At 37.4% G+C, this 72089-nt stretch overlaps 1 long non-coding RNA gene across 1 annotated transcript; it reads right to left on the reverse strand.

Annotated features, from left to right (window-relative positions):
• Nucleotides 1-4305: 4305 nt before the first annotated feature.
• LOC132343808 (uncharacterized) lies at nt 4306-37842 on the reverse strand. Its single transcript, XR_009492781.1, has 6 exons — nt 37642-37842; nt 37340-37523; nt 29260-29367; nt 28108-28420; nt 12276-12309; nt 4306-4411 (listed from the first exon to the last, which is right to left on the reverse strand). It is a non-coding gene; the product is annotated as an uncharacterized lncRNA (long non-coding RNA).
• Nucleotides 37843-72089: the final 34247 nt, after the last annotated feature.

A 72089-nucleotide genomic window follows, 5' to 3' on the forward strand; every position in this document is an offset into this window, starting at 1 on the left:
TTCTTCGCATCAGGTGGCCAAGGTTTTGGAGTTTCAGCTTCAGCATCAGTCCTTCCAATGAACATTCAGGACTGATTTCCTTTACAATGGACTGGTTGGATCTCCTTGCAGTCCAAGGGACTCTCAGGAGTCTTCCCCAACACCACAGTTCAAAAGCATCAATTCTTCATCGCTCAGCTTTCTTTATAGTCCAACTCTCACATCCATACATGACCACTGGAAAAAAAAAAACATAGCCTTGACTAGATGGACCTTTGCTGGCAAAGTAATGTCTCTGCTTTTTAATATGCTATCTAGGTTTGTCTCAACTTTTCTTCCAAGGAGTAAGTGTCTTTTAATTTCATGGCTGCAGTCACCATCTGCACTGATTTTGGAGCCCAGAAAAATAAAATCTCTCACTGTTTCCACTGTTTTCTCATCTATTTCCCAGGAAGTGATGGGACCGGATGCTATGATCTTAGTTTTCTGAATGTTGAGCTTTAAGCCATCTTTTTCACTCTCCTCTTTCACTTTCATCAAGAGGTTCTTTAGTTCTTCACTTTCTGCCATAAGGGTGGTGTCATCTGAGTATCTGAGGCTACTGATATTTCTCCCAGCAATCTTGATTCCAGATTGTGCTTTATCCAGTCCAGCGTTTCTCATGAATGCGTTTCTGCATATAAGTTAAATAAGCAGGGTGACAATATACAGCCTTGATATACTCCTTTTCCTATTTGAAACCAGTCTGTTGTTCCATGTGCAGTTCTAACTGTTGTTTCCTGACCTGCATACAGATTTCTCAAGAGGCAGGTCAGGTGTTCTGGTATTCCCATTTTTTTCACAATTGTCCAAAGTTTATTGTGATCCACACAGTCAAAGGCTGATGATCCAGTGGATGTTGACAATTTGATCTCTGGTTCCTCTGCCTTTTCTAAAACCAGCTTGAACATCTGGAAGTTCACAGTTCACATATTGCTGAAGCCTGGCTTGGAGAATGTTGAGCATTACTTTGCTAGTGTGTGAGATGAGTGCAATTGTGCAGTAGTTTGAACTTTCTTTGGCATTGCCTTTCTTTGGGATTGGAATGAAAACTGACCTTTTCCAGTCCTGTGGCCACTGCTGAGTTTTCCAAATTTGCTGGCATATTGAGTGCAACATTTTCAACAGCATCATCTTTTAGAATTGGGAATTGCTCACCTGGAATTCTGTCATCTCCACCTGCTTTGTTCGTAGTAATGCTTCCTAAGGCCCACCTCACATTCCACGATGTCTGGCTCTAGGTGAGTGATCACACCATCGTGATTATCTGGGTCATGAAGATCCTTTTTTGTACAGTTCTTCTGTGTATTTTTGCTACCTCTTTTTAATATCTTCTGCTTCTGTTAGGTCCATACCATTTCTGTCCTTCATTGAGCTCATATTTGCATGAAATGTTCCCTTGATATCTCTAATTTTCTTGAAGAGATCTCTAGTCTTTCCTATTCTATTGTTTTCTTCTATTTCTTTGCACTGATGACTGAGGAAGGCTTTCTTATCTTTCCTTGCTATTCTTTGGAACTCTGCATTAAAATGGGTATGATAATCCTATACAACAAACACTCTACAGCTGATCTTGGAGAAGGAAATGGTAACTCACTCCAGTAATCCTACCTGGTAAATCCCATGAACAAAAGGGTCTGGCGGGCTCGAGTTCCTGTGAGTTGCAAAGAAATAGAAACCCAGCAGTACAGTTGATCTGGCTACAAGAACCTTACATTAGATATTTCCTTTTGTTCAAATGCCTAAAAGGACAAAAAGGACTTCATGAAGCTTACAGGTATCCCATTCTTTTTTTTTTTTTTAATTTAAATGTATTTATTTTAATTGGAGGCTAATTACTTTACAATATTGTATTGGTTTTGCCATACATCAACATGAATGCGCCACAGGTGTACACGTGTTCCCCATCCTGAACCCCCCTCCCACCTCCCTCCCCATACCATCCCTCTGGGTCATTCCAGTGCACCAGCCCCAAGCATCCTGTATCCTTCATCGAACCTGGACTGGCAATTTGTTTCTTATATGATATTATACATGTTTCAATGCCATTCTCCCAAATCATCCCACCCTTGCCCTCTCCTACAGAGTCCAAAAGACTGTTCTGTACATCTGTGTCTCTTTTGCTGTCTCGCATACAGGGTTATTGTTAACCATCTTTCTAAATTCCATATATATGTGTTAGTATACTGTATTGGTGTTTTTCTTTCTGGCTTACTTCACTCTGTATAATAGGCTCCAGTTTCATCCACCTCATTAGAACTGATTAAAATGTATTCTTTTATTAGAACTTCTGGACTGAGAGAGAGCACAGAGGGGAAAAGTCATATAGGGTGTGTAACTCACATCCTCCTCTGATTTACAAGAGGTATGGATATTTTCAAAATAACTTTCCATGGTAAGTGGGACAGATTTTGAGCAGAGACAATGTTTTCATACATTCAAAATATCTCCCCATTACTATTTAGTCATAAGAAAGGGAAAACTAGTAGCCTTAAAATAGAAAATCCTAGTAGACACCATCATAACCAAGTAATCACTCTAAGATTTATAGTAAAATACACTGACATCGTGAACCCACTGATATGATGAAGAATGGTGTATCATGTCTGTGGCATTTTTCTCTTTGATGGATGACCATATATGGCAGACTGTATTTTACCTCTAGTCTCTTTGGGTTTTCCAGGTGAGTCTGGGACTTAAACTGACATAAGACAGACTTATTGGAAAACACCGTGATGCTGGGAGGGATTGGGGGCAGGGGAGGAAGGGGACGACAGAGGATGAGATGGCTGGATGGCATCACCCACTCGATGCACATGAGTTTGGGTGAATTCCCGGAGTTGGTGATGGACAGGGAGGCCTGGCGTGCTGCAATTCATGGGGTCGCAAAGAGTCAGACATGACTGAGTGACTGAACTGAACTGAAGACAAATCTACAGGAGAAAAACATACACATTTATATTAATGGTTGTATACCATGAGCCGTCATAAAGAATGACAAACCAAAGAAATGGTGAATCAACAGATTTTCATATTAGGTTGGACAGAGAGACAATTGTGGAAAAACAACTAAAAACTTCATGGAGATGAGTTATGTTAATAAGACCTGCTTATAGAATTCTCTTGGTTTCAATTTCTCCTCCTTGATGATAAGAATGTTTCTTTCTGGTTTAAGCAAAGTTTAAGTGAGAGTTTTTAACTCTTGTTTTCACAAAGAAATGGGGAGATTAGAATGCCCTTCTTGAATCTGCTTTTTTTTTTTTTTTAAGTTCCTTTAACTTAAAATAATCTTTCTGCTAAAGTGGAAAATTTGGGGGTGATATATTCTGCCACCCTTCACCCTAACATCAGTCAGTTCAGTTCAGTTCAGTCGCTCAGTCGTGTCTGACTCTTTGCGACCCCATGAATCGTAGCACGCCAGGCCTCCCTGTCCATCACCAACTTCCGGAGTCCACCTAAACTCATGTCCATCGAGTGGGTGATGCCATCCAGCCATCTCATCCTCTGTCATCCCCTTCTCCTCCTGCCCCCAATCCCTCCCAGTATCAGGGTCTTTTCCAATGAGTCAACTCTTTGCATGAGGTGGCCAAAGTATTGGAGTTTCAGCTTTAGCATCATTCCTTCCAGTGAACACCCAGGACTGATCTCCTTTAGGATGGACTGGTTGGAACTCCTTGCAGTCCAAGGGACTCTCAAGAGTCTTCTCCAACATCACAGTTCAAGAGCAACAATTCTTCAGTGCTCAGCTTTCTTTAGAGTCCAATTCTCACATCCATACATCTTCATTGGAAAAACCATAGCCTTGACTAGACGGACTTTGTTGGCAAAGTAATTTCTCTTCTTTTTAATATGATATCTCAGTTGGTCATAACTTTCCTTCCAAGAAGTAAGGGCCTTATAATTTCATGGCTGCAATCACCATCTGCAGTGATTTTGGAGCCCCCCAAAATAAAGTCAGCCACTGTTTCTACTGTTTCCCCATCGATTTTCCCATGAAGTTATGGGACCAGATGCCATGATCTTAGTTTTCTGAATATTGAGCTTTAAGATAACTTTTTCACTCTCCTCTTTCATTTTCACCAAAAGGCTTTTTAGTTTCTCTTCACTTTCTGCCAGTCATGATAGAACATCAGACAAACAAATATATGAATAATCTACAAAATAAGTGTCAATTCTTTTAAATGGATTAAGGTAGTAAAACTGGTGAACTCCAAATAAATTTTGTAGCTTGGTTAAAATAATATTATACCAAATTTAATTTCTTAATTTTGATAATTTTTACATGGTTTTGCTAGATGTTAACATAAGAGCAAGCTGGCTGAAGGACATGTGGAAGCTCCTTGGATTACTTTTCCAATTTTTCTATGGGTCCAAAATTATCTCAAAATAAAATCTAAGAGAGAGAAAAAGAGAAAAGGAAAAGTATATCTTAGAAATTTAATCTTAAAGATCATTCAAATCAAATTCCTGATGTAATAATCTATTTTATATGGTTCACTGATATAAGGCAAAATAAAACAAAATCACAACTATGATATTCTTCATGTTTTGAAGGATAAAAATTTGTTATTTTGGAGACGTTCTCTACATTATACTACGTTTTCACTACATTATACTGAAACTAAAATACAGATAGAGTGCTAACCGGAGGATTAATCATGATTAAAAAGTAAACGAAATCACAATATGTAGAATATAATCAAAGACTGTGCAGGACTTAAATACGCTAATTAAAATGCAATTTAAAATTGAAATAAGAGAAAATGATATTTAAATTTAAGTAAGAGAAAACCATAATTTCCACATTGCTTCAAGAGCTCCTAATGCTTGAAAGTAAAAAAGAGAATATGATGAAAATATATATTATGCTTTCTGTATGCTTGATGAAGCCATTTCTATGTCAGGAATAACAATGGTGATATTATTCCATTGGAATAAAGTGGAAAAGCCATTGTTGGACTGTCAGAGGATGAAAGACTATGGTACTAAGAATACTAAGTATAACTATTAATAATCAAAAGATGTGAATTCTAATGTTACCCCACAGACATTTGAGTAGATATTAGAAGTTCTTCACAATGATGAAGTGAAGATGCAATTAATTAGTCTACAATGTACTGAACAATGTCATAGTATAAATAATTTTAATCGGTTGTCAAAGTAAAGCATTTTCATTCAGATTGTTATTCAAGTCATTCTGCTCACATTGAAACTCAGGCTCAGGAAAGGCTAGGAAGAAAGAGATAAAAATCCATGCAGTTACTTTTCTTTTAAAAAGGCCATTTAGAAATGCCTGAATATTAGTAAACCTGGATTGCAGGGTTTCATTGTGATTTTAAAGTCTACAAACTCAAACTGTCTTGCAAAACATCTATTTTCTAAAAATTAATCTATTTCCAAAATAGCTATCAAGTATCTATTGTATATCAGAAACTGGTATATTTATATTTATACAACAGATTGTTGTATAAATATATAAAAACAGCATCCCTCATGGAACATGTATTCTATTCAGTTAGTTAGGACTTTTTCATCACAATTAACTAAAAACTCAAGCTAAATTAGCTTAGGCTAAAAAGAATATTTGTTAGGTGAAATAACCTGAAAATTCAAGCAATGGAACAGGCATCACCGAAGACTAGACTCCCTAACTGAGCCTCGAGTTTGCTTGTTGGACTCTGTCTCAAGGACATATAGTATTAAATACGGCACACAAGCCTTCAATATCTAAACCACCTCAGATCTCCTGTGTAGTCTTAAAAAGAGCAAGCCTTTTTGTGAGAACACAAAGTCAAAAATGCATTGCATATTATTTGCTTTGATTAGATTCTTTGTCAGTCCTTAAACAAATTTCTTGGCCAAATGAATATGAAGAATGAATTAACTTATGCCTGGATTTTGTGTTATACTTAGGAGTGGGAGATGAAGTCACATTACAAGAACCATGGGTGGTTGTGGCAGCAAAAGGAATATTATCAGAGCAGGAAAGTGCTTCCCAGATGACTCAGTGGTAAAGAATCTACCTGCCAATGCAAGAGACACAGGAGACTCGGGTTTGATCCCTGGATGAGGGAGATTCCCTGGAGGAGAAAATGGCAACCCACTCCAGTATTCTTGACGGCGAAATCCCAAGAACAGAGAAACCTGGTCCATGGGATTGCAGAATCAGACAGGACTTAGTTACTGAGCATACAACCACGCATCTTTGAGACCAACTTCATATAATAGTCAAACCTGATTCTACTCTGTTATAGAATCAGGTTTATCTACCATATAAGCACAAAATAGGAACATTATTACTTGTTTGCTAAATAAACTATTAAGTGTAGCAGAAGGTCATACAAGAACAAATTATTGCAGGGCTGTCGTATGACCATAAATTACATTGCTGGAATTAACAGTGGGCATATTCATTTAAAATATAGGCACACACATTTATTTCTCATGCAGACATATAGTTATTAAACTTTTAAAAGGTTATGATAAGAACAATCGATAAATAAAATTAAATGTCAAAATAAATATTTTCCATATGGTTGACATTCAGTCTAATAGTGATTTAGCAGATACTTAAAACCAGACCAGCATTGTACAGTGGAAATATAATGCAAGCCACATATGCAAAGTGAAATGTTTTAGTATATATATGAAAGAATAAAATGAAATAAGTGACAGTGATCAAAATAATACATATTTTGTTTAATACCATATACCTAAAATATTCGATTTAGCCTGTAATCAATGTAATAAATAAATAAATTAAATAGATTAGAACTTTTGTTTCATTTTGAGAGCACCTCTCAATTCAAACTGGGTGCAATTCAAGTATTTATTAGTAATATGTTTCTTATGGCTATCATATGAACATCTAAAGACTAAAAAAAATGAAGGATGCAATGATGAAAAGTAAAATGCTTTAATTTCAGGTACTTGCAATCTCATGTAGTAAACTACATATGTGATTAGACCCATAAAATGTAGTATTTTAAAATAAAAATAAAAACATTTGTAAAAGTAGAATGAAGTCAATTTCAATTAAAGGGATTAAAAAGGTTAAATTCTGAGCTCCCCAAATTAAAGTACAAAATTAAATTCTTTTCTACAGTAGAAATCTCATATGTTCTTTGAAGATGAGATGAGAATGGATCATATTTAATCAACAAATAGAGACAGTTTGGTGAAATGAGAAACCGGTGAAGTACATCATAACTAAGTCTTTTAATCTTAGTTTTTGAATGTATTAGCTGTGTGATTTGAGGTCAATTCTCAATTGCTTTCTCTGTATACCTAGAGGGATTAGAATTGTGTTGCTGTTCAATCACTAAGTCATGTCTGACTCTTTGCGACTCCAGAGACTGCAGCACAGCAGGCTTCCCGGACCTTCATTATCTGCGGGAGTTTGCTCAGATTCATGTTCACTTCATTGGTGATGCCTTCCAACCATCTCACCCTCTGTCACCCCCATCTCCTCCTGCCTTCAGTCTTTCACAGTATCAGAGTCTTTTCCAATGAGTCAGCTCTTCCCATTAAGCTGCCAGAGTATTGGAGCTTCAGCTTCAGCATCAGTCCTTCCAACGAATCATTCAGTTCAGTCACTCAGTCATGTCTGACTCTTTGCGACCCCATGGACTGCAGCATGCCAAGCCTCCCTGTCCATCACCAACTCCCGGAGTTTACTCAAACTCACATTCACTGAGTCGGTGATGCCATCCAACCATTTCATCCTCTGTTGTCCCCTTCTCCTCCTGCTTTCAATCTTTCCCAGCATCAGGGTCTTTTCAAGAGTCAGTTCTTCGCATCAGGTGGCCAAAGTATTGGAGTTTCAGCTTCAGCATCAGTTCTTCCAATGAATATTTAGGATTGATTTCCTTTAGGATTGATTAGTTTGATCTCCTTGAGGTCCAAGGGACTCTCAAGAGTCTTCCCCAACAACACAATTCAAAAGTATCAATTCTTTGGTGCTCAGCCTTTTTTATGGTCCAACTCTCCCATTAGTACATGACTGCTAGAAAAACCATAGCTTTGACTATATGGACCTTTGTTGGCAAAGTGATGTCTCTATTTTTTAATACACTGCCTAGGTTTGTTATAGCTTTTGTGCCAAAAAACAAGCATCTTTTAATTTCACGGCTGCAGTCACTGTCTGCAGTGATTTTGGAGCCCAAGAAAATAAAATCTGTCAGTGTTTCTACTTTTTCCTCTTTTATTTGCCATGAAGTGATGGGACTGAATGCCAGGATCTTAGAGCTAACACATACAACATTAGTGAATGACACTTAGAAAAATGTTCTATATAGTACTTGTCATATATTTTAGAGTATTAATTGTTAGTTTAATTATTATTATTTCAAACTATAAGTGCATTTTAAATGTCACTTATAAAATGTTTGTTTCAGGCCTATATTCTAATTTATTGGTTCTCAACTGGGGCAGTTTTACCTCCCAGAGAACTATTAGAAATGTAAAGAGACATTGGTTGCTACAACTGGAGCGGGTGGGGCGCTCCTAGCATCTAATGCGTAGAGGACAGAGACAAGGTAAACGACTCATGATGTACACTCTCTTCCCCAACCTGAACACATAAAGAATTCAGTTCAGTTCAGTTCAGTTGCTCCGTCGTGTCTGACTCTTTGTGACCCCATGAATTGCAGCAACGCCAGGCCTCCCTGTCCATCACCAACTCCCGGAGTTCACCCAAACTCATGTCCATCGAGTCAGTGATGTGATCCAGCCATCTCATCCTCTGTTGTACCCTTCTCCTCCTGCCCTCAATTCCTCCCAGCATCAGGGTCTTTTCCAATGAGTCAATTCTTCACATGAGGTCACCGAAGTATTGGAGTTTCAGCTTTATGATCAGTCCTTCCAATGAACACCCAGGACTGATCTCCTTTAGGATGGACTGGTTGGATAGCAAACACCCTCTTCCAACTACACAAGAGAATACTCTACACATGGACATCACCAGATGGTCAACACCGAAATCAAACTTATTATATTCTTTGTAGCCAAAGATGGGGAAAATATGCTGCTGCTGCTGCTGCTAAGGTGCTTCAGTCATGTCTGACTCTGTGTGACCGCATAGATGGCAGCCCACCAGGCCTTCCACCCATGGGATTTTCCAGGCAAGAGTACTGGAGTAGGGTGTCATTGCCTTCTCTGGGAGAAGCTCTATACAGTCAGCAAAAACAAGACCAGGAACTGACTCTGGCTCAGATCATGAACTCCTTATTGCCAAATTCAGACTTAAATTGAAGAAAGTGGGGAAAACAACTAGACCATTCAGGTATGACCTAAATCAAATCGTTATGACTTTACAGTGGAAGTGAGAAATAGATTTAAGGGACTATATCTGATAGACAGAGTGCCTGATGAACTATGGACGGAGGTTCGTGACATTGTACAGGAGACAGGGATCAAGACTATCCCCATGGAAAAGAAATGCAAAAAAGCAAAATGGCTGTCTGAGGAGGACTTACAATTAGCTGTGAAAAGAAGAGAAATGAAAAGCAAAGGAGAAAAGGAAAGATATAAGCATCTGAATGTAGAGTTCCAAAGAATAGCAAGAAGAGATGAGAAAGCCTTCCTCAGCAATCAATGCAAAGAAATAGAGGAAAACAACAGAATGGGAAAGACTAAAGATCTCCTCAAGAAAATCAGAGATACCAAGGGAAAATTTCATGCAAAGATGGGCTCAATAAAGGACAGAAATGGTATGGACCTAACAGAAGCAGAAGATATTAAGAAGAGGTGGCAAGAACACACAGAAGAACTGTACAAAAAAGAGCTTCACGACCAAGAAAATCATGATGGTGTGATCATTCACCTAGAGCCAGACATCGTGGAATGTGAAGTCAAGTGGGCCTTAGAAAACATCACTACGAACAAAGCTAGTGGAGGTGATGGAATCCCAATTGAGCTATTCCAAATCCTGAAAGATGATGCTGTGAAAGTGCTGCACTCAATATGCCAGCAAATTTGGAAAACTCAGCAGTGGCCACAGGACTGGAAAAGTTTTCATTTCAATCCCAAAGAAATTCAATGCCAAAGAAAGTTCAAACTACCACACAATTGCACTCATCTCACACACTAGTAAAGTAATGCTCAAAATTCTCCAAGCCAGGCTTCAGCAATACATGAATCGTGAACTTCCAGATGTTCAAGCTGGTTTTAGAAAAGGCAGCGGAACCAGAAATCAAGTTGCCAACATCCACTGGATCATGGAAAAAGCAAGAGAGTTCCAGAAAAACATCTATTTCTGCTTTATTGACTATGCCAAAGCCTTTGATTGTGTGGATCATATAAAGAATTATTTATGCCCAAATGCCAAAAGGACTGAGATTGAGAAATTCTGCTATAACTGAAAAGCAAATATGAACTTTCAGAAGATAGCATATATCATACATAAACTTTAGCAAATTTTCAATTTTTTAAAATTAGGTTCTCTTATCAAGAACTGGACTTTTTCCCCCCTGATCTTTCTAATGTTGGCTAGTCTTGGCTTGTTTTGGCCACATATGTGGTGGCAGTAACTGTCTGTTTCCCACACTCGATCCCAAGAAATTTTCATATTCCACTCACTCACTATTATCCACCAAGGGAACCAGTCCAAGTAAACCTTCATGACCAATAGACATGATGTGCACCAGTCAAGGCCGACCCACAAGCTGGCTGAGCACCACACTGGCAGATCTGCCCTACTGACGCATCAACTTGTGAACAAAATAAAAGCTTTTTGTTGTTCACCAAATGAAGTTTGTGAATGTTATTCAACAATGTCTAGCAGACACTTTGCCTACTCTTCCTTATATTTCTCAGCCAAGAGCTTTAAAGAAGTGTGTGTGCTGACCACTATCGAGAAGCAAAAAGTGGGAAGTTTCTAGAATACTTGGTACTTGAAAATTTTAATGAAGAGCAATTATTTTGAATATATTAGTACAGTGTTTTTTCACTTGTCATCTATATAGCAAATACATCTAGAAAATTTTTTGTCCCCTACCAAAACATAGACTTACATTTATTAATAGAAGAAACATATTGTAGAATTCTGAAAGAGATGGGAATACCAGACCACCTGACCTGCCTCTTGAGAAATCTGTATGCAGGTCAGGAAGCAACAGTTAGAACTGGACATGGAACAACAGACTGGTTCCAAATAGGAAAAGGAGTATGTCAAGGCTGTATACGGTCACCCTGCTTATTTAACTTATATGCAGAGTACATCATGAGAAATGCTGGGCTGGATGAAGTACAAACTGGAATCAAGACTGCTGGGAGAAATATCAATAACCTCAGATTCGCAGATGACACCACCTTTATGGCAGAATGTGAAGAAGAACTAAAGAGACTCGATAAAAGTGAAAGAGGAGAGTGAAAATCTTGGCTCACAGGTTAATTTTCAGAAAACTAAGATCAGTGGCATCTGGTCCCATCACTCCATGGCAAATAGATGGGGAAACAGTGGAAACAGTGAGAGACTTTGTTTTTCGGGGCTCCAAAACCATTGCAGATGGTGACTGCGGCCATGAAATTAAAAGACACTTACTCCTTGGAAGGAAAGTTATGACCAAGCTAGACAGCATATTAAAAAGCAGAGACATTACTTTGCCAACAAAGTCCCGTCTAGTCAAGGCTACGGTTTTTCCAGTAGTCATTTATGAATATGAGAGTTGGACTATAAAGAAAGCTGAGCACTGAAGAATTGATGCTTTTGAATTGTGGTGCTGAAGAAGACTCCTGAGAGTCCCTTGGACTGCAAGGAGATCCAACCAGTCCTTCCTAAAGGAAATCAGTCTGAATTTTCATTTGAAGGACTGATGCTGAAGCTGAAACTCCAATACTTTGGCCACCTGATGAGAACTGACTCACTTGAAAAGATCCTGATGCTGGGAAAGATTGACGGTGGGAGAAGGGATGACAGAGGATGAGATGGTTGGATGGCATCACAGACTCAATGGACATGAGTTTGAGTAAACTCCGGGAGTTGGTGATGGACAGTGAGGCCTGGCGTGCTGCCGTCCGTGGGGTCACAAAGAGTCAGACATGACTGAGCAATTGAACTGACCTGAATATTTATTAATAGAAGAAACATGTTTTAGAATTACTGAGAATGCCAAAAACACAAATAGTATTTAATCAGAAAATGTTTTAGAAAACATAGTTCCAAAGTGATTATGTAGATAGAGCATATATATTTATTTTATTAAATTAGTTTATATAACTTTTATCTGAATATAAAACTGCACTTTCTATATGCTTACCTTTCCAAAGTCTCCTTTTTTCCCAAAGTAAAATCTAAAGAAAAATAAAATATTAAGATATAGTGAATAATACAGGGTGCTTTAATTCTGTTTCTCTTTTTCTATGATAATAAATAAGAAAGAAAATTTAATAGAAAATCTAAAATCTATCATTTATAAATTAAGAACAAGAATTGCTGAAAATTGTCTTATTTCATAAGCATTAGGGAAAGACTAGTCATAATAATATATATTCTTTAGGACCAAAAAAAAAAAAAAAAAAGAAAGATCAGTTAATTTTAAAGATTCACTCAACAATTAGGAGAAAAATCTGGATTGCGGTCCAAGCTTTTCCCGTATGTATGTGACCTTGGGCTGTTTCCACTTTTAGATCACCTCTTAAATCATTTTTAATTGCAAATGTTACTATTCTCCAAGGGCTCAATATAAAAATTCTAACAATTCTATGTTCACATCCATTCATTCTGAGTAGCTTATTCACTATTCTCTAATCATGTAATTGACTTTCATATGCTCTTAAATAGACATGAAATAATGGTTTACTACAGCGATTGGTCACACACATTTGCTCTGTCTGGAGTCGTAATCTGCAGAAACTCCTTTTTCCCCTTGTCTATTTGTTAAAGTGCCAGCTTGCTTTTAAAGGTGAAGAAATAGTAAAATATTCTATTGGAAAAATAAACACATGACATCAGACATCAAAATTTCTCTTTAAGCATGAAATTATTTTAAATAAAGTGACATTAAAGTGGATTAGCTGAACTTAAATTTTTGACCATTCATGTTTATGCCATGTGAATCATCATTTCTTTGCTAGTAAGAGAAGCTAAAGGATACACAATTTTTTTTATTGGAGTCCTAAAATCCTTATTTTTCCTCCATCTTTTCTTCCTTCTTTTACTACTTAATTAGGTTAAGAAAAACTCTCAAGTGAGACTAAAAATTTGATCCTGCACTATCATAAGGGGAATGTTTCCTGTATTAAATTTTCTTATCATGCACTGCATATTAAAAAGAGCAATTATTTGCTATAATGTTAAGCTGATACCCATCTAAATATAAATTTTTATGACAGTCAAGAATCGTGAAACTTTTATATAGGTAAGAGAAATCATAGGAATTACTGCTGTGGGAAATAACAATGGTTGAAGACTGTAATTATTGTTAATTCTTTCAGATGTATTTACACATGATAAATCCTCTTGGAGATTTCCTGCTGATATTTGCCTTCTATGTCCCAAACTATAAATAAAGAAAACAAAAGGAAGCAGAAAAAATGATTTTTGAGACATATAAATAATGTTACAGAAAAGCTACGTTTTAGCTTAAGTGATACATTATATTACGCATCTCTGGTAGGTTAAAAGGCATCCTTTCCTCCCCATATAATGTAAGATCATTGGATACTGCGTGTATTAAAGATACTTTCCTTTTCTTTACTACTTGTGTAATAGACAAGGTTTGCTGTTGTTGTTCGGAGAAGGCAATGGCACCCCACTCCAGTACTCTTGCCTGGAAAATCCCATGGACAGAGGAGCCTGGTAGGCTGCAGTCCATGGGGTCGCTAAGAGTCAGACACGACTGAGCGACTTCACTTTCAATTTTCACTTTCACTCATTGGAGAAGGAAATGGCAACCCACTCCAGTGTTCTTGCCTGGAGAATCCCAGGGACGGGGGAGCCTGGTGGGCTTCCGTCTATGGGGTCACACATAATTGGACACGACTGAAGCGACTTAGCAGCAGCAGCAGCAGTTCATTGCAAGGAAATGTTTACTCGAGAAAATGTTTACCAGAATAATATCACTTGTTAGTAAGAAGACTGAATGCTATTTTTGCTTTTATTTTCAAAAAGAAATATGGTTGATCCTTGAACACCGGAAGTTTGAACTGCATGGAACTATTTGCACATGGATTTCTTTTTTCTTTTAAAAAAATAAATAACTCCTTTACAGCTTCTTAAGTTGCTTGAATTTACAGATGCAGGAGCTTTGGATACAAAGGAATCATGAATACAGAGGAACAGCTTACACAGAGGGCCCATAAGTTATAGCTGAGTTTTTGACAGCCAAGAGGGCTGGTGGTCTTCCCTGGAAGCTCAGATGGTAAAGAATTGGCCTGCAATGTGGGAAACCTGGGTTTGATCCCTGGGTTGGGAAAATCCCCAGGAGGAGGGCATGGCAACCCATTCCAGTATTCTTGCCTGGAGAACCCCATGGACAGAGGATCCTGGTGGGCTACTGTCCATGTGTCACAAAGAGTCAGACACAACTGAGCAACTAAGCATAGCACAGAGGCTTGGTACCCATAACCTTGATGATGTTCAAGCATCAGTTTTATTGGAGTTGAATGACCTTTGGCATAGTAACTTCTTGACAAATTTATCTCCAAACTTCAATGTATTTACACAATATATTATTTTAAATTTTTATATAAATTTTTAGCATAGTAAATCAGAATATCTAAATACTAAAACACATAGAATTGAAATAGAAATGGAAATTTGTTTTAGTTTGGTCACCCTTTACCACCAAGAAGGCAATATCTAATTCTGCCATATGGAAAACAGCATTATTTTCAAGAATTCTGGAGGAAATTCAGCCCAAGATTTAGGAAACCTTGGTACCCCACTCCATTACTCTTTCGTGGAAAATCCCATGGGCGGAGGAGCCTGGTAGGCTGCAGTCCATGGGGTCGCTAAGAGTCGGACATGACTGAGTGACTTCACTTTCAATTTTACTTTCATGCATTGGAGAAGGAAATGGCAACCCACTCCAGTGTTCTTGCATGGAGAAGCCCAGGGATGGGGGAGCCTGGTGGGCTGCCGTCTATGGGGTCGCACAGAGTCGGACACGATGGAAATGACTTAGCAGCAGCAGCAGCTGTCAAGACATGTGTCATTATATCTCACCCTGACATAATGATAAATACCTATTGTTATTTTTAATTCTCACTGATGAACTAGAGAGGCTGCGACTTTTTTATATTAGTACCACATATATTTGAAGCCATATGAAAGTAGTCTGGGCTTCCCAGGTGGCACAGTGGTAAAGAATCTGCCTGCTAATGCAGGAGATGCAAGAGATGCAGGTTTGATCCCTGAGTCTGAAAGACCCACTGGAGGAGGAAATGGCATCCCATTCCAGTATTCTTGCCTGAAAAATTCCATGGACAGAGAAACTTGGCAGGCTACAGTCAAGGGTTGCAAAATTCAGACACAACTGAGTATACACACACATGAAATCTGTCTATAGATTTATTTTCTCAAGACAATTGTTGTTTCTATATACCCAGTCATTAGGGTCTACTGAAGCTCTTATTATAAATGCAGATGACCAGGTCACATACCATAAGAAATGAATCTCAATTTTCAGAAGAGGGGTTTAGATGTCTGAATTTTCAAAAAGCACCCCATGCCTATCTGATTACTAACATGTTTGTAAACGTTTGCTAATAAATATTTTTGGTCAATGAATTTATCTCTAATAATAGGGTAGGAAAATATCTTTGCTTGAAAATATTGAGCAGAATCAAATTGTAAAAAAAAAAAATCTAGGTGAATTAAAGTCAAATGCCTAAAAGAAAATAATTGCCAAGAATTGTTTTTATCATGAAATAGTCTCAAGAACCTTAGAAAGCTATATTTAAGGACTGAGACATTTTTATTTTTATTTTGGTTAATATTTTCATTATAGTACAATGCATGTTTATTAAATTTTTTTCAGAATTTTTATTTAAAAAGGACAAAGAGGAGTAAGAAGAGTCACCTATACTTAAACTTTCAGTTAAGATAATTGTTTACATTTTGATGTCTAGTTTCTACTTGTCAATGCATGTATATTTTTTATAAAAATTGTAGCTCAGCTGGTAAAGAATCCGCCTGCAATGTGGGAGACCTGGGTTCAATCCCTGGGTTGGGAAGATCCCCTGGAGAAGGGAAAAGCTACCCACTCCACTATTCTGGCCTGGAGAATTCCATGAACTATATAATCCATGGGGTCACAAAGAGTCAGACACGACTGAGCAACTTTCACTTTAACTCTAATATGTATAACTGTAAATTCATTTTTAACTAAAATATGTTGAAATTTTTCTTCATATTTTCATATCATCAAATGATTTCTTCAACTTCAAATGTATTACATGTATGCTTTTGCTTATTTAGATATTTACATTTCAGTTAACAATTATGAAATTATTCCATATTTTATTGCTTAATTTGTTTTGTTCTTAGAGATAATGTTTGGTGAATATCTTTATTGCTGACTCTTTAATATATCCATGATCACTTCTGTGCTATATTTCCTTTGAAATCTTCAATTTGCCTACCCAAAATCTCATCCTAACTTATTTTCAGTAGTCTTTTATTAAAGCACCCATTTTCCTACATGCCAATACTTAGCATTAAGATTTGTTCATGCATTTTTCTTTATATATATTTTACATGTTGGAATATCAGGCAGATGCTGGAATATATAAATAAATCTGAAATGTTTATCATTTTATGTGCTTCAGATCAGACTAAAAAGCAGGGGGATTATCTATTTCTTTAAGATCTAAAAGGCATTCTAGCATTAAATTATGAAAGACTGATACGCAAAAGAGCATAAAATATCAGAATATTGTTATTTTCTGATTTATACTAAGTGAACTTTAGTCATTTAGATATTCATGGAAATTATTTCTTTTTTTAGGCTTGAAATTTATTAGTAAAACTTCAACAACACAACAGCTTCTCAACTTTTCTCCGTTTTAATCTGAACATATCACTTTCCAAATTGTTTAAATGTGAAGTTTCTCTATTTCCATTTTTATTGAATTATACTTAGCAGTGTTTTTCTCATTATATCAACCTTAAAAATAGTGCTTGTATTTGCTTATCTATTCTTTTGGATTTGTTATTGGCCTTGTACTTAAAATTATGAAATCTGTGTTTTGCTTTTATTTGATTTAAATGTAGCAAGACATACACATGCATTATTTGTCTAATAGATTATTTCTGTGGTAGCCAGACCTCACACATATGCAAATATCAGCTGCTGCTGCTGCTAAGTCGCATCAGTCGTGTCCAACTCTGTGCGACCCCAGAGACGGCAGCCCACCAGGCTCCCCTGTCCCTGGGATTCTCCAGGCATGAACACTGGAGTGGGTTGCCATTTCCTTCTCCAATGCACGAAAGTGAAAAGTGAAAGTGAAGTCGCTCAGTCGTGTCCGACTTCTAGCGACCCCACGGACTGCAGCCTACCAGGCTCCTCCTTCCATGGGATTTTCCAGGCAAGAGTACTGGACTCTTGCAAATAGCTTTCAGTATCAAAGGCATATTCAAATGGGCAATCACAAGTTGTGGTTGTTTTAGTAAAGTAGTCTCCTTTTCCTAGCATCTTGTTCTAATTTCATGGATTCTGACTGATTACTTGAAAAATGTCAGTTCTCATCATTTGTTGACACTGGAGTCCTTTCTATGTCAGTTCCGCATGGTACCTGGTAGGAAGGAGGGTTCTCTTCATCAAAGACCTCAATCTCCTTTCTGTTTTTTTGCCATCTATTTCCTGAGATGCCATCTGTTTCCATTCTCTTGATTTATTTGGAAACATGATTTGGGATGATATGAAACCTAGGAAGAAGTGATGCATTACTGACTGCATCAAAAAGCAACTGCTAGGTGGTTCTGGTCAGTCAGTTCAGTCGCTCGTTTGAGTCTGACTCTTTGTGACCCCAAGGACTGCAGCATGCCAGGTCTCCCTGTCCAATTCCTGGACTTGACTCAAACTCATGTCCATTGCGTCAGTGATGCCATCCAGCCATCTCATCCTCTGTCATCCCCTTCTCCTCCTGCCTTCAATCTTTCCCAGCCTCAGGGTCTTTTCAAATGAGTCAGTTCTTTGCAGCAGGTGGCCAAAGTATTGGAGTTTCAGCTTCAGCATCAGTCCGTCCAATGAACACCCAGGACTGATCTCCTTTAGGATGGACTGGTTGGATCTCCTTGCAGTCCAAGTGACTCTCAAGAGTCTTCTCCAACACCACAGTTCAAAAGCATTAATTCTTTGGTGCTCAGCTTTCCTATTGAGGTCCTAACATGGGAGATTCCTTCTCAACTAGCACTGCAAGAGAATCAAACTCTAAGGTAGCCACGGATTATAGGGAGGGCTTCCTTGGTGGCTCAGATGGTAAAGAAATCTGACTGCAATGCAGGAGACCCAGGTTCAATCCCTGGGTCGGGAAGATCTCCTGGAGAAAGAAATGACAACCACTCCGATATTCTTGCCTAGAGAATCCCATGGACCAAGGAGCCTCTCAGGCTACAGTCCTCGGGGTTGCAAAGAGTCGGACACACGACTGAGTGACTAAAACTTTCACTTTTCACATGATCTCCCCTGTGAGTGTAGATTGGGATTAGCTCTGTACTGTTGATGGCACAACTGAGGAAGCAGTCACCCCCATGGCTTGCTGCATTCAGTGGCTCAGACAAGAAACCTTATTTAAAAATGTCTGGTTGCAAGACAACAGACACTTTCTTCTCTTTGTGCAGTTACAGTAGGGAAATCATGGTTTGGGAGGAACAACAGCCCAGTTCCATTATTCTAGAAATTCAGAATCATAAGTCAGATTCTGGGAGGAGTACAAAGGTTTAGTTCACCTTTCTAATATAAATTCATTTTCATAAAGTAGAATCTGCTGAGCCCATGAAAGTTATTCCTAGATAAGTTTACTTCAATTGATCTATTTTTGTTTTAAATTATCATTGTCTCTTCTTTCCAGATCCTTATTTTTAGCTCAATTAGTTTCTTTTTCTGTGGGGCTGTGATTTCCTACTTTGTTACCTTTTACATATTTTATAAGGAAAAGCTTTATCCAAAATTACTATACAGTTGGCAATTTTTTACTGTAACATTTTGCAAGTCTTTGAAAGCATGAGAATCCAGTAGTCTTTAATATTTTTCATTAATCCATATTTCCCTCAAATAAGTGAGAGGTGTTTTTTTTTTTTATTGTTTTAGATATTTGATTATTTTGCTGTTTCAACTTAATTGACAAAGAAAAACTACCACCAGCCAATCTGGTGGTAGCCTAAGCCTTATCATAACCAAGAGGGTATTATTTTTGAAGAACTGTTAGTATATTATCCAATTTTTTTTTACAGTTTTTAATAAAGGCAGCTTTTAACCTCTCCATCTTTTCCCGACATATTTCTATAAGCCATAGCTTTCCAGCTTGTCCCTGAACTCTTTTTCCTTCATATCAAGCTTCATTCCATTTGTTTCTGACCACTTGATCTTATGAAGTCATTTTCAATCTATTTGGAGACATGTTGAGGACACTATTCTTATATTTGATGCCAAGATATCAATTTTTGATTGAAGCTCCAAATCACAACAAGTCAGGACACATTAGATACTATAATTTTCTTGGCTCAGAATCAAGTATGTTTTGCATAACAGCTCTATTCTTGTTACAAATATGTTCAAACACTTTCTACTTAACTTTTCTTAATTTAGCCTAATCAAGTCCATACTTTGGTATCTTTTGTAATCTATCAAAATGGAAAAAGTTTACAATGCATTCAGAAGTCACATGGGCAGTTCTGGAACAAAAGAGGATCCCAGAAAAAGTGCGAAGAATTATCTATACAAATAAATGGAGGAATCAGCATGCTGGTTTAAGAACCAGAGTTCCATTCGCACCAAGGGTCTCCTTCTAGAGTTGGTATCAGATCAGATCAGATCAGATCAGTCGCTCAGTCGTGTCTGACTCTTTGCAACCCCATGAATTGCAGCATGCCAGGCCTCCCTGTCCATCACCAACTCCCGGAGTTCACCCAGACTCATGTCCATCGAGTCAGTGATGCCATCCAGCCATCTCATCCTCTGTCGTCCCCTTCTCCTCTTGCCCCCAATCCCTCCTAGCATCAGAGTCTTTTCTAATGAGTCAACTCTTCTCATGAGGTGGCCAAAGTACTGGAGTTTCAGCTTCAGCATCATTCCTTCCAAAGAAATTCCAGGGCTGATCTCCTTCAGAATGGACTGGTTGGATCTCCTTGCAGTCCAAGGGACTCTCAAGAGTCTTCTCCAACACCATAGTTCAAAAGCATTAATTCTTCGGCACTCAGCCTTCTTCACAGTCCAACTCTCACATCCATACATGACCACAAGAAAAGCCATAGCCTTGACGAGATGAACCTTTGTTGGCAAAGTGATGTCTCTGCTTTTGAATATGCCATCTAGGTTGGTCATAAGTTTCCTTCCAAGGAGTAAGCGTCTTTTAATTTCATGGCTGCAGTCACCATCTGATTCATGAAATGAGAGTATGTAACATCCAGCCACTGAACTAGACATCCAGTGATATAACTTTTATGCGATGATACCCAAGTGGTGTTTTTGTCCCATCAAAAAAAAAAAAAAAAAAAATATATATATATATATATACACACACATATATACAAGGTAAATTGTGTGCTAATTAGCAGGTATTTCCTTTGCCAAAAATGTTCTGTAAGAGACATGACAAAGGAGTTATTATTTATGACACAGAGACACACACACACATGCAAGTGTACACAAACAGATACAAAGAGCAATATCACCTTCTACATTTTTAGCATTACCCCTGTTTCTTTAGTGACTATTAGCTTATTTACATGCATTTCCTTCATGAGGACTGTTAATGAACTGAAGAAAACTTCTGCTTTTAATGGTTTTTACCCATGATTAGACATAGCATTATAAAAATGATGTTTAAAATTCATTTCTGTCAACATATTTTTGAAAAAGATATTATTTTAAAGATTATTTCAGTTAAAATGAATTCCTGTCTATTCATTTATTTTGAAAACATCAAACACAGGAGAACATAGAGAAAGTTCAGACGGTAAGTTATTCAATATCATTTTGCTAAAGCAATCAAAAATTTTGCCAGGCACAATTTGTTGTCAGCTGACCTTTAATTAATTTTACCTGTTCTTATTTATTGGGTTGGATATTTTTAATACAAAATTAAACATTTTTGAAAATTAAACAATAGAAATAATCCCCTAGAAATAAATATATTGCTTTAAAAACATCAGTTTTCAGAACCCTTAAATGATTAGCTACCCAAATAACATAGGCAATATAGTCATTTAAATAGTTAAAATTTTGATTCTTGAAATAGAAGATGCTAACATCTATGTAGACTAACGATTTAACAGCAGAAGTAAGGTAGTACAGGTATAAAGACAACAATGGCCTTTTTGATCTTTAGTCTCATTACACATTGCTTATGAATCAGGAAATGATAAATTAAGTCTGTATTAAGGGTATGCTTAGAGATCTAAGAAAAATCAAACACACATTTAGAATTGCCATTTGTACATTTCCAACACCAGTCTTCACAGATAAATCTGAATCTGCAACCTGAAATTTTCGGAGTAGTTGAAAAATTAGAAAGAACGTGAGATTTGCTAATAGCTTTCTTTCAGTTTACTTAAAATACATAAGAATTGAATAATTAGAATGTATCTAAGACAGAATTTGGCAAAACTAATACAATATTGTAAAGTTTAAAAATAAAATAAAATTAAAAAAAAATAAGACAGAATGGGTAATATTAGTTACTCTTGAAATAAAAATATAAATGTTTGCTTGGAATTTTATAGCTTTTGGACACATATATATATTAAATGTATTATATATTATAATACTTAATGTACTATAATATGCAACCATAATCTCATGTATCTTTGGGTTTGTAATTATGTCTGGAGAGAGAGAGAGAGATTGTTAAGAAGAAAAATAATAAAAGCTGGGTCAACTGGAAATAATTCAAACACTGATTATTTTTCAGCAGTTGTGAACAATTTTAAACTCTTGATTGCATTTGATTGCCCTGACATTTTCTCGGACTAAGATGTCTGTCCATCAACTTATGCAATATAAATTAAAATTCTTAATTGGGAGTTAATCCAAAAACTTAGTGCTTTCCTGTTTGCTTTTTTCCTGCAACTTGTAGGGATATCTTAGTTGTAACTGGGGGCCAGGCTCCTCTCTGATGCATGGAAATTAGGATGGTTACGCATAACAAAATATTTCTCAGGGTCTCATATGGATTTCAATCAGCCTCAACCATTCATGGACATGACAAACTTACTCTGTTTTGCTGAGCCTAGATCTTAACTCTGTCCTACAGATAAACACCAAGTTCTATGCTGTTTGATAGTGCTTTACCACTCATTGGCTACTCCAGAAATACAGTATGGCATTGTTCAGTATTTGCAGAAGCTACATCACCGTTGTAGCTGATGTCACTGTCAACATTTGCATCCTAGTTAGGAGAAACCTGTGTTTATCCTTCTGTAGTTATTTCTACGTTGTGATGCTACAAAAAAAGCCTTTGGCATTTTTTGGTTTCATAGTCTTGTCAAGTGTGAGAATTTACTTGGTAAAAGATATTATTTTATTGTAATTTTTTTTCTCCCTCTCTTACAGCTAAATCTTGATAGTTATTTCTTTTAATATTATGGTGTAACTTTATTGTTAGTTTCCTATGGATTTTTTTTCACTGTTGGTATATTATAAAACTGTTGTCAATGGTACATTGGGTCTCTTAGGTTAAGGTCCATGGCTATAATTATATGAGTGGAAAAATATTAGCTTGCTTTAAAAAATAATGAGCTTCTTAATAATAAGTTTACAATATAGTTGTTATTCTATTGATTTAAAGTAATGGTTTCCAACTTTTCTTTTTAATAAATATAAAGCCATAAAACCGTTTAAGAACATTTTGGAAATAATTAGTACTTTGTGATAAATTTAATCTCATTGCTTTAAAGAAGAAAATGGTAAAATATCCCTCAGAAATAAGATTTTAGAGAAAAAACATTGACTTTAATAGCTCAAATTTTTTTCTTCATTGAAATAAAATAATTAGATACATTTCATATATTAATAGTTTTGTCACAAATGTTTATTCTGATTTGCTTTTGTTGGATAGAGTTGTGGGAGGAAAAAATAAGAGATTATTACAATTGCCTCATAATGTAAATCTATCAACTTATAAGCATTTCCTAGATAACTAATTTAATAGGGTAAAAGTTGACTATATATAGAACAATCATGATTCAAGATAGAAGATTTATATTATTATTGTTTTTATATTATATTATGTTATTGAAATATGATCTTCAATTAATACAATAAAGCTATGATTTAAATAATCTGGAAATAACTTTTCTAAACAACTCTTTTCTTTAAGACTTGCTTTTATCTTGTAAATCCTGTGTGATGAAGTGAAATTCAAATGCAAATTATTTAATCTTGGATTCTTTTCTTGGGAATGGGAAGGGTTGATTTAGAAATTTTATTATTTTTGTTTACAAATATTAATCTTCAGAGATAGTGGGAAAAAGAACCACAATATCCTATAAATCTTAAAAATTTTAAGTGTAATTTAGTTAGTGTTAGTCACTCAGTCGTGTCCAAATCTTTGTGACCCCATGGACTGCATCCCACCAGGCTCCTCTGTCTATGAAATTTTCCAGACAAGGAAAGTGGAGTGAGTGGGTAGCCATTCCTTTCTCCAGGGGATCTTTCTGACGCAGGGATCAAACCCAGGTCTCCTACATTACCAGCAGATTCTATATCATCTGATAAATTTTAAAGTGCTATTTACTAAGATATTATTATTTATAAGATGTCTGATAATAAAATATTAATAATGTGTAAAAGCTGTTTTGTAGAAACTATATGATTTTACAGATCGAAAACTTTGTTTAGATCTTAAATTGTAATTGAATTTCATCATACTTCTCATATATTCAATACAATAATACATTCAATATGTATTATTTAAAATTTAAAATCACATGATATAAAAGTGAAACATAAAATTTCTTAAAGATGTTATTATTCTGTTGTATTGATAGAGAAAATGTATAAGTTTGGAAATACAATAATTTGTTATTTGAAAATAATCTTTGGGAAAGATATTTGTTGTTGTTTAGGTACAAAGTTGGATCAGATTCTTTTTTTAAAAATTAATTAATATATTTTAATTGGAGGCTAATTATTTTACAATATTGTGGTGGTGTTTGCCATACATTGACATGAATCAGCCATGGGTGTACATGTGTTCTCCATCCTGAACCCTCCTCCCACCTTCCTCCCCATCCCATCACTCAGGGTCATCCCAGTGCACCGGCCCTGAGCGCCCTGTCTCATGCATTGAACTGAACTGGCGATCTATTTCACATATGATAATATACATGTTTCAATGCTATTCTCTCAAATCGTCCCACCCTCGCCTTCGCCCACAGAGTCCAAAAGTGTGTTCTGTACATCTGTGTCTCTTTTGCTGTCTCACATATAAGGTCATCATTACCATCTTTCTAAATTCCATATATATGCCTTAATATACTGTATTGATGTTTTTCTTTCTTTCTGACTTACTTCACTCTGTATAATAGGCTCCAGTTTCATCCACCTCATTAGAACTGATTCAAATGTTTTCTTTTTAATGGCTGAGTAATACTCCATTGTGTTTATGTACCACAGCTTTCTTATCCATTCATCTTCTGATGGACATCTAGGTTGCTTCCATGTCCTGGCTATTATAAACAGTGCTGCGATGAACACTGGGGTACACGTGTCTCTTTCAGTTCTGGTTTCCTCGGTGTGTATGCCCAGCAGTGGGATTGCTGGGTTGTATGGCAGTTCTATTTCCAGTTTTTTAAGGAATCTCCACACTGTTCTCCATAGTGGCTGTACTAGTTTGCATTCCCACCAACAGTGTAAGAGGGTTCCCTTTTTTCCACACCCTCTCCAGCATTTATTGCTTGGAGGCTTTTGGATCGCAGCCATTCTGATTGGTGTGAGATAGTACCTCATAGTGGTTTTGATTTGCATTTCTCTGATAATGAGTGATGTTGAATATCTTTTCATGTGTTTGTTAGCCATCTGTATATCTTCTTTGGAGAAATGTCTGTTTAGTTCTCTGGCCCATTTTTTGATTGGGTCATTTATTTTTCTGGAATCGAGCTGCATGAGCTGCTTGTATATTTTTGATATTAATTCTTTGTCAGTTGCTTCGTTTGCTATTATTTTCTCCAATTCTGAAGGCTGTCTTTTCACCTTGCTGATAGTTTCCTTCATTGTGCAAAAGATTTTAAGTTTAATTAGATCCCATTTGTTTATTTTTGCTTTTATTTTCATTACTTTGGGAGGTGGGTCATAGATGATACTGCTGTGATGTATGTCGGAGAGTGTTTTGCCTATGTTTTCCTCTAGGAGTTTTATAGTTTCTGGTCTTACATTTAGATCTTTAGTCCATTTTGAGTTTATTTTTGTGTATGGTGTTAGAAAGTGTTCTAGCTTCATTCTTTTACAAGTGGTTTTTGTCCTAGTCTTTGTGACCCCCTGGACCATAGCCCACAAGGCTCCCCTGGCCGTGGGATATCCCAGGCAAGAATACTTGAATGCATTGCATTTCCTTCTCCAGGGGATCTTCCCTACCTAGGGATTGAACCCACATCTGCATTGGCAGGAGAGTTTACTGCTGAGCCACATATATGACATACAGTGCATTAAATAAATATAAATGTTATTGATATGAAGAAATTAATTGCAATAAAATTCAAAATACCTTTCTTTAACTTTTAAAATTATTGTTAATATGCTTATGATTAGCTCAGTTTCTCTTTGTTTGAATAAATATTTTTTAAAGTGTATTGTTTAAAATCATACATATGTGCTGATTCTTAATCATCATGTTAAAAAGAAAAATATCATATAAGAAATGAATTGCCAGTGCAGGTTTGATGCAGGATACAGGAAGCTTGGGGCTGGTACACTGGGATGACCCAGAGGGATGGTATGGGGAGGGAGGTGGGAGGGGGGTTCAGGATGGGGAACACATGTACACCAGTGGCGGATTCATGTTGATGTATGACAAAACCAATACAATATTGTAAAGTAAAAATAATAATAATAATAAAACAAAGAAAAAACATAAAAAATAAATAGCTTGTAATTGAAAAAAAAAGAATGAAGAATTTATACCTGTTTTTCAAATGTACTTATGCTATATAAATGGAAACTTTGGAGTTGTAAAATTAAATTTCTTCCTATTTTCTATCTCTAGTTGAAAGTGGAGAAATAAATAATTATTGGCTTTCTGGCATTATAAATAGCATACAATCAGCATTTCTTTTGTTTCCTAGTGAAATTTCCCAAGATTTTAATCAAGATTCTCATCAGGACATCTACTTTGAAGTCTTTTCTATGTTTTGTTTCTATCAGCTCATTCCACTGAGTTCAACTTTCAAGACAACAAAATGAAAAATATCAATTGTCTCTTAGTACAATATAAATATAGGGCTTCCTTGCTGGCTCAGTGGTAAAGAAGCTGCCTGACAATGCAGGAGACGTGGATTCTATCCTTGGGTCAGGAAGATCTCGTGAAGTAGGACATGGCAACCCACGCCTGTATTCTTGCTTGGTAAGTTCATGGGCAGAGGAGCCTGGTGGGCTATAGTCCATGGAGTTGTAAAATTTTCAGATACGACTTAGTGACTAAACAACAACATATACACATGTATGTGTGTGTGTGTGTGTATATATATATATATATATATATATATATATATGCTGCTGCTAAGTCGCTTCAGTTGTGTCCAACTCTGTGGGACCCCTTAGACAGCAGCCCAGTAGGCTCCTCTGTCCCTGGGATTCTCCAGGCAAGAATACTGAGTGGGTTGCCATTTCCTTCTCCAATGCATGAAAGTGAAAAGTGAAAGTGAAGTTGCTCAGTCGTGCCCAACTCTTAGCGACCCCATGGATTGCAGCCTACCAGGCTCCTCCGTCCATGGGATTTTCCAGGCAAGAGTACTGGAGTGGGGTTGGTGTATATATATATATATATATATATATATATATTATATATATATAAATGGTTTTGCAGTTATTAGGAAAAAATTAAATTTACCAGTAAAAGCCTAGTCAGTTAGACCAATAATTTACCCACTCCAATATGCTAATTATTACTTAATTATCATGCATACAAATTTTGCAAATTAAACAAAAGGTTATTGAGGAGAAATATACTATCAAAACTATTAAATTTGAGAATTGCAATTGTCTTTAAATATTCTTTTAGCCGAAGACCTAATAATTAGTATCAGTATTTCAACCACAAAGATATTTTAGAAAATAGAGCCTTCTCACTTAATCTAATTCTGTTAGTTTTATAAATAGCACCCCATTTTTGCACTCATTTTATAATTTTTTTTATCCTATGATACTTTTTCATCCTTCAGTAAAGAGAACATAAAATTCATATTATATCAAAATCTCAGAAATAACATTACAAATTGATAATTTTGTTTAAAAACTTTATATTGAGAAATCACCAGGTGTTCTGTAATTCAGACTGTGACATGTTTGAGAGTAAATCTGATATTACCTTGTTTCAACACCGAGGGTTTTCTTTGTTCCTGTCTTTCAAACTGCAACTTCTCTGCCCATGGCAGCTACACAAATCACAGAAGTTGAAACTACAAAGTTAAGATAAAGCCTTGACAGTGCCCCATTGAGAAAGCACATTATCGGACCCCTAATGATGCTAATATAAGCTGCCAAGAGCTGTCACTCCAGAAGCTATGGCAGGCCCAAAGCAGAGAGTGGGGAATAATGACACATTCTGAAAGCTAACAAAGGAAAACAAATGCATTATGTATATGGATATAAGAAAATGAACAGTGGCATCTTCAAAGAAAGATGCCTTTAAACTTCAGTCTCAAGCAGGCTTGTCTGTGACACTTTGAAGCTAATGTGGACAAGCCCCATGTCCTCAGCAGTTCCAGCCTACCTTAGCATGACCGTTCAATAAAACTTGAAATGATCACAGCATGCGTTCCGTCAAAACATTTCATCAAACTCAAACGTGAAGTGACAGGTCCTGGGAGAATGGGACTTGGTTTCCCTTCAGAATAGGATTTCTAACATTTCTCAACCATCCCCTTGATCAGTGCAATTCTATATGGAATTTGAAGGAATTGACAAAAGCAATGGTGCCTTTTATGTAGCAAATGCTCTCATTTTTTCCTCTGCTATTGCCATGTTGACTGTGAGCATGAATTGTTCTTGGGAGGTTTTCATTTGCTGCATTATCTTTTAAACACCTGGAAGAAAAAAAAAATCAGTAATACATAAAACAAGTGCTACATAAATAATGATTTTTTACCTCTCTGTGGATGTGGGATTCTTGACCAAGATATTATGGGTAGAACCAGAACTTTTGCTTCAACTTCTGTTACACATGAGTAAAACAGGCAGAGAGGTTAATTGATTTACTCAGGGTCATAAAGGAGCAACTCTGAACACTAGTGTTTCGACCTCATGAGACTAAATCTTTGAACTCTTGGCCAGTGAGCTGAGTGACTCTGAAATGGAAAATAATGTACTGTCTGTTGGTATTACGACAAAAGGTCAGTACAGCATGATTATTCAGGCATCCATGCTTTTATTTACATCTGCGATCACTATATGAGAATCACTGACGTGGTCCTGTCTTATTACGAATTTGCATTGCTAAGTACACTTTATTTTCAGAAAAAAAAAAAAAAAGCCAGATTTGAATTATCAGAAATCAATACCCTAGGTTCCCTGATGGATAAAAGCTTAAGTTATAAAAGTGGACATTTTTGTACATCGATCTGTTAGTATGACTAAACTTGACTAGAAGAAATCACCTGTGAGTATAAAAGAATTATTTATTTTGACACAGTCTTTAACTTCTCTCTTGAAGCTTGTGGCTCTGGTGAAAAAAGACATCCATGCTTTTCCAGAATTTCACAGAGCCCAACACATGTCATTAGAAAGTAAAAAATTCCATCAGCTTGCAGTGAGTTAGATTCAAACAAGCAGTTTTTAAATTAATGGAAGTCCTCCAGGCTACCTATTCCTCTGGAGGATTTGAGAGGAAAGCAGGAGATGACAGTTGGGCATTTCTCAGTCTTACCTTCCTATTTACCATTCCATCTTTGTGACCAATTATAGCAACCAAGAATACCAATTATAGGATTCATTTTAGTGATTTTTTCATTGACTGGAACAGAAGAATGGCAACCTGATAAATAAGAAAAATAGGGAAATTTCTTAGATGTTAGCACCTTAATTGAGATTGTTAACTTACAAACCAAACCAAATAAAGGTTGCAGGGCATTATACCAATACACCGAAGATAGTACAATTTTATTCAAAAATTTATAGTTCATAAATCTATTATAATTTTTGTATAAGTTCCTATGGCAACTTCAGTTAATCTTATCAGATCAACAACTTTAAAAATAGAAGCAGAAGCAGCACTTGGAGTTATCCAGATATGATTATTTTCTAATGATGTTTTCCTGTAGTTCATTTACAAACAACACCAAGTTTTAGACCGCAGAAGTGAATGATAGTTTTACAATAATAGGTCTTGATATCATATTTTAGTCAATAATAGTTTAAGGAGCTGTTGTATAAAATTTTACAAATTTATCAAGCTGTGACAGTGAAGCAACATGTTATCTGGAAAATACAGTAAATACTGAAAGTTGATGACTCAAAATTTACTTTTATTAAGAATAAAATCTATACATAACACTATAATATCACATACTTATCATGGAATAAGAGGAAAACCATCAGAAGAGAAAATGATCACTTTTATTCTAACTCTCCAATGATTTTGAAGTTATTTGTTTGATGTATTTCTACCCAATATATATATATATGTTTTTACATGCACACGTTGAGTTTTTTCATGGTTTTGATCTTAATAGATATAACTTTGTCTTGCTATTTTGCACTCATTAATGTCAAACTTTCCAGAACGAACAGATGACAACCCATATGTTATTTTGAATATAAGGCATAAACTATATATAAACAATTTAGGATCTGTCACAAAGGAATTATTCACATTAAAAATAAGAACCTAAATTTAGGTTCAAAAACAAGCCTCTAAACTCTTGCAAAATTGTGGCATGAGAAATGATACCAACTTCTTCTTTCCCAAATATTGCTGATATTACAAGTAGCATGCATGAATGATCTCTCTCTTTCTTTGGGGGCCAGGGTAACCACTGAGAGCTGTTTTTGGCAGAAGACACACCAGTGCCTCCTGGAAGAGAAAAATATCTTGCACATGGGACTCTGTTCTGGAGCTCCTACACCAAGTGCTGAGCTGGTAGGAAGTGTTGAGTGGCTTGAGTATAATTTGACTCTTCCCAAGTCTTCATCTTTACTCTCATTGCATTAGATGCAATCTCAGTGCACTCTCTTTAACATTAGAGGTTCACATAAAGCAATAAAGTGCCCTACATCTTCTCTTAGGTATGTCCTGTCTGCCATATTAAGCAGAGACATGACCATCGGCAGCCAAGAGATGTGACTTTTTCAATAGAGATCTAGAGAAGGAAAATGTCATGGTGTCATTCTTTCTCTGGGATGCTATCCACAACCGGGATAAGAAGGTCACAAATGTGACAAAGATGCTTTTCACTTCATATCACTATCCATTGTTGTTGTTCTTGTTTAGTTGCTAAGTTGTGTCCAACTCTTTGTGACCCCATGAATTGCAATATGCCAGTCTTCCCTGTCCTTTACTATCTTCCTTGAGTCGATGACACCATCCAACCATCCTCTGTCGCCTCCTTCTCCTCCTGCCCTCAGTCTTTCCCAGCATCAAGGTCTTTTCCAATGAGTCAGCTCTTCGCATCAGGTGGCCAAAGTATCAGAGCGTCAGGCTTCCATACTACTCTCTACACTACCACTATATTCATACTATTATCAAACTCTCCCATTGCCTTCATCAGCTCCTCTCCCCCACCATCACCACAGTTCCAGGCTTCTTCCCCTTCTCTTTCCTTCCATTCCTTCCTTCCTTCCACTACTGCAGGTCCCACTGAGCCAGCACTAAGCTTTGCTGCATAGATGTTCCCCACATTTTCTCATCTAGAGTTCTGAATGACCGGAAGGCCGATCCCTGACTCTTTGTCAGCTGACTTTGGCAAGGCTTGACTAAAGTTGGGTACTGAAGAGAGATTAGAGGGTAGAAAGAAGGAACAAGGCAGGATATTTTTCTCCTTCTTTTCTTAGGGGTTGTTTCCAGCAAAGACTACATACTTATGACTCAAACACCAACGGAACAGTCTGTATACTTTCAGCTGCTGCCTGCTGGCCCTTTGACAAGCCTCTTTGGCTCCGGCATCATTGCCGCCTTGCTTTGTCTATTTCTCCACACCACCTGGAGATCTGACAACCTGTTACAGCTAATCTATGCTGAGTCGCTGTCCAATAATCATCTTCTCAGCTTCTTCTGTAGCTTTTGTTTAATTTCATGCATTAAATTCACTTGATCTAAAACATTTAGAGAGGTATGTGTTTCCTGGTTTGACACTGATTATTATAGTATTTTATCAGCAGTGATTCCAGAAACACACTTCTCACAATGGGGCTTTCAGACTGAGCTTATCACCTGTTTGAATATGAGCACAGTCATGATGCTCTTGCAGATGGCAAATGAGATAACAGTAATTTGTGGCATGCCGTGACATCATTTTTACTTAACTCATCATCTGTAGATGCTGGAGATGAAGGGCTTTTCAATATCAAGGCATCAGAAAATCAAGTTCTTCTTGTATGCCACTCAGATAGTAACAAGTGTATCAACAATACAGAAGAGTATGCTGCCCACTTCTAAAGGTGAAGAAGAGTTGACCAAAACCCAAAAATCATACACTCGTATCTACAAACTCTCGGTTAAAAGCAGCCTTGGGATATTAAAACACTTCTAGGATAACCTTAAAATTGCATCAACTCCCATAGCTTCCGGGAAGATACGGCTGAGAATTAGAATAAAATGTAAGTGTGCAAGAGCATAAATAAAACACGAACTGATTACACAGCACCTCCAGTCCCTTAGTTAAGGCCAGGACATTATTGCTTGTGCCTAAGGCAATTGTGAAGAAGTAGGGGCACTCTGAGACTTGGGAAGGGGACATTTGTGTGCACTGACACTGCTGAGAATCTTGAATCACTAAATTTCTCTCATCCTTCTTACCAACAGAACCAGCTCCAATTTCACTGACAAAAATGTGGCCATCAGTTAAACTGATAGTACTAAATTATGTCACCTGACAGTTTGTGCATGCCTGGGCTTTTTAAGCCTTTCCTGCAACCCCTAACTGTCTCCAGGCCAATAGCAGTAGCTATTTCCAAAATATTCCAGGAAAAGAATAGGTTTCCTTCAGGAGAATATTGCACACAGAAGAGGAATCTTGATATTGCTAATTTGTATCTGTATATACCTGGAGAAAATCATAATAATGGACTTAAATAGTGTCCTCAAAGGGACAAAGTTTAATTATACTTGAAGCCAAATTTACTATAATGTTGCACTAAATTTCATTCTGAATTAAAGTGCTGGTTAGAGAAGTTGGAGTCGGCTTTGTTTGTTCAGCTGGCTCCTGAAGTCTGCTCTCCATAGCTTATATTAATGAGGTCAGAAATGCTAGACCTTTTCTGGCATGATATCGAGGAGGGCATTCAAGTCATAGGATGCAGTAATGCTTGTGTGGATTTGAGAAAAGTGGTTGCCTCTCTCTCCCTCAGCAATGCATCCTCAGAGTGCCTAGAAGACATTCCTTTTCAAGGGAGTTGGTAAATGCACTTGTGAGGAGAATACTGGTGTCTTTTTTTTAAATTAATTTTTATCAGAGCATAGTTGCTTTACAGTATTGTGTTCATTTCTACTATACAACAAAGTGAATTGGCCATATTTACATATATCCCCTATTTTTTGGACTTTCTTCCCATTCAGGTCACTGCCATTCATTAAGTAGAGCTCTCGGTTCTTTACAGCAAGTTCTCATTAGTTACCTATTTTATATATAGTATCAATGGTATATATGTATCAATACCCACCTCCCAATTCCTCCCATCCTCTTCTATCCCACTTTGTATCCATACAATTATTATCTACTTCTGTGTCTCTATTTCTGCTTTGTATATAGATCATCTGTACTATTTTTCTAGATTCCATATATATCCACTCAATATAGGAGAATTCTTTAAAAAAAACTGTGGTTTTTTAACCTGGGCAAGGGATAAATCTGGATTGGGGTTGTAAAATTGAAGTTCTTGATTTCAGTGGTAATAATGGCATCTTGGATAGTGGGGCCCTAAGGTTTGTTTTGGAGACACGTGAGTTCAATGACCATCTCAGGCAGCACAGAAGTGGTAATTAAAATATTTTGCTGCTGCTGCTGCGTTGCTTCAGTCATGTCATACTCTGTGCAACCCCATAGACAGCAGCCCACCAGGCTTCCCCATCCCTGGGATTCTCCAGGCAAGAACACTGGAGTGGGTTGCCATTTCCTTCTCCAATGCATGAAAGTGAAAGTGAAGTTGCTCAGTTGTGTCTGACTCTTAGCAACCCCACGGACTGCAGCCTACCAGGCTCCTCTGTCCATGGGATTTTCCCGGCAAGAGTACTGGAGTGGGGTGCCATTGCCCACACATAATTTTGTGGTGATGGTTAACTGAACTCCAAGTCCCTGAGAGTAAAACAGATGTGCAGCCTATCTGTTAGATCTATACAAAAGGCTAAGATCTAAGTTTGGTGAATAGAAATTCATATTGCATCCTCACAAAAAATGTGTAATCATGAGCTATTACAATCTCTCAGTTCCCAAAACAAGGTCAGTTCACACACAGGATGACTGACCATCCCAGATACCTTAGTACTGACTGTCACATATCCTTGGAAAATCCCAGACTACACCATTAGTCACTCCATCACAGATTGGAAGCCCCTTGATTAGAAAACAGGCTGGGTCCCTTGGAGAGGGACCTCCCTTGAGAATATACTTAAATCTTTCTCCAAAAGGACCAGAGGCAAAGTAATATAATGAACAGTTGTTCGTTGTTTAGACGCTAAGTCATGCCTGACTCTTTGCCACCCCATGGACTGCAGCACGCCAGCCTCTTCTGTCCTCCATTATCTCCCAGAGTCTCCTCAGATTCATGTCCATTGAGTTGTGATGCTATCTAAGCATCTCATCCTCTGCTGCCCCTTTCTCCCTTTGCCTTCAATCTTTCCACAGTGTGTATATTGTGAACAGACTCTGAAGCGAAAGACATACTAAGGATTTAAAGACTTTATTTTGACTCTGACTTGATGTGATTCCTAAGAAACTAACACACCACCTTGACTCAAGTGTCAGTAAACGGAAAAAGAGAATTATGGAACTCAGATAATCAATGCAGATTTGATCCAAATCCATCTTTTGTTGGGACCATGTTGCAAGATACATAATCAAAAATTGGCAGAAATTCCACCTACACTGGCTATCTGACCTATACTATAAAGGCCAGTGAAGTAGGAAAGTAGGAAAACCCATGGAACCAAATTTCTTTGTCACTGTAAGTAACAAAAAAAGACTATCATACTCCTCAGAGAATCGTGGTAGTTAATGATGACATCAAAGATTGGAAGACACATACTATTCCTCTCACTAACTATTACCTTTAATTTTCCTGTTTGATTGTCATAAAAATCAACTGCATCTTGATAATCAGTGAGGATTTTTTAAAAATATGATTATAGAGTCACTCCCATTGCAGCTGCTGTAACAGATATGGTATCTCTGTTACAGAAAATGAATACGTGTTTTGCTTTAATGCACCCTTGTTGATCTGCAAAATGCATTTTTTCCCTATACTCATTATCAAGGATGATCAGAACTGTGTGCTTTCAGCAGGGAGAGATAATATTATGATTACCCCATCTTCCCTCAGGGAGGTGTCAACTTCCCTATTATGCTTTTCAAGTCTCCGGAACTTTGGTCCTATGGAGGTCCCACCAAACATACTTTGCTCCTCCTCACTGACTGTCCTTGGTGAGTAGGAAGGGGAAACACCCCAGATGTGATGGTTCAGCATATGTTTGCCCAGAGGGAGAATAAAACGGCAAAATTCAGGGCTCTGCCATTTTAAGGAAGGATTTAGGGAGCAGGTGGTGCTTGACATGTCAGTATATCACCCCTAAAATGAGACGAGGTGTCTCATCTTGCCCTAATGTGACCAAATATACAACACCTGCGGGGCTCCCTGGACTGTGGAGGCAACAGCTCTAAATTTGCATGTGTTCCCTGGAACCTTTTGCCAGATAATCCATAAAGCTCCTAGTTTTGAGTGGGAACCAGAGAAAGAAGACTCTCTGCCTCAGGTCTAGGTGATGTGAAAAGCCACATGTAAACTAGGCTTTAAGCTTGGGGCTGGTGCACTGGGACGACCCAGAGGGAGGGTATGGGGAGGGAGGAGGGAGGAGGGTTCAGGATGGGGAACAGGTATACCTGTGGCAGATTCATTTCAATATTTGGCAAAACTAATACAATATTGTAAAGTTTAAAAATAAAATAAAATTAAAAAAAAAAAGACACAGCAGATTTGATGAAGCTCCAATTGTAAAGGAAGGAAATGAAAACACTGATGAAGCTTCTGAAAAGACACAGTTAGAGAGTTATAAGTTGTGTCTTTGTTCTATAATCAATCAGCTCAAAATTATCTTTTAATTTTCTTAGATATTTTTTCTTAACTCATGGATTGTTTAGAAGTACAGTTGACCTTTGAACATTGTGGGTTTAAACTTCATGGACCCACTTACATGTGGATTTTTTTTTTTTAACAGTAAATACTACAGTACTACATAATCTGTGGTTGGTTGAATCCATGTGGAGGAACTACAGATATGGAGAGCTGTCATAGATTAACCACCATGGTGTTCTAAGGTCAACTGGATACTGCTTATTTAGTACACATTTAGTTTGAAAGTTGTATCTATTAACTCCAATATCTGCATCTCCCAAGGATATGTTTCTGTGTCTCTGTCTCTCTCTCACACACACTTTCTCATCATTTAATCTTCTCTCATGGCATATTGGTAATCTTGATTGGCTGCTAGATATTGTGGATGAGACATTTTAGAGACCATTTGTGGCTATGCATCTCAGTACTTTTCTCCAGAAGACTTTTTGTTTCTGCTTCTGGGGGGCAGTTAAGGGGGTTGTCAGATAACCTAATCCACACAGAGATTCCACTATTATAGTGCTTTGTGAGGGCTGGGTATGTTTTTCCCATTATTTTCTTTAGAGAAACCAATGGTAACTTTATGTATTTTCTAGGGCCTTTACCCCGATACTGGGAGGGATTGGGGGCAGGAGGAGAAGGGGACGACAGAGGATGAGATGGCTGGATGGCATCACTGCCTCGATGGCCATGAGTTTGGGTGAACTCTGGGAGTTGGTGATGACAGAGAGGCCTGGCGTGCTGCGACTCATGGGGTTGCAAAGAGTCAGACACGACTGAGCGACTGAACTGAACCGAACTGAGGACCTTTATAACTTGGTGGAGTTATTGACCCGGTAGCCTCATAAGATGACCAGAGACTCTTCTCATATAGTCAACCTGTCAGTTCTCTTGAGAATTACCAAATGCTTGAGAGGGAAAGAAGTGCTGACTGTAGATTCAATGTCTCTGCATCTGCCTTTTATCTGATGCCTAGGTTCCATCAGTCCATGCTGCCCTAGTAAGTTTCTACTACTTTCAAGCAAATATGTTTAATATTAGGTTTATTTTTTTATAGTTGCTCTTGATTAGAACTCTAAAAGTATTTTGTTCATTACCAGGATAAAAAATCATTATTGTTGAAACTTCGAATCTCTTATTATTACAAAGAGGACGAAAATGTCTTCATTTTAAAGACAGAAAGTTGCCTCTGATTAGGTGGGAGCATAAAGCTTTATATGATAAATTGAAGTTCACAGATGAATGCTGATGATACATAGGTGGAAAATACTTATTTGGTTTTGTTTACTATCTTTTCTTCTTTTCTTTGCTCTGCTTCTTTAGAAAAGGAAAGACAAGTCTTTCAGAGTGCATTTTCTAGGCTCCTATGTCCCTTACTTTCACATCTTTTGGCCAAAAAGAAGCATCAAAAGAGGATGGGGAGCAGGAGGAAAGAATAGAACATCCCCCCACACATACACACTTACCAGTGGCATTTTCACCAGGGTCACATCTCTTCTGTGGCTGCAGCTCTCCTCCAGGACCTGTGACACCTGCTCACTCCTCTCAGTGTTGGAGGATCATGCTTTCTGCTACTGCTTTTTCTAGGTTGTCTTCCTATATACTGGTTATTTTCTCATCTTTTTCATGTATCTAACCAGTTTAAATTCACTTTGTATCACATAGGAAAATAAAAAGGGCAAAAAATAGAGAAACATGAAGTGCAAAGTAACATGAGGGTCCAATTCTTCCAAATTTTGACACAATGACTTTGCTGTAATAGACTTACCGCAAGAAGGAAACACAGGTTTTGAAAAATGACTTTGTGTCTTCAACAGCTTTCAAGAGGATGTTTGCTGCTCCTTTGAACCAAAGCAACATGTCATGAAGAGGGACAATCTTATTTTGAAAGGATTCAGTGGGGAGGAAAAATAAGATTTCTAAACTAAAATCTTGATGGATGTAGCAACTAGCAGATTAGATTTTGAAGGGATTTAAATTAATGATGTGGAGTAAAAATGAAATCTTCACTTAGGAAAATAACTCCCTAAAATGACTCCCAGATTGGATTAAAAATAAACATTAAATGACTTCATGTTTATGAGATTTTTTTTAAATGACCCATCAAGTATAAATATAAAATGAAGATAAAAATTATATTAGACAAGCACAAATGAAAGAAAATAGTGAAGGCAGTATTAATAGCAAGGCATAATCAAATAAAAATCATACATAGGAAAAGCATTTCATGTAGATAATACCAACACCAACCTCATAGTTTCAAAGTATATTAAGTAAATATGATCATTTCAGAAATGTATAACTGAGAGAGTGAGTGCAAAGAGAGAGAATGGGTCATGTAGTGGTCAAATACCACTTTCTACATTTGATAATTTATTACACTGTAAAATGTACCTTTTCAAGGTTTAAATACACAGAAATTTTATGTCTGAGCTTCATAGGGTGTTAGATTAAAATATATGGCTGGTTCTGACAGTTAGACACACATGAGATTCTGATTCAGAATTGAGCCATAAGAAGCAACTGATTCATTTTGCTGATTCAAGTTGTGGTGGAAACAGCATGTTTCCAATGTCAGTATCTACTTTGTCAAGACAGTTCTGCATGTGGTTCATGAGGTTAAACCAAAAATTTCAACCTAAAGCCTTTGCCCCAGGATTTTCAATGATTTTATGGGTCACACAATAATTATTCTATCTCTACTGGGTCCTACAATCTTCATCCAATAATACTGACAAGTAAGAAAACTAAGTACAGTTTCAGAGACCAGGTCTGGATGTCCAAGTGTACATAATAGTATTATTTTCAGCCAGAGCCAGGTCGGACATTGTCTTTTTTAGGCTCACTAAAGGACAAAATCAAGAATTTTTTTTAAATGTATGGCAAAATTGTTTCCTCAATTTCTCTTTCTGTTTTCTCATTGTTAGTGTATAGGAATGCAAAAGATCTCTGTGTGTTAATTTTATATCCTGCAACTTTATTATATTCATTGATTAGCTCTAGTGATTTTCTGGTGGAGTCTTTAGGGTTTTCTATTTAAAGGATCATGTCGTCTGCAAACAGTGAGAGTTTTACTTCTGTTCCAATCTGGATTACTTTTATTTCTTTTTCTTCTATGATGGCTGTGGCTAAAACTTCCAAAACTATGTTGAATAGTAGTGGTGAGAGTGGGCACCCTTGTCTTGTTCCTGACTTTAGGGGAAATGCTTTCAGTTTTTCACCATTGAGGATAATGTTTGCTGTGGGTTTACCATATATGGCTTTTATTATGTTGAGGTATATTCCTTCTTATGCCTGCTTTCTGGAGGGTTTTTATCATAAATGGATGTTGAATTTTGTCAAAGGCTTTCTCTGCATCTATTGAGATAATCATATGGTTTTTAGCTTTTAATTTGTTAATGTGGTGTATCACATTGTTGATTTGTGGCTATTGAAGAATCCTTGCATCCCTGAGATAAAGACCACTTGGTCATGATGTATGATCTTTTTAATATGTTGTTGGATTCAGTTTGCTAGAATTTTGTTGAGGATTTTTGCATCTATGTTCATCAGTGATACTGACCTGTAGTTTTCTTTTTTTGTGGTATCTTTGTCTGGTTTTGGTATTAGGCTGATGGTGGCCTCAGAATGAATTTGGCAGTTTACCTTCCTCTGCAATTTTCTGGAAGTGTTTGAGTAGGATAGGTTCTAAGCTCTTTAAATTTTTGGTAGAATTCACCTGTGAAGCCATGTGGTCCCAGAATTTTGTTTGTTGGAAGATTTCTGATTACGAATTCGATTTCCGTGCTTGTGATGGGTCTGTTAAGATTTTTTATTTCTTCCTGGTTCACTTTTGGAGAAGGCAATGTCACCCCACTCCAGTACTCTTGCCTGGAAAATCCCATGGATGGAGGAGCCTGGTAGGCTGCAGTCCATGGGGTCGCACAGAGTCGGACACAACTGAAGCGACTTAGCATACTTTTCTAAGAATTTGTCCATTTCTTCCAAGTTGTCCATTTTATTGTCATATAGTTGCTGATAGTAGTCTCTTATGATCCTTTGTATTTCTGTGTTGTATGTTGTGATTTCTCCATTTTCATTTCTAATTTTGTTGATTTGATTCTTCTCCCTTTTTTTCGTGATGAGTCTGGCTAATGGTTTGCCTATTTCATTTATCTTCCCAAAGAACCAGATTTTAGTTTTGTTGATTTTTGGTATAGCCCCCTTTGTTTCTTTTTCATTTATTTCTGTCCTAATTTTTATGATTTCTCTCCTTTTACTAACCCTGGGGTTCTTTATTTCTTCTTTTTATAGTTTCTTTAGGTGTAAAGTTAGGTTATTTATTTGATTTTTCTCTTGTTTCTTGAGGTAAGCTTGTATTGCTTTGAACCTTCCCCTTAGCACTGCTTTTACTGAATCCCAAGGGTTTTGGGTTCTCGTGTTTTCATTTTCATTTATTTCTATGCATATTCTGATTTCTTTTTTAATTTATTCTGTGATTTTTTGGTTATTCAGAAAAAGTCTACAAACAATAAGTGCTGGAGAGGGTGCAGAGTAAAGGGGACCCTTTTACACTGTTGGTGGGAATGCAAACTAATACAGCCACTATGGAGAACACTGTGGAGAGTCCTTAAAAAACTGGAAATAGAACTGCCTTATGACCCAGAAATCCCATTTCTGGGCATACACACTGAGGAAATCAGAATTGAAAGAGACTCATGTACCCCAGTGTTCATCGCAGCACTGTTTACAACAGCCAGGACACGGAAGCAACCTAGATGTCCATCAGCAGACGAATGGATAAGAAAGCTGTGGTACAGATACACAAGGGAGTATTACTCAGCCATTAAAAAGAATTCATTTGAATCAGTTCTAATGAGGTGGATGAAACTGGAGCCTATTATACAAAGTGAAGTAAGCCAGAAAGAAAAACACCAGTACAGTATATTAATGCATATATATGGAATTTAGAAAGATGGTAACGATGACCCTATATGCGAGATAGCAAAAGAGACAGATATAAAGAACAGACTTTTGGACTCAGTAGGAGAAGGAAAGGGTGGGATGATTTGAGAGAATAGCAGTGAAACATGTATATTACCATTTGTGAAATAGATTCAGTCCAAGTTCAATGCATGAAACAGGGCACTCAAAGTTGGTGCACTGAGATGACCCTGAGAGATGGCATGGGGAGGGACGTGGGACGGGGGTTCAGGATGGGGAACACATGTACACCCATGGCTGATTCATGTGAATGTATGGCAAAAACCACTACAATATTGTAAAGTATCCTCCAATTAAAATACAAAATAAATATATAAAATGTATGGCAGAAAGATAATGAACATAGTTGCAACAATCTGGCAGATAAATACAAGGAGAAGGAAATAGCAACCCATTCCAGTATTCTTGCCTGGAAAATTTTTTGGACAGAGGAGTCTAGAGGGCTCCAGTCCATGGGGTTGCAAAGGGTCATGTACGACTGAGTGACTAACACTTTCACTTTCACAAATATAGTAGCCATTAAAAATTGGTAACTACAGTTTCCATGGTGGCTCAGTGGTAAAGAATCCACCTGCCAATGCAAGAGACACAGGTTCAATCCTTTGGTCAGCAAGATCCCCTGGAGAAGGAAAAGGCAACCCACTCTAGTATTCTTTACTAGGGAATCCCATGGACAGAGAAGCCTGCCAGGCTGGAGCCCATGGAGTTCCAAAGAGTCAAACATGACTCAGTGACTAAACAACAACAGCTTGCTTCAGTGCTCGTCTCTTTAGAAAGTACCTTAGAGCATATGATGATCACCAACAACTTCAGCTTGACACTGAGGCCAGGTGTAGAGAGGAGTAGTGCATTTTTGCTTCTAATATCATGTAGGACCTTGCTCTATCAGTAACTCTTAGATATGGATGTGATCTGCTGACCTTAAAAAACCACTCATGGTCAATTTGGATTATTTCTTGGAGGCCACTAAGTCAGTAGCAGGTCCTATGTGACAAAATCTTCTGTTCAGTGGAAGTGATTTCAAACACAAGCAACCATGGCTACAAGCAACACTTAATTGTCTGCCAAGGGAGGAAAAAAACAAACATATCATAGCAAAATGTTAATCCTTCCTTAAGTTTGAAAAAAGGGTGCATGGAATAAAATTGTGCAGGGGAAAAAAAAGAATATGGGGGGGAAACCATTGGATAATTTTGAATGAAGAGTTTTGTTTTAAAATCACTTATGTAAAATTTGTTTTTTCTGATGTTCTGAAAGGGTACACAATTCCTCCAGGAAGCAAGCGTGGCTGTAACTTAGTATGGAGAATGAAATATAAGGAAAGTGTTAGTTGCTCAGTCATGTCAGACTCTTTGTGACTCCATGGACTATGGCCCTCCAGGCTCCTCTTTCCATGAACTTCTCCAGGCAAGAATATTGTCACGGGTAGCCTTTCCCTTCTCCAGGGGATCTTCTTGACCCAGGGATAGAACCTGGGTCTCCAGCATTGCAAACAGATTCTTAACCATCTGAGTCAAATTGAAATACAAGGAACATTAAGATGTATATTTTTTGAAGTTACTGAGTTTGGCTTTTGCTGTGCACACGTGCACATGTATGTGTGTGTGCTTATGTGTAAAATGACTAATTTTATAGAAAATGTTAATGACATATTTAAAAGACTTATAAGATTGGTGATACAGTTCCTTGAGGTACTAATGCTTTGGAAATACATTCAAATATTCAGAGGATGGGAGAAATTATTTTATTTGGGCCGGCACTCATTGATGATTCACTGTTTGCAAGGCAGCTGCCAATCACTGGGAGTATCTACCAATTAGGCTCAAGAGACTATATGGGATCCCATAGCCTTGCCAGGGAGATAAAAGGGAGGCAAATGTTTTCAATAAAATGTGAAACATGCAATAATAGAACTATGTACCAAGTATTTTCGAGAGTGGAAGTGTAAGACCAAATAAAGCATTTGAAAAATAAAGAGGGATTGACAGAGAGTTAAAATGCTCCTAGGGAAATAGCCTTTGTGAAAAACAAGAGGTCGTTCTTGGAAGAATCTCATATATCACAGTTTTTCTTTGTCTAAAATAGGACAGAGATCAGGATGTGAAGCGGAGTTAAAACTACATAGGAAGGGAAAGTAGGAATCAAAGTGTATTTAATCTATGAAAGACACTGGCCTTTTAAATAAAGGCTCTGAAAATAGAACTGCATAATCAGATTTGTGTTTGAGAAAAAATATTTGTATTTAGTGGTGAAGAATGAATTAAAATAGTCCAGGATAAAGGCAAGGTGACCATAATTAAGAATCATTACAACATTCTCGGTAACAAAAAATTTAAGAATCAGAACAAAGGAGGGAGAAGGAACAGAGACAAAGTAGCAAATGAGATTTTATCAGGTCAGTGATAATGTTGAAAATTTTCTGCTTCCAGTGACAGGTTTGATGATGGTGTGATTGTGACATGATTATAGAGGAAAGTAGTCGTGGAGAGACGAGAAGCACTTCAATTTTGAATGTGTTGAATTTGTGGGGACTGTGGGACTTCCAAGTGGAAATGGCCACTAGTAAGTTAAATATAGGGATTAGAATTTAGTAAGTAGTTTTGGAGTAGAGAAAGATTGTAGACACTAATTTATATCTTTATTAAGGTATTTTCTTTTTTTTTTTTATTTATTTATACATTTTTTATTGATGAATAGATGATACACAGAATTATATAAGTTACAAGTGTACCCCATAGTGATTCAGTTTTTAAAAGTTACATTCCATTAATAGTTAATGTAACATACTGGCCATATTTCCTCTGTTTTAAATTTGTGACTCCTAATCCCCTTCTCCTATCTTGCCCCTATCCACGTCACCCTCCCAACTGGTAACCACTAATTTGTTCTCTGCCTTTGAGTCTGTTTTTTTTTAAACTGGAGTATAGTTTCTTGACCATGTTCTATTCATTTCTACTGTACAGCAAAGTGAATTAGCTACAGGTAGATATATATCCCCTCTTTTTCAGATTTCCTTCCCATTTAGGTCACTACAGAGCACTGAGTAGAGTTCCCTGTGCTATATAGTAGGTTCTCATTAGTTATCTGTTTTAGAGTATTTTATAGTATCAATAGGCTTCCCTCGTGGCTCAGAGGGTAAGAATATGCCCACAATGCAAAAGACCCAGTTCAATCAACAGTGTGTATGTGTCAATCCCAATCTTCCAATTCATCCTCTCTTCCCCCTTTGGTATCCATATGTTTGATTTATTTTGAAAAGTAGTGTATAGAAACAACTAAATCTTAAATAAAGCCTTTTAAACATTGGGCATCTATACATTTTTAGATTTAATTAAGAAATTTGAGAGTCTAAATAAAAAGGCATTTACCAAATCCATATTATTTACTGTTTTTCTATTTTAAAAGAGAGCAAAATATTAAGACATTTTCCTTCCATTCCAACTTGAGGCCTGTATAGGACACAATATGAGCCCAACATTAGGAGTTGTGAGTTGTCAACTACTGGACTTGTCAAATTTTGACATTATAGTCGCTAAATCTTAGAAATTTATCATTGGATGAGGCACTTTCATTATTCTGTGTCTTCTCTGAAAAAAAAAAAAGGATATTTGCTTATGTGATAACTCAGATTCTTTTTATATCTACTATTTAATCAATTCATGTTTTTTTCCTGACAATTATATAATGTAAAAATAAGACTTGTTTCTGCTAATTAAAATGCATCTATAGAAGCACTCTAAAGATGTCTGATTTTTGAAATACAGAATGGGAGATAAAATATCCTCATCTCTATTATAGTGAACTATAAATATGAACTGCCAAAGTGAGCACTACTGGCCTCCTGGTATAGATTAACTAAATTGCAGAATGTAAGCAAGATAGAAATAACAGTCTCAGGCATATGTCTTCTGATAGCCCTGTGTGTGTGCATGCTAAGTCACTTTAGTGTGTCTGACTTCGTGCAGCCCTATTGACTGTAGACTGTCAGGCTCCTTTGTCCATTGGATTCTCCAGGCAAGAATACTGGAGTGGGTTGCCATGCCCTCTTCCAAGGTATTTTCCTGACCCAGGCATGGAACCCATGTCTCTTATGTCTCTTTCACTGGCAGTCAGGTACTTTACCACTAGCACAACCCAGATTTTCTATCTTCCACTTTCTAGATAATTGCATTAGAATTATCTGTAAAGGAACTTGGACTCAACATTTTCAAGTGATAGAGCAATGAATGAATACATCTGAAGGTGGGGGAAGTTTAGAAAAATGTGTTGTCTCTATTGTTTTAAAATATATTTTGTTTTGCAGCAGTGATTTCCACCATTTTGTCTTCCAGGTCACTTATCCATTCTTCTGCCTCAGTTAGTCTGCTATTGATTCTTTTTAATATATTGTTAATCTCTATTTGCTTGTTCTCTAGTTCTTCTAGGCCTCTGGTAAACATTTCTTGAATCATCTCCATTTTTATTCTGAGATCCTGGATCATCTTCACTATAATTACCCTGAATTCTCTTTCTGAAAGATTATCTAGATCCACTTCATTTAACTGTTTTTCTGAGGATTTATCTTACTCTTTCATCTGGGACATACTTCTATATCTTTTCATTTTGATTTGCCTTCTGTGATTGTGGTTTTTGTTCCAGAGGCTGTGGGATTGTAGTTCTTCTTGTTTCTTCTATAGGCAATGTAGGGTTTCTAGATGTTCCCTTGAGATACCAAAGAGTTTAAACAGTATTTATTTGAAATATCAAAACTATAGACACCATTCTATATATGTACATATAAAGTTTATATATTCTGAAATCTACTTCTAAGCCCATCCATCCTTCTTTCAGAAGCACCTAGTAATCATTAGTCTTAGTGAAGTCGCTCAGTCGTGTCCGTCTCTTTGCGACTCCATGGACTGTAGCCTACCAGGCTCCTCTGTCTATGGGATTTTCCAGGCAATAGTCCTGGAGTGTATTGCTATTTCCTTCTCCAGGGGATCTTCCCAACCCAAAGACTGAACCCGGGTCTCCCGCATTGTAGACAGATGCTTTACCATCTGAGCCACCAGGGAAAAGCAACCGCCCAAACAGGGACTTGAACCCTGGACCCTCAGATTAAAAGTCTGATGCTCTACTGACTGAGTAATCATAACAGTACCAAAAATAGACACAGAAGTTCAAAACTGGCAAAGCACATCAATTCACCCAATAACACCAATAAATATGACATTGCAAGAGAAAAGATCCTAGAACAAATTAATATCTGGATGGCTTCTGAATGACTTAGAAAAGAAAGTCATGCTCACGTGAAGCCAAAATATATTCATTAGCAGACCTTACAACAGGCAGGTAATGAAATTAACACAGATGTAAAATTCAAACGTCGCTAAGCTATTTGATGACTTTCACCATCATATCCATTTGAGCAAAGCAAAGAAATATTAAATACATATTTAAACAATTATGTGAATTAGTGATTTAGAACATTTTTTGATGCACACTTTTTGTAGTGAGCAAAAGCCAAAAAATACTGTGCAAAAAGACTTTTTAGAATGTGTTTCAATATGTTAGGAATGTCTGCATCTGATATATATAAGTAATTTTCAATGATGTAGAGGACTTAACTGAAAAATTGAAAGTATCCATATGCAAATAAAAGAATTTTATACAATTTTTCCTCAATTACATGCAACAGTCCCCAATATTAGGATAAGCTCAGTAACTCCTAAATATTTCTAATATGATGCCTCCTTACTTTTTCATACAAGCCTAAATATTACCTTTATTTAAGTAGATACATGCAAAGGATATTGTGCCAAATAGCTGCAACGTTTATTTACTACTTGATCAAATACATGGAGTTCTTTAATCTTTTAAATGGCATCTGGTCAAATTTTGAGGATTCTTTTGAAATGATTGCTATTTTCTTTTATTTCCTTAGAGAATCTTTCTGGCCAGATGCATTATGTTGAAACTTGCAATTTCTATATAGAATAAATGCTGGAATCAGTGCAATATTTTCCCACCAGAAATTACTCAAAGGAGAATGCTCTGGTGACAAAATATATTTGGTAACTACATAATGAACTTTGATAGCAAAGAGCATTCAAAGAGAAAATATTGGATGCTGCAAAGTCAAATATTTATTTGCCTATGGAGAATAAAATGGGAAATTACAAAATTAAGGATAAGTATTGATTTATATACAGAGCACTGCATTGACTGTCAAAAGCATTTTATCTAGTGAGATGATCCATTAACTAGATATAAGTATAAGAATTCAAGTCTTTTTTTTTTTGTCTTCTTCTATTCATCTACGGAACAAAACAACTCCTTACTGAAAAATGGTAGCTTATCATGTGTGTTCTTTAAAGGTGATTTCTATTTTTCAAACTTGTTCTTTATCATTTGGCCTTTGAAAGTGAAAGTGTTGGTATTACCATTGTCCTAAATTCACACAACTATATTTTTAACAACTGCTCATCTGATTGGGATGTAAAATAAATAGGAAACTGACATTTTATATTTATATAACTTGTGCAGATATTGTTTACCTTTCTTTTGATCTTGAGCAATCTACTTCTGACATAGAACTCCATGTATCTATTTTAAATTATCATTTGGTGCCTGATTTGTGGTCTGCTGAGGCAAAATATATACCAGTATCTGAGATACATGTCAGAAATATAAAGTCAAAAATGATACAGTCACAGCTTTTAAATGGGAAATTAAATGAAGATAATAAATTATAAAAACCTATAATAATTTGCTTGAAGTATGGGGAAAGCACAAAATTAGAATAAGGTGTTGATATACTAATTCTATTAGTAAGGCAGAGTTTTCTCAAGCAGGTAGCATTTGAGATAAGTTTTATATAATACTGATAGACACTTCAGTATCAAAACAATAATCAATTTTTTTTTTTACAAATTTTAAAAAACAACTTGAAGATAAAACCCTAAGACATCTAGTTATTTATTTTCCAGGTGCCAATCCATGATTAGATTTTATGACACTTGTTATTTGACTGTCTGAAGTTCTTGCAGGTCACCTATGTCATGATCAAAATTAACAAACCTTCAGCTACCCATATTTGAGAAACCAGGAAATGAACAAAATGATAGTGGAAAGGTAATTTAGAAAGATTACCTCACTAGGCTTTAGCTTGATATCATTAAAAAATGATTGTCAGTCCAGTATAAAAATACTGTTTTTGAGAAAAGTGTACTAGAAGCATTATAAGGAGGTATTCTGTCCCCATGGTGAAAACTATATTTCCTTTATTAGTTTTCCCTAACAACCTAGACATTTGTCAGTGATAACAAAGGAACTCAGAGGATCCAAGGTGCCTTTCCCATAGTAAGTTCCATGGAACAGACTGGGCAATATATGAGGCTGTACATACCATTTAGCTCATAAAAGAATACCTATATTTTTTATAAGCTAAAGGTTACTTACTAAAAATAGCTGTGATGTATCATAGGAAAACATACTTCTGACCTCAGGAATGGGCTTCAGCCTCTTGTAGACATTCTTCCAAAAGAATGTTTTATAAAGCATTAAAATTACTGAATTGAGACTGTTCTGTGATATAACATGGCTGTAGCACATTTTATTACAAAAGCTTGCCAAGGGAACTCCTGGAACTTGCCTACATTTTCATTCAAGTGCAGGGGGAAAAAACTCTAACTGCATTGAATAAATGTGTAGAATTAGAGGGAGACAGGAAGAGAGCTGCTTCACAATCTTTCCTGCAAATCATTCATTTTTTTTTCCCTGTAATTTCTTGCAATTTTCTGTAATTTTACTAGGCACTAGGAGGAGATGCAGGGTTGTAACAGATACTGCTTCTGCTCTATAAATATAAACTAGCATATTTAAAGATGTTTAGACTCTTGTGCATAATAAATTATAGATAATATTTGCTGTGATTATAGTATCTGGAAGGTATGCACAAAATACATCCATTTTAAATGGAAATAACTCTAATTAGATGCAGAATAGATGCCCAAGGGGCCTCGCAATATAATGGTCATGATGAAACAGGGTTTTGCAGGGTTGATAAAAGAGCTCTGAATGTACCTGATAGAGCAAGCAATTTAAGTGTCATGTACAAAATCATAAAACATAAGACACAATTGCAAAGATGTTGTAAGATTTTGCCTTGTTTTTGTACTCCTCTCTCTTAATAGAATAAATAACCCTTCACAGTAAATGTATTATTAAAGTAATATTGTACAACCAGAGTAATATTTTAATGGAAAGAACAGGATGCCCTGAATTTTCCACTACCTAACTCTGTGACTTTGAGAAATTTATTAAATATCACCAGACCTTCACTTCCTCATCTGAAAAGCAGTCCAAATGGCTAAGATCTCTTTCAACTCTATTTTTTCATGATTGTATCATTTCATTATTTATAAGGTATATTTTTTTGGAAAAAAAAAATAAAAGTTGCCCCAGTGAGACTACTGAGATATAATCTATATGAATAGGAAGAGATATATGACATTTGAGAGAAAAATATTTCATTTGAAACATTAATACAATCATCATTTTTCTAATACTCAGACCCAAGAACAATCAAAGGTGATCAATTAAATGGATTTTCTCCTGGGGCTCTGGATATGAAGATTAGCAAGAACCGTAATATTGCAGACATGAGGATAAAATTAAATGCTAAAAGGAAATTGGTCATGAGCTGAACTGGTATCAAACTATCAGCCTCTTTATTCAGTTAAGAAAAAGAAGTCAGGAAAAAAATCTTCCTTGAATTACAACAAGGATAAAATTAAAGGTAAGATCGAGACAATTTTTAAAAAAATGTCTCTGCTTGGTTCAAGACAATAAAACAGTTTCAAACATAGCAACAATATTCAGTTTTGTAAAAGTTCCAAAATACTTTTAAAGGTTTAGAACCAGTGATATACAACTGATTATATAATACTTACGGCTAACTTACTAGGGATTAATACACTACCTATCACCATAGCATCAATCCACTTGTTGAGGGTTAATGTTCTTCAAATTTTTATTTATACAGACATTTATTCACTTAACAATATTTTCTGAGCTTTGACGATATGTGCAGCCCCATGCTAGGTCTTGGAAATATAGCTGTGATTAAAAAGAAAAAACAAAACCCTGCCCTTATACAAAGATCTTGCATTATAATGTGGTGAGACTAAAGTGATAATTTAAATAAATAGATTATAATACATGATGTGAAGGGAACAACATGGTATACTAGGAGTTGGTGGTTTGCAGAAGGAATTTTAAAAGAACATCAGGGAAGGAAGACATCCTTGAGGAGATGTTCTTTAAACTGTTTGGCAAAACTAATACAATTATGTAAAGTTTAAAAATAAAATAAAATTTTAAAAAAAAGAAAAAAAAATAAACTGTTTGAACTAAGACAGTAAGGGTAAGAATGGGCCAATCATGAGAAGATCTGAATTAAAACAGTCACAACAAATAAATAAAAAGTAGAAATAGATCTTAATTGAGATGGGTCATAGGACACTCTATTTCAGTAACTTGACGTTGTCTAGATTCATAACTTAATGTTGTCTAGATTCAGTAACTTAACATTGTCTAGCACTTTGAATTTGGCAATTGTAGATGATTCAGTTCAGTTCAGTCACTCAGTCGTGTCCAACCCCATGGACTGCAGAACGTCAGGCTTCCCTGTCCATCACCAACTCCTAGAGCTTACTCAAACTCATGTTCATTGAGTCGGTGATGTCTTCCAATCATTTCAACCTCTGTTGTCCCCTTCTGCTCCCACCTTCAATGATTCCCAGCATCAGGGTCTTTTCCAATGGTTAGTTCTTCTCATCAGGTGGCCAAAGTATTGGAGTTTCAGCATCAGTCCTTCCAATGAATATTCAGGACTGATTTCCTTTAGGATTGCCTGGTTTGATGATTGAGATGATTAAAAAAAAAAAAAAGTCACCATCTCTTTAATATCCCATTCTATCCTGACCAACTACAACCATAAGCAGATTCATTCTTAAAACCAAATAGTTACTATATCATATCACTGAAACGCAAAATACCAACATATTACACATCAGCTGCAAAGGAACTGCCCCTGTATGTGTAAAGAAAAATTGGAATATGCTTTGATGAGTCTTGTCACTAACTAGACAAAGTCACTGAGTGTAATTTTCTTTCTCAACCTAGCACTGATTCACTCCCCTATGTTCTTGAATCTGCCAATTTAGTTGCGATTGTTCTGAAACAACCTTCTGCAGTGTCATCTATGTTCTGAATGACTTAATAGAGCTGAGCAACATTTACACTGGGTCCAGAGGAATCCTGACTTGAATAAAAGACAGCATCATTTCTAGCTATAATGAGTCCAGGGTATAATTATATACAAGAGTCACAGACATATTTTGTAGTGTTCTGACAATAATAACCCGAGGTACTGTACATATGCTTGTAATTCTCATCCCAGTCAAGCTGGCATTCGTGGCTGATCATTTGGTATTTAGATTAGAGGGCCAATTATGAAAATATAAGCTGGGTGTGTGAAGAGTCACTCATACAATAGATAACACAGATGGCCAAAGAGATATCCAGCTCATCTAACTACTAATATTTCCCTGCTGTTTTTAGAAAGCACTTTTGATAAGAAACATCATTTTTAAGATGGCTTAAATATATGAACAGGCACGACAAGATCTGGCCAAAATCAGGCAGCGGATAAAGGTCACGATTTTCCCCACAAGACTCTATTGGATTTATATACAGAACTCACAGATTTTACCTCTTTGTAGGTTTCTCTCCTTTTGGTTACTTCAGCGATCAAATGAATTTCAGTTTCTATTTTAAAAATAATGTATGTTCTCAGTCATCACATATGACAACATTTTGTAAAGAAATAATCCCATTTTAAGCATTATGACCAAGGATGAAATGGGTAGTTTGGTAAGAGTAGTATAAACCTGAACCATCAACTAGAATGTGTATTATTTTGGGGTGCTTTCTAGGTCTATGTATAACACTTTGATGTTGATTTGAATAATATGTACATTCAAATATTTTTAAACAGTATAATTAAAATTAGAAAATTCAACATTTAAAGCAAAAGCATCACACCAATATAAACAAAGAATAACTGGAATCTTTCTGTGTGTTCTGTACCTCTCCAGGGAAATACTTTCCTATAGGTATTCCTCATACATGAATTTTTCAGAGCTATTAATCACACATCTTTGATGGAGGAAAAATAAAAACAGGAAAGTAATTTGATGTGGGAGAAACACTGGTAAATATACAAATGTACTGAGGCCTTTGGGCATGTTTCTTTGTGTTCTCTCTGGGGTTTATTGCCTTTTGAACACAACTGTCATTTTAAATTCTTGCCAATATAGACGAAAGTGTAGTTTAACTTCATTGTCAGTATATGGTTCAATAAAAAAAAAACTTTGAATCTCTTGATGGAAAAGAACATAACATTCTATAAAACACTGGTTTATAATCACTGCCATCATTACTGACCATTTATGTGAAGATATTTTAATATTTGAGTTACTATGTGCTTAGTTGCTCAGTCCTGTCCAACTCTTTGTGACTCTATGGACTGTAGCCCACTGGGCACCTCTGTCCATGGGATTCTCCAGGGAAGAACACTGGAGTGAGTTGCCATGCCCTTCTCCAAGGGATCTTCCCAACCCAGAGATCAAACCTGGGTCTCCCACATTTCAGGTAGATTCTGTACCACTGAGCCACCATAGCATAGATTAAATTCCTATAGAATCCTTTTTGCCCAAAGTAGCACTAAATAAGGAGAAGGAAATGGCAACCCACTCCAGTATTCTTGCCTGGAGAATCCCGTGGACAGAGGAGCCTGGTGGGTGGCTATCCATAGAGTCGCACAGAGTCAGACTCCACTGAGTGACTTAGCAGTAGCAGCACTAAATAAGTGTATGTTCTGAAGGCTGGATCTAACGGTATTGTGAAGGCTTCATTTTATCAATGTTATTCATGTTAAATACTTGTTACATCATGTTTCAGAGGAAAGCAATAAGCATCATGTTGCTAATGCTTGGGTTCAGTTCAGTTCAGTTCAGTTGCTCAGTCGTGTCCAACTCTTTGTGACCCCACAGACAGCAGCACGCCAGGCTTCCCTGTCCATCACCAACTCCCGTTGTTTACTCAAACTCATGTCCATTGAGTTGGTGATGCCATCCAACCATCTCATCCTCTGTTATTCCCTTCTCCTCCTGCCTTCAATCTTTCCCAGCATCAGGGTCTTTTCAAATTAGTCAGCTCTTGGCATCAGGTGGCCAAAGTATTGCAGCTTCAACTTCAGCATCCGTCCTTGCAATGAATATTCAGTATTGATTTCCTTTAGGATGGATTGGTTGGATCTCCTTGCAGTCCAAGGGACTCTCAAGAATCTTCTCCAACACCACAGTTCAAAAACATACATTCTTCGGTGCTCAGCTTTCTTTATAGTCCAACTCTCACATCCATACACGACTACTGGAAAAACCGTAGCTTTGCCTAGATGGAACTTTGTTGGCAAAATAATATCTCTGCTTTTTAATATGCTGTCTAGGTGGGTCATAACTTTTCTTCCAAAGAGCAAGTGTCTTTTAATTTCATGGCTGCAAGTCACCATCTGCAGTGATTTTGGAGTCCCCCCAAAATAAGATCTGTCCCTGTTTCCCCATCTACTTGCCATGAAGTGATGGGACCAGATGCCGTGATCTTATTCTTGGGTTAACATTTTTTTTTTTTTTCATTTTAACAAACTTAAGATGTATAAAACCTTAGGAAAAATAGCTTAATGAAAGTATTCCAGAGTAATCATCAGTTCAGTTCAGTTCAGTCGCTCAGTCGTGTCTGACTCTTTGCGACCCCATGAATTGCAGCACGCCAGGCCTCCCTGTCCATCACCATCTCGCGGAGTTCACTCAAACTCACGTCCATCGAGTCAGTGATGCCATCCAGCCATCTCATCCTCTGTCGTCCCCTTTTCCTCCTGCCCCCAATCCCTCCCAGCATCAGAGTCTTTTCCAGTGAGTCAACTCTTCGTATGAGGTGACCAAAGTACTGGAGTTTCAGCTTTAGCATTAATCCCAGGGCTGATCTCCTTTAGAATGGACTAGTTGGATCTCCTCGCAGTCCAAGGGACTCTCAAGAGTCTTCTCCAACACCACAGTTCAAAAGTATCAATTCTTCGGCGCTCAGCTTTCTTCACAGTCCAACTCTCGCATCCATACATGACCACTGGAAAAACCATAGCCTTGACTAGACGGACCTTTGTTGGCAAAGTAATGTCTCTGCTTTTCAATATGCTGTTTAGGTTGGTCATAACTTTTCTTCCAAGGAGTAAGCGTCTTTTAATTTCATGGCTGCAGTCACCATCTGCAGTGATTTTGGAGCCCCAAATTAAAAGTGGGAACAAAAGATAGAGTCAAAAGCTGATGTTTGTATAGTTACATTCTGATCACAGACACTTGAAATCTTTGCCTCTTTGTAAAACATTGTGAAATAAATGAAAAGAGAGAAAAATATTTTTATCAAGTCAGAGATAAGAACATTTCTATAAATCTCCACCAACTAAAGACAATTTTTTGTGTTTTTGTGTTTTCTAAAGATGCCATACCTAACCCAAGAGAGGTCGAAGAAGTCCAAGGATTATCTGACATTGTTAAAGCACTTAGTACTCAGTCATTATGAAATATGTGTGTGGGATCCCACTGAGTGCTTAGGACATTGAAAAGTGAAAGTGTTAGCAGCTCAGTCTTCTCTGACTCTTTGTGACCCCATGGGCTGTAGCCCACCTGGCTTCTCGTCCATGATATTCTCTAGGCAAGAATACCAGAGTGTGCTGCCATTTCCAGGGATTGAACTTGGGTCTCCTGCATTGCAGGCAGAGTCCTTATTGTCTGAGCCATTAGGGAAGTGAACTCAAAGATCTCTTACACCTGTAAAATGCTATCTATTTAAATATTATTTCCAGCACACAGTAATGAACAAGTAGAAGACAAACTCTTCTATTGAAGAGACATTGGGCTATGTGTTTACCTCCGTTGTAATACACTTATGATTTCAATTATTTTATCACTTAAGCCTCTGTCTTTCTTTGATGGCATGTCTTAATAAGTTGAACATATTCTATGCAGATTGATATCTTAAGCCCTTATAAGCTCATAAGTACTACTAAGATACCTTTTAATTTTATCAGGATCAAAAAGAATGTCAAAAAGGACAAGCATAAAATGCATCATATGGGAAATATCTCCTTGTTGGCCAAAAAAAAAAGAGATGTTAGTCACTACTATCTGGAAAAAAAAAAAAAAGTATCTCCAGTTCACAATTTATCTGAAGCAGCAACCTATTTTTGAGTATTTCATTCCTGAGTATGTGAGTCATTCAATAGGGTCTCTTCAGTTAACTAAAATGACACATAATTATATTCTAATTTAAACATTCATCCATAGTTTAAATTAGAAATTCTATGTATACATTATGAATAAGAAGAAATTGAATGGTAAATTTAGAAATAACTTGATGACCTACATTTATTTACCAATCAACAGTTACGTCTTAAGAACCCATTATATATTAGGCAAGGGTTTTGCTTTGGGGTATAGGCAATGCAAAGAAATAGAGGAAAACAACAGAGTGGGAAAGACTAGGGATCTCTTCAAGAAAATCAGAGATACCAAAGGAATATTTCATGCAAAGATGAGCTTGATAAAGGACAGAAATGGTATGGACCTAATAGAAGCAGAAGATATTAAGAAGAGATGGCAAGAATACACAGAAGAACTGTACAAAAAAGAGCTTCACGACCCAGATAATCACAGTGTTGTGATCACTGACCTAGAGCCAGACATCCTGGAATGTGAAGTCAAGTGGGCCTTAGAAAGCATCACTACGAACAAAGCTAGTGGAGGTAATGGAATTCCAGTTGAGCTATTCCAAATCCTGAAAGATGATGCTATGAAAGTGCTGCACTCAATATGCCAGCAAATTTGGAAAACTCAGCAGTGGCCACAGGACTAGAAAAGGTCAGTTTTCATTCCAATCCCAAAGAAAGGCAATGCCAAAGAGTACTCAAACTACCGCACAATTGCACTCATCTCACATGCTAGTAAAGTAATGTTCCAAATTCTCCAAGCCAGGCTTCAGGAATATGTGAACCGTGAACTTCCTGATGTTCAAGCTGGTTTTAGAAAAGCAGAGGAACCAGAGATCAAATTGCCAGCATCCACTGGATCATGGAAAAATCAAAAGAGTTCCAGAAAAACATCTATTTCTGCTTTATTGACTATGCCAAAGCCTTTGACTGTGTGGATCACAATAAACTGTGGGAAATTCTGAAAGAGATGGGAATACCAGACCACCTGACCTGCCTCTTGAGAAATTTGTATGCAGGTCAGGAAGCAACAGTTAGAACTGGACATGGAACAACAGACTGGTTCCAAATAGGAAAAGGAGTATGTCAAGGCTGTATATTGTCACCCTGCTTATTTAACTTATATTCAGAGTACATCATGAGAAACATTGGACTGGAAGAAACACAAGCTGGAATCAAGATTGCTGGGAGAAATATCAATAACCTCAGATATGCAGATGACACCACCCTTATGGCAGAAAGCGAAGAGGAACTCAAAAGCCTCTTGATGAAAGTGGAGAGTGAAAAAGTTGGCTTAAAGCTCAACATTCAGAAAACGAAGATCATGGCATCCGGTCCCATTGCTTCATGGGAAATAGATGGGGAAACAGTGCAAACAGTGTCAGACTTTATTTTTCTGGACTTCAAAATCACTGCAGATGGTGACTGCAGCCATGAAATTAAAAGACGCTTACTTCTTGGAAGGAAAGTTATGACCAACCTAGATAGCATATTCAAAAGCAGAGACATTACTTTGCCAAAAAGGGTCCATCTAGTCAAAGCTATGGTTTTTCCTGTGGTCATGTATGGATGGGAGAGTTGGACTGTGAAGAAGGCTGAGCACCGAAGAATTGATGCTTTTGAACTGTGGTGTTGGAGAAGACTCTTGAGAGTGCCTTGGACTGCGAGGAGATCCAACCAATCCATTCTGAAGGAGATCAGCCCTGGGATTTCTTTGGAAGGAATGATGCTAAAGCTGAAACTCCAGTACTTTGGCCACCTCATGCGAAGTGTTGACTCATTGGAAAAGACTCTGATGCTGGGAGAGATTGGGGGCAGGAGGAGAAGGGGACGACAGAGGATGAGATGGCTGGATGGCATCACTGACTGGATGGATGTGAGTCTGAGTGAACTCCAGGAGTTGGTGATGGACAGGGAAGCCTGGCGTGCTGCGATTCATGGGGTCGCAAAGAGTCGGACACAACTGAGTGACTGATCTGATCTGATCTGATAGGGAACTTGGAATTTATTGAAGAAATCAGGCTTTAACACCCTAGACATAGTAGGGTCTCAGTTATTATCACCATTAGAATCATCTAATGATGATATATAATTGATCGTTGATCATGATGATCCTATAATTATTTTTCTCCAATTCCTTGAAGATTCTAACAGACACAGTAGGACTTCCCACTTTCATAGGTGCAATGGTAAAGAATCTGCCTGCCAATGCAGGAGACACAGGAGATGCCAGTTCAATCTCTGGGTCCAGAAGATGCCTTGGAGAACAAAATGGCAACCCACTCCAGTATTCTTGTTTTGAAAATCCCATGGACAGAGGAGCCTGGCACGCTACAGTCCATGGGGTAGCAAAAAGAGTTGGACACAACTTAGCGACTAAACAACAACAACAAAATAGACATAGCAAACAGATTGATGGAATAATAGTCAGGAGAGAGAACGTTTAATAGAAGAATTTAAACTCTGCCTTCAGGCAGAAAGGATATTCTGAAGGCCTCTTTCCCTTCAAGGAAGAACCGGGTTTTATGGATCAGCAATATCTATAACTATCTATTATACAATAAACTATAATAGTCTGTGTTTTTTCTGAATCTAGTCTCCAACTGTGAATTCTCACACCCTACCATTACTGAAATACTCATAAAGTACATTGTATGTGTAAGGAGTTCTTGTTCATTGATGATGAGATATTTATAGTTTCTGCCTCCTGCCCCCAAATGACGAGTCCTCATATCACTTTTCAGAAGCCTCAGACTGTCCATCCAGTTATCACCACAGTGGAGTTATGCACTCCTGAGTAGCTGCATCCTCTCTGTGGAATACTCATGCCTCTTATTTGCACTTTCCTCTGCTCAAAATCTTAGTTGTGTTCCATCTAAAAGTCACTCCAAAAAGTTGCTCATCTTCCCTTAGTATTTTGGCAATAAGATACTAAAGCATACTTGTTTGTCTTGGAAAGTTTACAAAGATTTTCATCAAAATCTATTTCATTTTCACTTAGTTCAACCTTTTTTTTTCCCATAGGATTCAGCCAGGTGTCTCAGAGAGGACTGGCTCAGAGACAAATCTGAAATGCCAACATTTTGTTTCTCTAGGTACAGAATCATCTTTCTCCTAAAAATATTATATGTTCTGCTACAGAGTGTGTTTTTTTAAATGTAAATTACTTCATAGGTGACTGGATGCAGGATGGATCCATATAATGAGAGAGTCGTCACATCAGTTGATTGCTGATGTTTCTCAGAATATGGTTTTGAAGCAATCATGGGAGATTAAAGAGAAAGTATGTGTAACAAATGAAGAGCAAGATGAGAAATGTGAGAAACCTGATACTCTGACAGAGGTGTTTTTCTAAAGTCCAAATAGTAACTGGTTTAATGTATTCAAGACCCTTACTACGTCAACTTAGTGAAGCACCAATACTTTGGCCACCTGTTATGACGAGCCAACTTGTTAGAAAAGACCCTGATGCTGGGAAAGAGTGAAGGCAGGAGGAGAAGGGGATGACAGAGGGCGTTTTGTTTGGATGGCACCACTGACATGAGTTTGAGCAAACTCTGGGAGACGGTGAAGGACAGGGAAGCCTGACGTGCTGCAGTCCATGGGGTCACAAAGGGTTAGACACGACTGAGTGACTGAACAGCAGTGTTAACTTAAATGGGGAAATCATGGCTTCAGATCAAGAAATTGATGAGACACACTCTCTCCTTCTCAATGTTTGCACATATTGAGACATTAAATCAAAAGTAAGGCAGATTGGAGACCCAGGAATCAACCTATTTATTACAAAATGTTAAATGGGAAAATCTAACCTAATGTGAAATCCATATAAATTTAGAATCTCAACTCCAGAATTAGGCCTAGTAGTGGGCAGGGCAGCCTGGGTTTGCCTCACCTTGTGTGTGTACATGCATGCATGGTTGAGACAGATTGTAGACGTGGGGCTGGAAAATACTAGAATGTTGAAAACAGAGGGGAGCCGTAGTTCTTGGAGGCTAGGATTTCTCCTCAAGAGGAGAACCAGAACTAAGACAAGCATATCCAGGGCTTCCCTGGTGGCTCAGTGGTAAAGAATCCACCTGCAAACCCAGGAGATATGGATTCGATCCCTGATCTGGGACGATCCCACATGCTGTGGAACAACTAAGCCCCCATGCCGCAACTACTGAGCCTGTGCTCTAGAGCCCAGGAACCACAACTACTGACAGCCACGTGCCCTAGAGACTGTGCTCTGCAACAAGAGAAGGCACTGCGACGAGAGGTCTGTGCACCGCAACTAGAGAGTAGCCCCGATCAGTGCAGCTAAGAGACTATTCTTTCCATATTTACCAGGCAACCAGGAGACTCTTAAGCAGTGGAGTCTAGAATTTTATCAAATTTACAGAAACAAGATGTTTCAGCTGCTATTAGATAAGACAAATGTCCCCTTCCATGCTGCTTTCCTTCCATCAAATTTGCTCTTGGCCTGGGTAATATTGGTGGAGGATGGATTTGGTTTTGGATCAATCAAATGAAAAACTCAGTTGGAGATATATTGTTTGGATTTATTGGGATGAGGTATGAGGCTCCCTTCCATGCATAGTCAAGTTGTCATTGCCTTTCAGAAGAAGGAATGTAACTGCATAGATTCCCCTAGAATTCTGATGTATTAATACAAATAGGGTCAGAAATCTTATCAAGCCCTTTGGCACCCAAAACCAGATGTATGTGGATAGTTTGAGGATAAAATTGAAAATATATAGAGCCAGCATTTAGCTCAAAAAAAAAACCCCACAAAAACATTTAAATCTCCTATTACCTAGATGAAGGAAACACGTCAGAGATTTTCTCATATGGACAATAATTTTTACAATTTAACATCATATCATGCAAATTTCTACAGTTTTACACAAGTGGCAAATTCAAACCAAATATTCCTTAACTATCAAAATTAGATTTTATTTGTTTTATTTATAAGTAAGTATGCTAGAAGAATGACCACAGTCTCTTCCTATTATCTCTATAAAAATGGCATTAAGCAATATTTTTATGTAAAAAGAATTAAATAGTAGGACAAGAAAAATGGAGTAGATTTATTATAGAGACACCAGGTTAGTATTGAACAAATATATATATATATATATAACTTTTGGGATGTTTGAGATAACTATTAGCCTTTTTTTTTTTTTTTTTTTTACTATCAGCTTTTTAAAAATTTGAGGTTTCTAGTAATACCATTCCTCATTCAAATTAAATATTTACTTCTGTACATACTTTGGTGTTAAGTTTGTAATCTTTAAGAGAACCCGCAGAGCTGAGAAAGTTTAAGGGTCATAAAACCTAGACCAAGGCCTCAAAAGACAAGTCCGTCATGGTAGGTCATATTACTCAGCCACAAAAAGGAACAAAATTGTGCCATTTGCAGAGATGTAGATGGACTTAGAATAGACTTTCATATTAGTGTATTGTCAGAAAGAGAGAAACAAATATCATATACAAATAAAATGTGTGTAATCTATAAAGATGGTATAGATGATCTGATTTTCAAACCAGAAATAGAGACAGAGACATAGGGGTCAAAGGTACAGACACCAAGGGGAAAGAGGAGGTGGGATGAATAGGGAGATTGGTTGACATCTACTGGATTGACATCTATTGAATTGACCACTGATACTATGCAAGGAGATCCAACCAGTCCATTCTAAAGGAGATCAGTCCTGGGTGTTCATTGAAAGGACTGATGCTAAAGCTGAAACTCCAATACTTTGGCCACCTCATGCGAAGAGTTGACTCACTGGAAAAGACTCTAATGCTGGGAGGGATTGAGGGCAGGAGGAGAAGGGGATGACAGAGGATGAGATGGCTGGATGGCATCACCGACTCAATGGACATGAGTTTGAGTGAACTCCGGGAGTTGGTGATGGACAGGGAGGCCTGACGTGCTGCAATTCATGGGGTTGCAAAGAGTTGGAAATGACTGAGCGAATGAACTGAACTGAACTGAACTATGCATAAAATAGATAATTAATGAGAATTGGCTATATAGCACAGGGAGCTCTACTAAATGCTCTGTAGTGACCTAAATGAGAAAGAAATTTTAAAAAGAGGGGATATATGTATACATATAGTTGACTTCCTGGTAGTTCAGATGGTAAATAACCTGCCTGCAATGCAGGAGATGCTGGTTCAATCCCTGGGTTGGGAAGACCCTCTGGACAAAGGAATGGAAACCCATTCCAGTATTCTTGCCTGGAATATTCCATGGACAGAGAAGCCTGGCGGGCTACAGTCCCCGGAGTCACAAAGAGTCAGACATGACTGAGTAACTAACATTTCACTTTCATAGCTGATTCACTTTGCCATACAGAAGAAACACAATATTGTAACTATACTTGAAACAAACAAACAAAAATTCCATACTACAGTTGAGAATTTAGTCTGTAATATTTTCCACCCAAATAATGTAGCCACATCCTATGCCATAGTATCTCTCCACAAAGCCAAGGTCATCATCTGTGATTACATGCTCCCCAGGCCTACTAAAAGCCTCTCATTGTTTTCTTGATGCCTAATTTTTTACTTCTCATCTCATTTTGCAACTTTCTAGTTTAATTCTTGGCTCCAAATATCAACATCTGATAATGCTACAATTTCTTCCACCTGAGTTCTGATTACATTGAGAAATAAAATAGAGCAAGGCTGATAGAAGCCCATTAAATGAGCATGATAATGATGCTGATAATAATAATGTATTTATATGGAAATTTTGTGTGTGTGTGTGCCTATCATTGTTCCATGCCCTGAATATACATTAACTGATTTAATCTTCACAACACCCTGATGTAAGGTACTGCATTTATTTCTCATGAATGAGAAAACGGATACATGTATGTCTAAACAACTAAGAGTCATGGAAGAGTTACACTTCAGAGTTACGGTGGCTGAGCACAGGCTGTTTGCATCAGAGTATAAACTCTTCAACAAATGGTCTTTTTTATGGGCCAGACTTATGCCATCAAGATGTTGTTATAGGTATTGTTTGGAGGAAAGGAGAGAACCCATGGTTAGGAGGGGCTGGGTGAGCTGGAGTGGTATTTCAGAGCAAGGGCTTTACTATTGCTCACACAGGAAACTAATCTGTTCTCCCCAGCTAGTACGTTACTGTAGATTAGATATAATAAACATACAAAACAACCTTTGGGTTTTGGTAGATTCAAAACTTTATGCCTGTTTAAAATGCAGGAATTGTTTTTTGTGGAAACATAAAATGTTCTTTTATGTTTCTACATTTATGTGCTATGGTCGCGTGTTTTTGGATGTCTGTGCTAATTTCTTCTTCAGTGGAACATCCACACCCTCCAGCAGATATTGATGTACAGCGTTAGAGAGTAAAAGCATCAACTCAGTACTGTTCCCAAATGCTAAGCTCACTTAGGGAACATTTCCTCTGTCGTAGTACAGTTTGTAATATCTTTTGTTTTAAATTGCCTTTTCATCATTTATGCTTTTATTTAGGCTATGTGAGAAAAAAAGAAAGCTGAAATACTTAAAAGTATTTTCGTTCAACCAGTGAACATAAAGAATATTTTAAAGCTCACTTTTCTTTGAATGCCAGGACTGCTCAGGAAGCGTACAAAAATAAGATAGGGAGAACTAAATATGCATTTAGTGAGCTGATTACATATATTCTTTAATAACTCTTTTCTTGAGTACATAAGACATAAAAAGTAGTAGCCTAAGCACAGTAAAGACCAACCTAACACAAAAGTTGAAATCTTAAAACAACAAAGAAGAAAAAGCATTTTACATGAGCCTTACATTATAAAACCATTTGTTCTCTCCCCTATCACAGTCATTCTAGGGTTATTTGCCCCATTTTATGTTTTATATATTTGTCATCACTTACCAATTTTATTTTATATATGTGCTTACTTAGTTATTCTTCATTGTCTGTCTCTCCACACAATGTAAGGAGCATAATATCAGAGACCTTGTGTGTGCGTGTGTGTTTATGATTATATCCTTAGTACCAAGAACTGTGCTGAAATGATCAATTAAAATTTATGAGTAAAGTCTACTTGTAAGAGGAGAATCAGCAAGAAGACAGGACCTCAGGAGATAAAACCAGGTCAGGAGAGCAGAGCGAAAGTCTTGAAAAGAGGAAACAGCTGGGCACTGTATCCTCTGTTTGGAAGATTACCTTTCTGTCTCTCTCTGTCTCTTTAGCTATCTATATTTCCAAAGTTTGATGTCAGTGGTGATTTATCTTTTGTTTCTTTGTTCAAGGCTGACCCAGTTTAAAGGAGCAGTTTTTCAAACAAAAATGTTCTAGGCTCAGCAAAATTTATTAGTCATCTTTCAATATTATGCAGTATTTTATATTTGAAAATGCTTAAGTGAAATGCTATCAGACAAGATTCAAGCATTCAGCTAATGGGTTAAATACTTTGGTTTCATAAAAGACCTCTCCAACCATCTCTAATGCAATATTATGATGTGGTTTTAAATCTGGGAGATATATTCATATACTCCCTATTCTGAAACAGCCTGGATACTTCCTGACTGACCCTACAACCTCTATAAAAACTCAATGAAATTAATGTTCTTATGGCCTGAGTTTGAACTACTGGGACTCATCATGTATCCCAAAGGGTAGATTTTAATATCAGCAAAAGCTGTACTGATTTGGAACCATTCTAATCACCTTCTAAGTTTCCAAGTTAACTACAGTGGTTAATACTGTACAACTTACTCCATGTTCAGGCTTTCTAGGTGCCCCAATGGTAAAGAATCTGTCTGCCAATGCAGGAGATACAAGAAATGCAAGTTTGATCCTTGGGTAGGGAAGATCTCCTGATGTAAGAAATGGCACTCCACTCCAGTATTCTACTCTGGGAAATTCCATGGAAAGAGGAGCCTGATGAGCTACAGTCCATGGGGTTGCAAAAAGTCAGACAAGACTGAGCACACACACATACATACCCACACATACTCCTAAAGTTCAAAATTAGTGCATGTCCTTTTAATGACCAGATTCACCTTTACCTCAGTCTGAACCCACCTTGAGAAGCGATGTGAATTTGGGGTTGAATTCAGTGTCTGGAATCTGGATTACAGGTGGTTCAGATATTCTAAAAGACCTGCTGCCTATCCATTGCTAACTCCTGAAAGACTGAATTACCCAGTTCAAGGGGAAAATATAGAGGAAGTCTACTTCTAAGATCCAAGGGCTCAGTTTTTAAAATATCTCTCCAATTTATTAATCTTGAGATCCTTCAGTCTTCTAGGGAACTGAGGAAGGGTAGATGTAATGATCAGTTCAGTTCAGTAGCTCAGTCGTGTCCGACTCTTTGCGAACCCATGGACTGCAGCACCCCAGGCCTCCTTGTTCATCACCAACTCCTGGAGTTTACTCAAACTCATGTCCATTGAGTCGGTGATGCCATCCAACCATCTCATCTCTGTTGTCCCATTCACCACCTTCAATCTTTCCCAGCATCGGGGTCTTTTCAAATAAATCAGTTCTTCACATCAGGAGGCCAAAATATTGGAGTTTCAGCTTCAACATCAGTCCTTCCAATTAATATTCAGAACTGATTTCCTTAGGATGGACTGGTCGGATCTCCTTGCAGTCCAAGGGACTCTCAAGAGTCTTATCCAACACCACAGTTCAAAGGCATCAATTCTTCAGTGTCCAGCTTTCTTTATAGTCCAACTCCCACATCCATACATGACTACTGGAAAAATCATCAGATCAGATCAGATCAGTCACTCAGTCGTGTCTGACTCTTTGCGACCCCATGAATCGCAGCACCCTAGACCTCCCTGTCCATCATCAACTCCCGGAGTTCACTGAGACTCACGTCCATCCAGTCAGTGATGTCACCCAGCCATCTCATCCTCTGTCATCCCCTTCTCCTCCTGCCCCCAATCCCTCCCAGCATCAGAGTCTTTTCCAATGAGTCAACTCTTCTCACGAGGTGGCCAAAGTACTGGAGTTTCAGCTTTAGCATCATTCCTTCCAAAGAAATCCCAGGGCTGACCTCCTTCAGAATGGACTGGTTGGATCTCCTTGCAGTCCAAGGGACTCGCAAGAGTCTTCTCCAACACCACAGTTCAAAAGCATCAATTCTTTGGCGCTCAGCCTTCTTCACAGTCCAACTCTCACATCCATACATGACCACAGGAAAAACCATAGCCTTGACTAGACGAACCTTTGTTGGCAAAGTAATGTCTCTGTTTTTGAATATGCTATCTAGGTTGGTCATAACTTTCCTTCCAAGGAGTAAGCATCTTTTAATTTCATGGCTGCAGTCACCATCTGCAGTGATTTTGGAGCTCAGAAAAATAAAGTCTGACACTGTTTCCACTGTTTCCCCATCTATTTCCCATGAAGTGATGGGACCGGATGCCATGATCTTCATTTTCTGAATGTTGAGCTTTAAGCCAACTTTTTCACTCTCCACTTTCACTTTCATCAAGAGGCTTTTGAGTTCCTCTTCACTTTCTGCCATAAGGGTGGTGTCATCTGCATATCTGAGGTTATTGATATTTCTCCTGGCAATCTTGATTCCAGCTTGTGCTTCTTCCCACCCAGCATTTCTCATGATGTACTCTGCATATAAGTTAAATAAGCAGGGTGACAATATACAGCCTTGATGTACTCCTTTTCCTATTTGGAACCAGTCTGTTGTTCCATGTCCAGTTCTAACTGTTGCTTCCTGACCTGCACACAAATTTCTCAAGAGGCAGATCATAGCTTTGACTAAATGGACCTTTGTGGGCAAAATAATGTCTCTGCTTTTCAATATGTTGTCTAGGTTGGTCATAACTTTTCTTCCAGGGAGTAAGCGTCTTTTAATTTCATGGATTTGGCCACCATCTGCAGTGATTTTGGAGCCCCCAAAAATAAAGTCTGTCACTGTTTCCACTGTTTCCCCATCTATTTACCGTGAGGTGATGGGACCAGATGCCATGATCTTAGTTTTCTGAGTGGTGAGTTTTAACCCAACTTTTTCACTCTCCTCTTTCACTTTTATCAAGAGGCTCTTTAGTTCTTCTTCACTTACTGCCATAAGGGTGGTTTCATCTGCATACCTGAGGTTATTGATATTTCTCCTGGCAATCTTGATTCCAGCTTGTGCTTCATCCAGCCCAGCATCTCTAATGATGTATTCTGCATATAATTTAAATAAGCAGGGTGACAATATACAACCTTAACATACTCCTTTCACTATTTGGAACCAGTCTGTTGTTCCATGTCCAGTTCTAAGTACATATTGACTTGATAGTCTTAATTTGTTTATGTCAGTATCTCAGTGTCTGATACATAGTACATGCTCAACAAATGATTGTTGTTAAATAGTTGAATAGTTTTTAAAATACCATTTTTTAAATGGAATGTTTCCCTCCCCCTCTCACCAACAGCTTTGTCCAATGACAAACCTATAGCCTCCCCTTCATTCTCCTGCCTGGAGCTGCTGCTGTTGCTGCTGCTGCTAAGTCCGTTCATTTGTGTCCGACTCTGTGCAACCCCAGAGATGGCAGCCCACCAGGCTCCTCTTTCCCTGGGATTCTCCAGGAAAGAACACTGGAGTGGGTTGCCGTTTGCTTCTCCAATGCATGAAAGTGAAAAGTGAAAGTGAAGTCGCTCAGTCATGTCCGACTCTTCGTGACCCCCTGGACTGCAGCCTACCAGGCTCATCTGTCCATGGGATTTTCCAGGCAAGAGTACTGGAGTGGGCTGCCATTGCCTGCCTAAGGCTAGAGTTAGTGAAAATAAAAATGCACATATGATCATGTCAGTCTTCTGATTAACTCCTTATAACAGCTCAACATTGCCCTTAGGATAAGTCAACTCCACTGTGAGCAGGCAGGCCTCTTTAGCTAGATTCTGGTCTGTTCCCCAGCTTTGTCCTATTTTCACTGTTGGACAGTCTGCCCCAGATATCAGAAGCTTCTTCAATTTTCAAATCATTGTATTCCGTTCTGTATTTGTTAAAGCTAAGTCCTAATTTGGATATGCTTAAATATAATTTCTGCTATTACAAAAATAACAGCTATAGCTGTAAATGTACATATCTTTTGACAGTCGTAAGGGCAACCCACTCCAGTGTTCTCGCCTGGAGAATCCCAGGGACGGGGGAGCCTGGTAGGCTGCAGTTCATGGGGTCGCTAAGAGTCAGATACGACTGAGTGTCCTCACTTTCACTTTTCACTTTCATGCATTGGAGAAGCAAACGGCAACCCACTCCAGTATTCTTGCCTGGAGAATCCCAGGGATGGGGGAGCCTGGTGGGCTGCCATCTCTGGGGTCGCACAGAGTTTGACACGACTGAAGCGACTTAGCAGCAGCAGCAGCATTTTTTAGGAAAAATTTTAGAAGTCAAATCAATGAACAGAAAAATATATTTCTTACTATTTTTGATACCACTTTTCAGTTTGTTCTGTGGAAGATTAGTGCCGATTTATGCCCCAGCCTACTGTGCAACATGTTGCTTAGTGTCTATATCACAGGCAAAAATACATATTTGGGGACAATTTAAAAAGTTACTCCAAACCATCATTATTTTAAGAAGCGTTTCCATGATAATTATCTCTTCATGACTTTATCCCTTTTGTTGGTTTTTGGTCAGGTTATTAAATTAAAATAAAAGATTAATTTTATAATTCTGTGCCTTATTATTATGGCTACTAAATTCACTAAAAACTCATTCAAGCAAAAATGGCAAAATTCTTGTTTGACACATTACATTATTTCTATGATTAATGGAATTTTTAATTATAAAGTTGTCATTGCATGCATGTATATATATAATATATATATATATATATATAATTTGTGTGGACATAAATTAATGTCATTTAATCAATTATTCAAAAAGTATTGAGTTTATAAGTGAATAAAAGCATTAAAGATCAGTATTTGTATGCATGAGTTAGCACAGTTTCAGAGGAAACTAAATGATGACCCAACTCAGGAAAAGCAAATTTACTGGGCTATCAAACTGACATACGGAGAGACATATATCAGGCTTCAGGTACAGTGTGATCAGGGTTTCTGCTGTGTTTCACTAACTTAGTCGCTGCTCATTTCTGTTCCTCTCCAGGCTGCCTTGCTTTGTGTTCCTAGGGTTTTACAATAAAGTACAATATGACTTCTATTATACTTCATTCTTTTACAACATGAGAAATTTACTGTTTGTACTTATCATGTGAACGCTATGACTCTTAGATATTCCTCATAATAACATATTTCTCATGAGAAGAGTGGACAACATTATTGACCCTGGACTTGTACAGAAACAGAAATCAAAAGACTTTTCCAGAAGTTTATTGACAGGTCACTTCAGTGTGTACACTTTATTTCTGTACCAGCATATGAAATTCCTGTTATTAAAGCCATCTCAAACTATCAAGGGTCACTTTGCATTAATATAGACAGGAAAATAAACACTGGGGGGAACTCAATTGATAAGAAGAACTGAAGATTTTAGGCAGAGTCAAAGGGTGTTTTTCTCCACTGAGATACTTTAAATTTGAATACAAAGGTGGATCCAAAATGTCTTTAGCTCCTAATAAAATCAATTTAATTTAGTAGGAGATGAGAAAAAAATTATTTTGAACAATTTGAAGAATCAAACCCTTGGAACTATTTAATCAAATAAACATGTTATTTTGCCTCTCATTTCTCCTGAAATATGCAGTGTATGGAAGCTTTCAAAGACTGAGGCCAACTTCTGAAACTTCAATTTGACAGTGCTAAATTATTTGGGGAGGCTCAAATTTGAAGCCAATGGCAGTTGAATCATCTTAAATTTTTATTCTTATTTCATGAATTTTTGTTTTATAATTATTTAAATTTGCATTATTATGTTATCATCAAGATGACCAAAATACATCAAACATACCCTTGTCTTACCAGAGAAGATTCAAAACCCTCTCTATATATAAAGTTATGGTTTCTAGCACGACTGTAGTTATGAAAGCATACACATCAAACAGAAATACATACAGTCATCATCGAAATTAGCCACTTTTTAACCAGGCTTTCCCAGACAACCCAGTACCCTGGAGAGAGAGAGAGAGTAAATAGTAGAGTCACATTATTAGTCAAGTATGTTTGTCTGGAATTTTTACTTGCTGAAATTTAGGCACATCTGACCCTACTTAAAGTCCATTGTAATATATTTAGAAACTTAAAAGGAAGTCTCCCATTTTCCTACCTTCACTGGGATTCCCAGTTCTGTTCCTACCCCGCCCAGTGATCCCTACCTCCAGTGCTTCTGCTCTCAAAGGCTCTACAAAGATCCGCCAAAGAGCTTCTGACACTAAGATTTCTCACAACTTCTTTCTGATACAGGGACCCCAAGATTATGCTCATTCTCAAGGCTCATCCAGCACTTCCCAGCAAGGTGACTGGTGTGCGTGGTCACCATAGAAGTGAGATTTGAAGCCTTTTTCTCAACACACCTCCACAGTGACTGAGGCAGGACGGGGACTATGGAAAGTGGCACACTGCCTTTTACAGTTACTACCAGGAATCGGCAAACATACATTCCATTCACATATCATTGATAAAGTAAGTCACATACACGAGATCCTATTCTGTCACTAGAAAGGGAACTGGGTGAGATCTGCAGTCACTATAATCACAGGGGTTTCAACTGTCTCTTTTCTTAGGACAAATTGTTCACAGAAGATTCCTAGACTTTTCATACCAGTGGATTTTTGGTCTGTTTGCAACATTTGTCATCCAGACATTTTCAGATGTGTTGGAATCCTTGGCTAAGTGCCGTGCGTGCATGCTAAGTCACTTCAGTTGTGTCTGACTCTGTGCCCATCAAGAATACTGATATGGGTTGCCATGCCCTTCTCCAGGAGATCTTCCTGACCCAGGGATTAAACTCCTGTCATCTCTTATGTCTCCTGAATTAGCAGATGGGTTCTTTACCATTAGGAATCCTCTGGTTAAGCTCTACAGAGAATCAAATGTGGATTTGCTATGCCATGACTTTTTGTTTATTGTTTCTTTGTGTCTTTGTTTTTCTATCCAGAAAACATACATTCTGGTTACATGTCTCAGCTTGTCCTAGTGCAGAGCTCCTTCTTTCCCTGGAAGTCTCTAAAAATATTTTTTGACCAGATACTTAATTTTTTTCTGGCTTAATGTCCTTGTTCTAGATAACTAAAAATAATTTGTACCCTTTCCAGAATCCTCTAGTCATACACATAAGACCATGGCATGGACATTATAGAGTTTAGGCATTCCTTCACTCCTTTGCTCAAATAACTAATTTGTTCTACAATAAACTCTTCATAGAAATGTTCATAGGTGGTCAGATCAGATCAGATCAGTTGCTTAGTCGCGTCCAACTCTTTGTGACCCCATGAATCGCAGCACGCCAGGCCTCCCTGTCCATCACCAACTCCCGGAGTTCACTGAGACTCACATCCATTGAGTCAATGATGCCATCCAGCCATCTCATCCTCTGTCGTCCCCTTCTCCTCCTGCCCCAAATCCCTCCCATCATAGGTGGTGGCTATTATATAAATGCTGACAATAAACTGTCCTGCTGATCAGTGAGCAATGCCCTTACTCTTCCAAAGAGCTTACTACTTTCTGAACAATTATCCATGACTGAATCAATGCATGAAAAGCTTTCCTGCCTATTCTGTATTATTAAAATATAGTTCATGGTTCAGTTCAGTTCAGTCACTCAATCGTGTCCGACTTTTTGTGACCCCATGAATTGCAGCACGCCAGGCCTCCCTGTCCATCACCAACTCCCAGAGTTCACCCAAACTCATGTCCATAGTTCATGGTTCATGAACTATGTCATCAGTTCATGGTTAAATACTTCAAAAAACTAGCTAGGAAAGAGCAGAAAATTCACCTGAAAGAAGAAAAGGTAACTGGAATTTCCCTGAAGACATCTGGGCCCAGTTGTCTAAATGGGTTGTTATAAACTGCTTTTCTCATGGCTGCAGGTCCTTATTTTGTTGGATTTCCCTTGTATCACCAACATTTTTTGTCCTCCTTTTCATCTGTAGGGACTTTTTCCAAGCACACTGCAGCCAGAAGGCCAGGAGTGCAGCTGTCTCCACTAGAGAAACCTATTATTTGCCAGATGGATGGGCTTCTACCTGGATTCATTGGTTGCTTTCCCCAACACCTCAGGGTACCTTGTAGTCTTTGCAATAATTGAAGACTTGTTCCAATCTGGATCAGAGCCGGTCTACATTTTAACAGACTTAAAATCTGTTTATTTTAGGCTGTGATATTTACGAACAGTATGTTTCTGAGTAAGCAAAAGGAATTATGGATTTACTCTGAAGTTAATGAAGGTTAAGAAATACCAAAACTTATATAAACTTCAGGGCACAGAAAATCTGGATTTTTCCTTGCTAAAAAGTAAATTCAGATTCTTATAATCTCAGTGGAATGTAAAATCTTCATAGTCAGTTACTACTATAACAATTTTTTTTTCTTCTTATATTTTATTTGAGAGCCTCTAAACTATGAAAAGAAAATCAGAAGAGTGGTCATATAACAAAATCAAATAATTAAGAGTTTAAAAACAACATGCTGAGTCAGTTATCTACATAGGGGAGAAGGATTGGACATAAAGGATTGGTGTATAAGCAATATAATAATGGACATAAAAAACATCTGGCACATTCCTTGGCACAAAGTACACATTTAATAAATGTTTGTTGAATAGATAAATGGGGGACCAATTTGCTAAATTCGTTTTGTCAGTTTTCTGTAGTGTCTCACCTTTTTCTCAGTTTGTGTAACTATGTTTCACCGATCAGTGTATCAAATAATATAAACCATCTTTGATAGAAATAAAATCCTTACTTTTTCTGAAAACAGTCACATTTAT

Source organism: Bos taurus, chromosome 24, assembly GCF_002263795.3.
Source record: "Bos taurus isolate L1 Dominette 01449 registration number 42190680 breed Hereford chromosome 24, ARS-UCD2.0, whole genome shotgun sequence".
NCBI classification, from domain to species: domain Eukaryota; kingdom Metazoa; phylum Chordata; class Mammalia; order Artiodactyla; family Bovidae; genus Bos; species Bos taurus.